The sequence below is a fragment of the Mixophyes fleayi genome, chromosome 8, assembly GCF_038048845.1.
Source record: "Mixophyes fleayi isolate aMixFle1 chromosome 8, aMixFle1.hap1, whole genome shotgun sequence".
NCBI classification, from domain to species: Eukaryota; Metazoa; Chordata; class Amphibia; order Anura; family Limnodynastidae; genus Mixophyes; species Mixophyes fleayi.
Genome location: NC_134409.1, coordinates 46,691,454 through 46,763,542, shown reverse-complemented (window position 1 = coordinate 46,763,542; position 72,089 = coordinate 46,691,454). Strand labels below are relative to the sequence as shown.

The window sequence follows — 72,089 nt, the reverse complement described above, 5'->3', positions numbered from 1 at the left end:
AAGAATGGTCTCACAAATAAAATCAATGGTTTTTTGCATAAATTCATATACATTTCAACAAATATTGTCTACTGATATTTCCTCAATGTCAGTGGGGGTACTGCAGTTTCAAGCAGGTCCCAGTTATTGGGAGACTGATTGCAATTGTGTGTACCCCCCTGGGGCATCTGGTTGCCATGAGCCTGTTTGTATGTCACTGGGTGTGTGAGTTTCAGACTTCTTAAGAAACTTTCAAATGACAAACTCTGCCTGGACCCTCTATATCCCATTGTCCGTGTCTCCCATAGGATGTAACAGAAATACAAAGGTCTATCGAGAATAGGCTACATTCAAATGTCCAGATACACTGGGCTCCCCAAGTACATAAAATAAAGGTGACACTCATATTGAACCATGCCCCACTTTTAGCTCAATGTATCATTCCTCACCGGCGATAATCAGTCTCTGGTGTGTCCCAACATACCTATAAAGGAATGAATCCATCCAAAAGGCTACATCCCTCACATTTTAGATTAAAAAAAAAATGGAGGTACATTTTTGAAAATGTGGGAAGGCTACATCAAGAACCTAACCCGAGAACACGCAAAGTAAGATTCAAGGATATCTGCAAAACACCACATGGTTCAAATTATGTTTTATAGCTCAAGACCCTCCCATTCAATTTTAATGTTACTGCTAGTGGCAGAGAGGTTGAGCAGTCGGAAATTGCCCATGCAGACCTAATTCTACTTCGCATGATAACAAAACACAACTTTATGCTTGGCATAAGTTACATTAATAGAGTACTATCCTGCAAATGACTCAAACTCAAATAACTGAATACAGCTATTTCAGTGAACACTTATTTATTTACATTGTGTACATATACAAACAGCGTTAAACATTTTGGAAAACTTGAATAAGTTATAATTGAGAGAAAAAAAAAAAAAAAAGTGAAACATTCTGAAATATTGCCGGCTTTACCGCCGACTCAACATCCGCTTCAGCTCAGATATCTTTTCGCGCCTCCGCTCAGCACTGCGATCGGATGCTTTTTGCAAACTGTCATGGTATTTTTCTAATCCAGTTTTGAAACCAGTCATAACATCCTAAAAAGATAATAGGAAGAGATGTTAAGTAGGCAGGGGATACTGCAGTGTGACGGTAGGTGGGGGGATTTCTATCTTTTTCATTAAAAGTATATGTAGTAGAAATAACTACTGTATGTGTCCTCCTTTACAGCAGATACATTGTCTTCATATATGTAACAGCATCTGCAAGGTAGGTGTGGTCCGGTATAGTTTAATTGGCTATAGCAGAATCATAATGTAATTTCACATTCTGCATAAGGAGCACACAGTGGTGTCATATAGAGTGCAAAAATAATTACTGGGAAAGATGTACTCAGAAGAGAAGACCCAGCCTATCCACAACAGAGAACCTACTTGATATTTCTTCTTCTCTTCCTCTGCTGTTTCAAGTAGCTGATCTTTCTTATTGCTTATTTGCTGGATTTCTTGAAGAACATGAGACACCCGTTCATGCACAGCCTGTCTCTTTTCTTGGATGTGACTGCAGACCCTGTATAAATGGAGATAGGACTGAGACTTTTATATTAATACATAGCACATGCACTGCTGTAACCAGAATTGCTCTTTCATTGTTTACAACTTTATTGAGCTACTTTTGTTTTTGGTACCCTGTATGGTATTTTAAAATTAATTCAAAACTCTACATGTGATAAGACTGTTCCATAAAACTGCACAACCACTTAGACAGTCATTGTTATCTAGCCATGTAAGAGGAATCAAAACTTACTCTAAGATTTCTTTTTTGCGCTCTTCAAAATCTTCTTGTTTCTTCTGGTTTTTAATATCCATTTTTGAAAGTTTCTCTTTCTTAATCATAATGGTTCTTTTTAATTGCGCATCTTCATTAGATACAGACTTCAGTTCCAAGTTTTTATTTACAATTTGCTCTTCTTTTTGTCTAGTCTGCAATAAAACAATCACAATGCCAGTGACTACCGTGAGGCACGGATTCCTTTCCTCACAAAACATAATCAGAAGTAGATAGAAAAGTTTGGTCTGTACCTCTTCGCGGATCCTCCTGTACGTCTCCAGGTTGGCTTCAATGCTGTGAAGTTTTTTATTGTAAGCCACTATATCTGACTGCCACAAACAAGCCACAGCCACTCTCTCTCTGTAATGGTCATAATTCTCACTTGTTTCTTGCTGTGAATGCAAAGTTAAATATTTTTATTTATAAAGCACAAACATTTAATGAGGGGGGGTCCAAAGTTTGAAAAAAAGAAGAGGGAGAGCAGGATAGTATTCCAAATCGGGGGAGGTAAAAACATGTTGAAGAAGTATTATAACTGAAACATGCAATGAATCCAACAAAGGAGAAGGTACTCTAAGTCAACTTAATGCAATGTGTAGCTATTATAGAAATAACATTTCTTCAGGTTTTTACCCTTGCTTGCTTCAGTCTCTGCACATTTTCCTTCATCCTCTCTGTCTTACTCTTGCGCTGTTCTGGAGATTCCACAATCTGGGATTTTAGGCGCTCTTGCTCTTCCTTCATGGTGGCTATTGTAAGCTTATACTGGTTCTGTGGCAAATAGAGATATTTTAATCAAATCAATTAGCAAACAATCATCTGCAGTTACACAAAATGCATTAAAAATGCACATTAGTCTTAAAAGAACTAGAGAGAATGAATTGCAGCTACAGTAATGACAAAACTAAGTATTCTCACCCAAGATGATCTAATTTACCCATTGAGAAGTTTACTCACCAGTTTCTTGTTTTTTTCTGCAAAATCAGTTTTTTTTTGTGCAATCTTTTCCTGAAAAACCACCTACAAAAGAAAACAATGGTATACAACATAATAGTTTGCAAATCAGTGTATAAAAGAAAAAAAAAAAAAAAAGAAAGATATGAGTAACAGAGCTCTGTTAGATGACTGCTTTTTATACTTGGCCTGCCTCCGTGACAAAAAGAACACTGGTAAGAATTATTTTCAGATCCTGTTAATAGCAGTTTAAACGAGCTGCGTTTTATTATAAAATAGCAATCATTTGGTCAAACACTTAGATGGGTCGCCAGAATAAAAAAAAATTATAAAAAAAATAAAGTCATACTGAAACTGAATGCATGAAAAACAGAAATACAATTAAAAAAAAGGGGGTCACTTACATCTTTTGCACGATATTCCTGGCTTATTGTCTGCTGCAAGTCATGGATATCACTAGAAAGTGCTTTGAATTCTGCTTGTTGTTCAGGCGGTACAGTTCTAACACAAAAATAAAAAGAACGGTAAAATATTTTTACAAAAGAAGAGCGCATACATTATATTGTTTCTTATTAATATGTGAAGACTGCACAGTGGTCAAGTAAACCTAGAAACTAAAAGGGCTGCAGTAAAATGAAACAAGATCAGCACTAGCAAGTAATAGTTAATTTAAAAAGCCTCATCTTGTCTGGCCAATATAAATAGAAAGTAAAATAAATGTACATCGTTCGAAATGAAGTCTTCTATGTGACCAGATGGAACACCCAAAGAACAATGGCTGCTTGTAGATATTTGCAGACATCCAAAATGTCATATGGATTGATGTACATTTCTTCTTATTTACTAGCCAGATAAAATAAAAGCTTTTTAAACGTATGGTCCCTAAACTTCGAAACCAGTGTTTTCCATTAATTTTTAGTGTGCAGTTGCTTGTGGAATAATGAAAAGCCAAGTTGTAGTATGATTGGAAGGGCTTTTGTTTTTTTTTAAAAATATTCTAAAGATCGTTCATCAGCCAAATTGAGGTTCATCTCTCTATAGTCAGAAGTGATACAGAACACTGCTCTAAAACATACATATTTTATCCCAGTGATTGCATTGCAGGTGATCTAAAATGCAAGGCTGTACTGCACCCGTTTGTGAAAGCCTATAAGGAAGTTGCAAACTTACGTGAGTTTCTCTATCTTGGCTTCTAACTCTTGAATCGTCCTCTGCTGCTGGTTCATATTCTCCAAAGCAGATTTCTAGAAGAAAACAGCAATAGTATAATTTCCAAATGAAAGATAACAAATTAAAGTAATAGGTGTCATTTAAATGAATAATGTTGATAAAAAAAAATTATATATTTTTTGCTTACATAGCTCATGCAGAATGCTGTGTACATCTCCTTTCGTGTTTCCCTGAAGTGAAAATAGTTAACAATCCCACTCAGCAGATAGAGAGTGCGCTTCCCTTCTAAACACAAGACACATTCTGTCAGGTTAATGTCCAGCTTGTCAGACTGCTGTCAACTCATCTATTATCATAAATCAAACTTACTTGGATTCAGGACATCAGATGGGTGAAAATCATACACTTGACACATCTGCAGGAATCGTGGCCTTCATATATATCAAGAACAGAGAAGAGCTTTAATAGATGTATACATTATGAAACCATTATATTACATGGTCTTGAGTATTAAGTTCTTAATGGTAGTCTACAAGTTTATTCTGATAGCTCATAGCAAACATTTTAAGAACATCTGCTCTGTTAAAAATACATTCACTTTACATTCAGAAGAAACACAGGATTTTTATACTTGCATTCAGTGCTAGGGGGCACGGACACTGGGGTATTGAGGGTCCTTTCAGGAGCTTGACACTAAGAATATCTGTAGAAAATCTGTATCTCTTCCCCTTTCTATCCTAAGAACAGCCCCATCCTCAAGAAAAGTGAGGTGTGGAGATCTGCAAGAGAGCCCTTGGTTCAGAAACCTTTGCACTGGAGATAGCCAGGAGAAAAAAAACCAGTTGTGCCTATAAAAAAAAAACTCCGCTCCACCGAGTTTTAAAGTGGGGCTGTTGCAGCGCAGACAATACCAAGTTCAAATTACAAGTTATAGGTGGATTGTATGGAGGCTGCCCATGTATCATTCCCTGCAAAAACACACTGCACTTCCAGATGGAGTGCCCCTCTCTTCTGAAAGAAAACTAAAAGAGCAAACGGGCTAACTGAAAGGATACATCTGTTAGATGTATTTGACTGTATAGTGACTATTAATATAACAATTTATCAGTAGGCTATAGATCCAGTAATGATATTGGATGTACTTTGGTGATAAAACTAATCTGTGGAACCTTGTGCTTACTATGGTACGTTCCTATAAAGAAATGTCTTTGGTTCTTTGCCTCTGTGATGCATAATTTACGCCACTGTTGGATGCTTTTTGAATTTTAATACACTACATATACAACACACACTTTTAACTATTATTTTGTTTCTGTGTTTGATGTTTTAATATAATCTAATAAAAAATAAGTTTTATATCTATGTCTAACTGATAAGGGACTGGAGTGCCTCTATCTACTCTTCTCTGACCATAGTTATGTACATGTTAGAGTGCACCCCATCTATTTTGTGAGTTTATATTAAATCCTGAATAATAGATGACTAGTCCTAAATCTGTGTGCGACCACATCTCTTTTTTTCATATGAAAACTACTTTTTGCACCAGGAAATATTAGTCTTCCAAATCAGATTCCACCTTAGAGGAAGACGCCACAATGGCCCTGCTCACATCCTGAGAATGTCCATGAACCACAATCTTCTGCGAACAGAGGGAACAGAAAATCAGATGAAACTTCCATGAAACAGACATTGTGCCCACTAAAACTATATGCGGAGCCCATGTTCCTGCGCAAAATCACTGCCCCTTGTGGCACAACTGAGGTAATTTTCATCATGTCCAAATCTAGCTGACCCCTTTTTATTTTTACAATTGGTTGAAACACTTCCAGATGTATAGCCCATTCTCCGTAGAGTAGAGCACGCCTGTTAAGAAAATCTTTTTGCCAGTTCTACACTTGTAGTATGAACACAGTTGAGATTGTTGTTAAAATATTGTTCTGCCCGACGCATTATAATGTTTATTCCCTCATAGCAAGAGTGCACTTTGTGCCTCCCTAATGATAGATGCATGCCACTGCCAAGGCAATGTTTAGCTGAAGTTTAAGAGCACTTCCCGCAACAGATGTTCTTTGACTAGAGCACGTTTTACACAGGTCTCCTTTGTAGCAGGTTTCTCAGGTAATTTGACTTCAGTTCAAAGGCCCTGAAAACAATGGAGTGTGACACACAAAGCTCCCTAGTCCAAAAAGCTTGAGTCTGCTGTTACAATTGTCTAATCCAAACTGGTGAAGGTGCAACCTTTGTTTAGGTTGTCCATCTTCAGCCACCAGAGGATCTTCTGACACATCTTTGGAAGACAGTCCAGTGAACTGGCAGGTCAAGAAAAGGTGTAATTTGTCACATTTTGATAACAATTCAATCTGGAACTCCCTCGTATGGAACAGTGTAAATTGCACCATCTTGAAGATCAAGACTATCTTTTCCAAGACCTTCATGCAAAAAACTTCATGCATGATGTCAGATAAGGTCATCCTGCAGCATTAATATTAAAAGTAAAGCTGCTACAAACCGCTTTGAAAAAAAAGCACCCAGCCCCTGTGGGCACATTGAAAAAACTCCAGGGCGGAATACAGACTTGGTAGAGATATTCTAAAAGTCAAATTCCTGGAAGGAAAATCCATACCCCAGCATCAGTGTCTCACAAAAGATGCAAGACAAAACTAAAGTGCATTTAAGACACATTTCTAAATCACATTGAGAACAATTCACTAGGGTTCTTGTGTTGACAAATAGAAAAAAGTAGCAACAATTAAACTTTAAAAAAAAAAACAAAAAAAAACAGCTGTCTTCGCACAAGAAATGGAATACATACATGAGTTTCAGAATATAAGCCACTGGAGCAAAACCTTCAACAAGATGTGGGTACGGAATTTCTAAATCCATCGGTACCTGCACATATAAGTTTACTTTTGTCAAATGTCAGCCTATAATATTACCAACTCAAAAGCTCTAAATCAACAGTCTCCAACCAAAATTTGATGCTAGACACTTGCTGTAGAAAAAGGTTAATCGACTACATTACAACAAAAATATTAAAATGATATATTACTATAACAGAAGTACCATCATATTTGCCGTATAGGTAGCAACTACTTACATACAGTCAGGTCCATAAACATTGGGACATCGACACAATTCTCATATTTTGGGCTCTATACACCACCACAATGGATTTGAAATGAAACAAACAAGATGTGCTCTAACTGCAGACTTTCAGCTTTAATTTGAGGGAATTTACATCCAAATCAGGTGAACGGTGTAGGAATTACAACAGTTTCTATATGTGCCTCCCACTGTTTTAAGGGACCAAAAGTAATGGGACAAACTAAACAATCCTACAAACTTTCACTTTTTAATACTTTGCTGCAAATCCTTTGCAGGCAATTACAGCCTGAAGTCTGAAACGCAAAGACATCACCAGACGCTAGGTTTCATCCCTGGTGATGCTCTGCCAGGCCTCTACTGCAAATGTCTTCAGTTCCTGCTTGTTCTTGGGGCATTTTCCCTTCAGTTTTGTCTTCATCAAGTGAAATGCATGCTCAATCGGATTCAGGTCAGGTGATTGACTTGGCCATTGCATAATATTCCACTTGTTAGCCTTAAAAAAACTCTTTGGTTGCTTTTGCAGTATGCTTCGGGTCATTGTCCATCTGCACTGTGAAGCACCGTCCAATGAGTTCTGAAGCATTTGACTGAATATGAGCAGATAATATTGCCCGAAACACTTCAGAATTCATCCTGCTGCTTTTGTCAGCAGTCACATCATCAATAAATACAAGGGAACCAGTTCCATTGGCAGCTATACATGTCCACGCCATGACACTACCACCACCATGCTTCACTGATGAGGTGGTATGTTTTGGATCATGAGCAGTTCCTTTCCTTCTCCATACTCTTCTCTTCCCATCACTCTGGTACAAGTTGATCTTTGTTTCATCTGTCCATAGGATGTTGTTCCAGAACTGTAATGGCTTTTTTAGATGTTGTTTGCCAAACTTCAATCTGTTCTTCCTGTTTTTTGTGGCTCACAAATGGTTTACATCTTGTGGTGAACCCTCTATATTCACTCTTGTGAAGTCTTCTCTTGATTGTTGACTTTGACACAAATACACCTACCTCCTGGAGAGTGTTCTTGATTTGGCCAACTGTTGTGAAGGGGTTTTTCTTCACCAGGGAAAAAATTCTTCTGTCATCCAACACAGTTGTTTTCCGTGTTCTTCCGGGTCTTTTGGTATTGCCGAGTTCTCCGGTGCGTTCTTTCTTTTTAAGAATGTTCCAAACAGTTGATTTGGCCACACCTAATGTTTTTGCTATCTCTTTGATGGGTTTGTTTTGATTTTTCAGCCTAATGATGGCTTGTTTCACTTATAGTGACAGCTCTTTGGATCTCATATTGAGAGTCGACAGCAACAGATTCCAAATGCAAATGTCACACCTAGAATCAACTCCAGACCTTTTACCTGCTTAATTGATGATGAAATAATGAGGGAATAGCCCACACATGTCCATGAAATAGCTTTGGAGTCGATTGTCCCATTACTTTTGGTCCCTTAAAAAGTGGGAGGCACATATAGAAACTGTTGTAATTCCTACATCGTTCACCTGATTTGGATGTAAATGCCCTCAAATTAAAGCTGAAAGTCTGCAGGTAAATAACATCTTGTTAGTTTCATTTCAAATCCATTGTGGTGGTGTATAGAGCCCAAAATATGAGAATTGTGTCTATGTCCCAATATTTATGGACCTGACTGTATATCTTATCTGGCCCCTTCGCTCTGAATTTACTAGTAATGCCAGTGGCTCTATACAGCAGAGCCAAATAGTCCGGCGAGTCTACGTTTTTCCTGTCGGACCACAGAATTTTCAGATAATGAATTTAATCAGAATTTGTTCCTGAAGGCATCTTTAGTAATGTTGCAGTTCCTTACCATAGCAATAGATGCACTATGTAATGCTATAGCTCTGCAACACATTGCAAATGTTTTCATTTTCCCTGACAGTCAAGTACAGACTGACCTGGGGTGTGCATGTATGCACAACATAATGGTCTATTTGTCATATGTGACCATTCGTGAACATTTTGGATCCATTGGATCATGGCAGTTTATAATAGCAGAATGCACTTTCGTTGCCAACATATCTTTCATTCATACATCCACAAAAAATATGAATCCTTACAATTACCACCTACTATTGGTACATAACATAGGCATAGAATTCAGCAATTTAGACTCCTGGAAAACACGCCCATACCATATAAAACTGTTCCACTCCATGACTGAATACTTGCTGCAGCACTCTCATGAAGAGCTTCTGTACCCATTCTACCTGCAAATTAATTCATAGAGTTAAATCTAGGTATTAGGTTTACGAGATCAAAAAAGGACTAATTTACAAAGCTAAAAAAATTGTAAACACTAAAATGAATATAGCTATATAAATAAATGTTATATTATATTTTAGATTCTAAATATGGTACCTTTACCACTGGGCAATTGTATGTTGATGAGCATCTCAAGTCCTTGAATAACTAAGGCTAGGTACAAACTGGAGCATTATCATCCAAATCAACCAAAGTCGGGTTAGTGTGTATAGTGACACGATGGTCGAAAGACGTTCCAATGTGTCAATTGTCGGCTCATTTGGTTGTTCGTACTGTTTAATATTTTACGATCTCCATAGATTACAGAGTCATGCTCTTTTCAGCCGATGCAAACAATGAATGTCCCGGTGAATAAATGTAGAGAGTACTGTAGAAGGAATAATTCAATTGTTCGTTCTGAGACAGAATGTTTTGTTTCAAGGTCACAGAAGCTAACGAAATTTGTTAGGACATGTGGATAGCTATAACAAGGCTGTTTTAATTAGTGTGACAAGAATGAATGAATATTGTGCCGTCATTCTCTGAAGACTGGAGGACCAGATGAAGAACACAGATCTGTGTCAGTGTGTATGCATGAATCGCCAGACTGATCGGACCTTCAGTCGCAGGTACAATAGTTATAGATAACACATCTTTGGAAAGTTCTTCAGTGTGTATCTAGCCTTAGAGAGAAATTTGGGTTTCCCAAAGATGTGATTTATTGCTATTTAAAACGTCAACATGTCATATTGACCAAATTTGAACAGGGAGTCCTATGAAAACGTTATTGCAGCCCTTGGGATATTCAAGGCTCATCTCCTTCACATACTCCTACTTAATAGGTGAATATGATAACTATAATTAACACGCTTGAGAGAAATGGGAAGAGGACCGTTGCCCCCTGCGAGATGAAGACTAGAGTACACTTCTCAGTAGTTCTCGAAAGGCAACTACCAACTACTATTCAGATTTACATTCTCCACAGAGCTTACCTCACTCCATGGAGACTGGCTAAATTTAGACCTGATCAAACTACCGAATGTCCAAAATGTGGTGCTCCCTGCCCTAACATTAAATGGTTTTGCCTTTTTTCCTCCAAAATCTGGGTTACAACCATATTCTAAAATGCCAATGCCTCTTTAATTATAATCCTTTTACATAATGGGGGTGAAAAAAAAAAACAAAACAAGAAACATAAAACAGTAAACTCATCCTAAACCTTTGGAAATTATACTAGAAGATCTGGTCAGAAGCTACCTCATTGATAGATTACTATAGTATTGCGACATGCTGTAGTGTACTATATTCTTGTTATAGTAATATGACAATGTATAATTAAAGATTAGAATTTTAACCTACAACACAAATCGGTGATGGCTATTCCAACCAGATTAGAATGACTGCAACACATCTTACCTTCGGGTTAGGATAGATATCATTTTTCGTAAAGCTTTTACCTTCGGTACCAGTTAAAATATTCTGCCGTAAAAAATTAACCAGCTCTATTGCTGGAAACATCGGAAATGTCAGCTTATCCATATCTGTGACAGTAAGTGATGTGGACAGAAAAAGGAAGAATCACGCTGGGTCCTAGAAAAAGACAATTTTAAAAATCAGTTCATGCAAAAAAAAAAAAAAGTTATAAACATCAAAAACCAGGGACCTAAACAAGATGTGTTATTTACCTACTTACAATTATTATTGGCAAAAGTGAAGAAACAACCTAGGCATCATCATGATCAACATTTATTTATATAGTGCTACCTAATTCTGTAGCTCTTTACAATTGGGGACATACATAGTATTAGACAATACTGGGTAATAGAGACAGAGAGGTCTGAAGGCCTAGCTCGCAAGCTTACAATCTATGGGACAATGGGAGTTGAATGCATGAGGTTAAGTCTACATATTGTATTTTGGTCCATCCAGATTGCAAAGGTATAAAGTGATTTGTATGCTATATGATCCAGTCACACAGCAATGTTGGTCAGGGGGGTCAGAGGGTTGTTGTCTTGGGTGAATTGTGTAAATGGTGGCAATAAGGTAACTTACTGAGGTTAAGCGGGTGGTTGAGGAATATTATAAGCTTGCCTAAAGAGGTGAGTTTTCAGAGAACGCTTGAAGGTTTGTAGACCAGAGGAAAGTCTTTTTGTGCGAGGGATGGAAATCCACATAGTGGGTGCAGCTCGAAAAAAGTCCTGTACACGGGAATGGGAGGATGGCATGAGAGTTGAAGAGAGACGCAGATCTTGTTCAGAACGATGTTATCGATTTGGGAGGTATTTTGAGACAAGTGAGGAGATGTATGTTGGTGCAGTTTTGTAGGTTAATAGAAGTATCTTATATTGGATTTGGTAAAAAGGCAACAGAGTGATTCAGCAGATGAAGAATGATTTGAAAGGAAAATCAATCTAGTCTCTGCGTGAAAAATAGATTGTAGGGGTAAGAGTCTGTTTTCAGGTTAGACTAGTAAGGGTGGACTTGCTATAGCCAATTCGAGGGATAAGGACTGCATGAACTAGAGTTTTTGGAGTGTCATGTGTAAGATATTTGCGTATTCTGGAAATGTTTTTAAATACACAAAATGTGATTTACATATAGAGTCGATGTGGGGAACAAATATTACTTTCGAGTCAAGGATTATTATTAACTCTGTTTTTGAAAGATTGAGTTGGCGAGAAGCCATCCAAGATAAAATGGCAGACAGTCAGTAACACGGGACAACAGAGGTGGCGACAGATCACGAGAAGATAGATAAATTTGGGTATCATCCACACAGAGTTGATTCTGAAATCCAAAGGAACTTATTAGTTTTCCTAGAGAAGATGTACAGATAAAGAGCAGCAGAGGACCTAGTACTGAGCCTTTCGGTACTCGAACTGATAAAGGAAGCGGAGCAAAGGTGGATCCAGAGAAAATAATAATGAAAGATCAACTAGAAAGGTAGGATGAGAACCAGGATAGGACGGTGTCTTGAAGACCTAGGGATTTTAGCATTTGTATGAGAAGAGAGTAGTCAACAGTGTCAAATGCAACAGAGAGATCCAGGAGAATTAGAAGAGAATGGTTTTAGTTGTGATGAAATCATTGACAACATTAGTCAACACAATCGCAGTGGAGCGTTGAGACCGAAAGACTAACTGAAGAGAATTCAATAGGTTATTTGATTACATTCCATGGCAATTTTCTAGGATTGCCTAAAATATATAAAAGTAAATCAGACATATTACAGAAAAGTTTACATTTTCATGACTTTATAAGTTTTCCTTTGACTAATGCACATAAAAGCGAACGCAATAACATACCAATTTATACCCCTAAATATCACAAAAAAATATACAAAATTGTATTCAGAATAGGAAATTAAAAATGTATTACCAACAAAACTGACACAGAACATAACCATATTGTCTTCTAAAGATTAAAAAATGTTCATTAATAAATAATTTATCTTGCTCACTAATCATAACTGTCATTTCTATGCAGTTAATATTTGCTTCACTCATCATCATCTATTTATACACTCTCCTACAACATAAATTAATAGCTGCTTGGGGCTGATGTCAGGCACAACTCATAGAATAACTGTATATTACAGACGTGCTTTATCCCTGGTCACAGGTTATAAACTGCATCCAGGAGGTTGCTTTCTGTTACACGTTATGTATATATGGAACATCGCGTGTCCCTCATATACGTGGATCGGGGAAGAAAATCCAATGTATCATGTCTGGTTACATGTACTGTGGTAATTAAGTAGTTAGATCAGGTAAGACCTGACGCTACTCACGATATATCACCGCTACTATCTTGTCAGGCGCAGTCTCTTGCACGAGCGTTTATTAACCTGGCACTTTTTAAAAATGTGTGACGTCAAAAGGCAGCGCTTGAGGTGGACGCATGCGGGTTACGTCTTTCCCTTAACGAAGATGGCGGCTGCTTTCTGATGTTATTGAAGTGTGCAGTGAGGTAGGTTGCGCGCGCACCTTATGCTGAACTGAACAGGGTTGGCGGGTGTGATGGGTGGTGTGTGCTGTGATATGGGGTGTGTGCTGTGATATGGGGTGTGTGCTGTGATATGGGGTGTGTTTGCAATGGTGTTCGCGTCGAAGAACCGGGAACGGAGGGGTTGTCACCTGTTTGGATGTGAGAGTGGTTTATTGGTTTCTTGTGTTGAACTGTGTAGGATGTCTATCCCGAATGTATTTAAGATAAAAAAACAAACAATGATAGCATGAAATAAAAGTCAATAATAAAATAGTATAAGGTTTATTAATTGCATATAATACAAATAAATGTGTGTGTGTGTATATATATATATATATATATATATATATATATATATATATATATATATATATATATATATATAATTTAAATTTAATATAATAATATTTTTTTTCTTCTTTGGCCGATAGATGGCTTAATGGATTTGGTTGTAGAGGGATGATGAGTGGTTTAAATGTTTCAGCTGGCCTGGACATGGTGTAGATATATGTGATGTGTGTTCAAACTGAAATGATGAAAATATTAGGGTTAGCAATGGATGAAGCTTGTGGTATACGTGCAGTGATAATGTGATATATGGAGGGATGTACTAAACGGATGATCACAGAAAAGACGAGGCATAAAGCTAGCTTCTTATTCATGCTCCAGCTTCTTATTCACAAAAGCTTATTTTTAAAGGATTAAATCAAGTCGGATCACCGATTTCACATCAGATTAACACTAAAGGGGGTCCCTTATACAAACTGCAATAGTATTTAGCCTGACCCAACAAGGGTTTGGCCATGTGATCAGGGGACAAAGTGGGCAAAGTTACCATATCTTATAATTTTGAATAAGTGCGGTTTTCAAGGGTTAAAGAGCATTGGGCCACTAATTTGACAGTGGGAATCAACACAGGGTGGTCAGTTACTTATAAAGCACCTGTCTTTTGCCTGGCCCCACACTGTTTTGGGCATAAAATCAGGTGGCAAAGTGGGCACAGATAGCATTTTTATTATTTTGAATAAGTAGCTGCAGTGCTTAAAACGTGATCATCCCACATAAGTAAAAAATATATAGGAATCTTTCCACTGGAAACGCGAAGAAAACACTCCCAGTTGTACATATCTATGCTTAAAACGTGATCATCCTACGTAAATAAAAAGGATATAGCCATCTTCCCACTGGAAACACATAGAAAACACTCCACAGTGGACTTATCTATGCTTAAAATGTGATCATCCTACTTAAATATGAAAGCTTTTTTTTTTATACAATTAACAAATAATATATCACTACAGCATAATATCACACACTAAGGATTGTTATAAATACAGATTAGCTGTATTATTTTATTATAATATGCCTGGTCCACACACAACAAACTCCCCACAAATAAATATATATATATATAAAATATATATATATATATATAAAATATATAGGATAATGTACTTCACAGAGTTTTTAATTTATTCTGATTTATAGTTAAAAGCTGTATGTTTCTTGTAGTGTGCAGAATTCTGACACCCAGTGTTGTGGGGGTGAACTGCAGGTAATCATCCTGATCATCCCTTTCTGTGATCATCCTTTTAGTACATCCCCGTATATGGATGTGTTCTAAGTTACAGTTAGTTGCGGAGATAGGGATGGTAAACATAGCATATATGACAGTAATGGGTAGCAGGTAGCCCCCTAGCTATCACTTGCAGCTTCCTGCTTTGTCAGATTTGTTTGTTATACAGTAGCAAGTGTAATTTCTTTAAAATGCCTCCTGATATGTTTTAACAGATAGGCGTCTTCGTGATTAAATTAATTGTTTTAAATTATTACTGAGCCGAAGGGTAATGTGCGACCCTTTTGAAAGTTAGAGGGCCACCCGTTACTTGGGTATGTTGTTGATACGTTTTTTGATGTTTATTGGTGTTAGTAGAAACTCCCAAGAGGGAGATTCAATTCTGAGTGAAGTGCCTCGTTCTTGTGTTATCCACTCTGAATGCCAGGGAAGCAATTAAATTCCTGGACCCAGCTGTAATGCCGGTGGGTCCGCTGGCATTTCCCTTGGAATGTCGACATTATTGTTGTCAACAGTCACAATGTCAACATTTTAAACATGTCGACAGAAGGCATCTGCCGACAGTCTGTCTGTTGTCATTTTGGTGACTGCAGTCTGACTGTCTAAATATTTACTGTTTCCAACCCACTGAAATAGGTAGTGTTGTGTTTGCAGTTCCTTTCTCATGCGTCTGTATTGGTTGAAGGGTATGCTGTTGAGCTATGTGTTTTTGTGTCAGCTGCTCTTAAGCTTTCTCTAGGCTTATGGAATGTTTGGAATGGATGTTTGAGTTCTCATTGAATAGTATTAGATCCTTTCCCAGACAATTTTGCTCTACCAGTTTATACCACTACACACACGATCATTTTATTACTCATATTTATTCCTAGCTTATAGATAACTGTGGCCCCAGCACCTGACCACATAGCTTTGCACATTTTATTAGGGTGTACACCCAGGGAAACACAGAGAGGCATTCTTTGCGCTGCAGCTTGCCACTGGAAGGGCGTGTTTAGCACCGCCTAGGGTATCTAGAAGTGCCCCCACAGTTCCTATTATGCCACACAGTAGTGCCTCCAGTTCCTATTATGCAACACAGTAGTGCTCCCAATTCTTATTATGCCACACAGTAGTGTCCCACCAATTCATATTATGTGCGCAAACACACATTACCACTGAACACATATCAATGCAAACATACACCAATTAGCCACAACATTAAAACCACTGACAAGTGAAGTGATTTCCCACCCATCATCATCATCATCACCATTTATTTATATAGCGCCACTGATTCCGCAGCGCTGTACAGAGAACTCCCTCACATCAGTCCCTGCCCCATTGGAGCTTACAGTCTAAATTCCCTAACATACACAAACAGACAGACTGAGAGAGAGAGAGAGACTAGGGTCAATTTAGATAGCAGCCAATTAACCTGCCAGCATGTTTTTGGAGTCATCATTATTTATTTATATAGTGCCACTGATTCCGCAGCGCTGTACAGAGAACTCATTCACATCAGTCCCTGCCCCATTGGAGCTTACAGTCTAAATTCCCTAACATATACAAACACACACAGACAGAGAGACAGCGAAAGACTAGGGTCAAATTGATAGCAGCCAATTAACCTATTAGTATGTTTTTGCCTGCTTGTTTGGCTGATTCTGGATGTGTGTGGTCTTGTGCATCTTTGCGTTGCTTTACGTCGCAGCGGTTGCTGGCATCTGCAGACTTTGTTTTGGTGGAGGGCTGCTCGGTCGGCCGTCGTGTCTGTGAGGCCCTTCTGTCCGGTTGCTTCGGTGCATCGGCGCGGATCATCTGCGCTTTGCCGGTCGTCGGTGGCTGTGAGTGGCCGGCTGCGTGCAACTATGGTGAGTGCTCTTTTTCTGTACACAGCTGAACTCTATGGTTGGAGGTAGTGTCTTGTTCCATCTGCTCTGTACTTGCAGGTTCTGCAACGGGACTCTGTTGGCAAGTGTGCACGTCTGAACTTTCTTCTAGATGACAACATATTGTTTGATGCTATTGGATATTTGTATATCTTTTATTAGTTATACTTTTGTTTTCATTTCTATATATGTTCTTTTGTACTGTTGTGATACGTTTTTGTATTGAGTTTTTGTGCGTCTGTGTTTTGGAGTGTTGGATGCAATTGTATATTCTACACATGGGAGTGCGACTTTTTTTTTTATCTCATTACATTTGTTGTGGTGGCTTTTGGCGCAGACACCTATTTCTCATTGTTTTTTCCTTCTTAATTGGTCATTCCCACTGCCCTTTGTGACTGCAGCTTGTGGTTATTTATTTATTTATTCCAATCAGTAGCGCCATTAGGGTATGAGCTTGGAGTATTAACTTTGCGGATGCACTAACAGGTGTACCCGCATCTATACCCCTTCTCGTATATATTTTCTACATTTGAATGCTGGAGAATACTCCTGCATATTAATATTCAGGTGTATTCCTATATGCCTATACATTTGTTGTGGGGGATGGGGGCACTCTACGGGCATCCAGAACCCTCAGTCAGGCCCTGAACACAGCTGGTAACAATGTAGTCATGATCCTTTACCATGATCCTATCACCTGCTATATGTCACATCTCAATATATACTGTATACAGCACATTTACTGTATAATCTAAACACACAGTTAAATACAATTTCAAAAACTTGAGGACAACCAATGTTTTAGTTTTGTTTTTTTATTGGTAAAATATAGTAATATATATAATATAATAATAAAATATAATTTTTGTGTACTCTGCATTATAAAACTGCCCTGTGGCTCTCAGAAACTTGACCTATAAGTGGGAGCCTATGGACTCACAAAGAGTCGTCCTTCAGCACTCAGGAGAGGAAAAACCCCCTGTGGAGGAAACCTCTGGGGAACCATGGCTGCGAGGACCGCCCTTCCCTCTGGGCATTAAGAGGCTATGCAGAGTTAAATGGCCAAAATATACTTTGTTAAAATATATAAATATAATATAAATGTAAAAAATAAATATAATATAAATAAAATAAAAAAATAATTTAATAAAAAAAATATATATATAATATAATAAAAAATATATTTAAAATATATAAATGTAAAAAATAAATGTAATATAAAATAATAAATATAATATAAAATAAAAAAATAATATAATAAGAAATATACTTTCTAAAAATATATAAATAAAATGTAAATATAAAAAATAAATATAATATAAATAAATAAAAAAAAAAATATAATATAATAAAAAATATATTTTCTAACAATATAATGCTGAGCATTTCTTTATCAGTTTTTCCAGTCTGCTGTCTCCTTCTTCTCATCTTGAAATGGGGCCACCAAGCTCTTCCGATGTCTCCTCGACAAGTATATCTCCATAATAATATTGTCTGTTTTCCCATTTTTCTGTGAAAATGCCAGCCATTTCCTTAGGTGGTTGTCCCAGGTAATAGTAACCCTGGGCAGGGAGACAGCAATTTATACCCTGGCAGGTATGACATTATAATGCAGAACATCGATGACATCACAAAGACACTAGTGTGCCCTGCCCTGCCCCGCCCACTGGGTGTGTCCTGCCCCGCCCACTGGGTGTGTCCTGCCCCGCCCACTGGGTGTGTCCTGCCCCCACCACTGGGTGTGTCCTGCCCCCCCCTACTGGGTGTGTCCTGCCCCCCCCCCTACTGGGTGTGTCCTGCCCCCCCCCACTGGGTGTGTCTCATGGAACCAGATTGTATTTGTGTATCGGTGGCAAAGTAATCACTTGCACATTCCCAAAGTGAAAGAATTTTAATATGAAAACAAAAATGTTTTAAACATTAATTAAAATAAATAATGCACATTTTGAGAGTGGTTGGCTTGGAGTCTGTCCCTCCTGCCATTGGGGGGGTGGCAAACTTCGGTGCCTTTGTCTTCATGGAACTTGTTAGATCCATCGTTTTAGTGCATTGGAGCCAGATGGTTTAGGTGAAATGCACAGATTTGGATTGTGGCTGTTTGTGCAGTGTGGTGGCTAGTCTCCTGTATATAGGGTCATTGGATGTGTTGTATTTGATCCCTGATGTTTATGGGGGTTAGGTATCTAGTTGGGGACCTGGGATTTGTTTTTTTTTTTTCTGGGGCTTGGGCCCAGGACTGTTGATTTTTCTGGGATGGTGCTTTATCTGCTCAGCCACTTTATCGGACCTTTGTGTGAGGTTGGTGGAGTGGTTGTGGAGGACGTGTATCTTGTGTGTAGTGCTTAACTGTCTTGTGTGTTGCTTACTCTTGAATGTGTTTATTTGTTTGTTTCTGTGGGGGATCCATTGGTCCTGTTTACAGACTGTTGTATTGTTGTAATTTTTTGGAGTCTCATACTCTGGTTGTTTGGTGCGATGTGGGTGTTCTATTATACATATGATGTTTTGATTGTTTGATCAGCTTCCGATTGGTTTCAATTTGGGTGGATCATTCTCTGGTTCACCAGACCAGACGTCCCTTCTGGTGGGGGTGCTCTATGGCACGGAGGCGCGTTGGGGTTTCTCAGCACATACGGTTTGTACTTGCAGAATATTGAGGTGTCTGTGATTGCACCCAATTTGTGGAATTCCCTCCCACGCACAATAAGACTTTCCTCTAGTCTTCAAACTTTCAAGCGTTCACTGAAAACCCACCTCTTCAGACAAGGTTATGATATTCCTCAACCACCATCTTAATTTCCCTAGATTACCCTTTTACCATCCTCTACACTGCTAACGCAAGACAACAACCCTCTGACCAACATTGCAACATTGCGTTCTAGCTGGTCCATTGTGCAATATGATGTAGCACATGCCCTTGTGTTTCTAACTCCCATTGTCCTATAGATTGTAAGCAGGGATAAGCTTGCAAGCAGGGATCTCTTACCTCTCTGTCTGTATGTATTACCCAGTATTGTCTTATCAGTGTTTGTTCCCAATTGTAAAGCGCTATGGAATTTGCTGGCGCTATATAAATAAATGTTGATGATGATGAGGATTGCCTGTGTTTCGAACTGCCTTCCTTGCTGTCGTCGTGCCACCTCTGGTGACCCTGGTCGAGGATTGCTTGTGGGCTGGGTGCTGGGTGCTCTGCGGACAGGGATGCAGCTCTTGGCGATCAAGGTCAGGGGTTTCTTGTGAGCCCGGATGCCAGTGGGGTTTTTCATCATCATCATCATCACCACCATTTATTTATATAGCGCCACAAATTCCGCAGCGCTGTACAGAGAACTCATTCACATCAGTCCCTGCCCCATTGGAGCTTACAGTCTAAATTCCCTAACGTACACACACACAGACACAGAGAGAGAGAGAAAGAGAGACTAGGGTCAATTTGTTAGCAGCCAATTAACCTACTAGTATGTTTTTGGTGTGTGATTCAGTTTCAATTAACAAAGGTGCTGTGAAACTTTTCTTTGGCAAGGAATACAATGTGTTTGCTCATTGAAAAGCAGACACCAATATGCAGTTTATTTTGCAGATCTATTTCCCAGAGCAACAGAAATGATTAAAGTGATACTGAAGTCATATTTCTAATTATTAAGACACCAATAAACGTGTTACTCTACCACTATCTGTATAAAGTGGTATAACGTGTGCAAAACTGAAGTAGAGCAATTTGTCTTCTTGGTTATAAAGCAAATTGCTGTATTATGTTTTAGCTTAATCTGTAAAGAATGCTATCTTGTTATTTGCCATGTACTGAATTTTGCACCTTTATAATAATAACTACAACAGTTATGAATATTGCTAAATGTTAAGTACAATGGTATAAACCAAAAGTCGAGATGTTATTATTATTTTCTTTTATTTATGAGACGCCACAAAGAGTCCACAACGCCATACATAGATCATAAGATAAAAGTACATGGTAAAAATACATGGCATACAGGGTAGTACTAAAACAAGTGCAGTAAAAGTGTCATAAGTGTAAACAAAGTGCAATAAGTATAAACAAAGTACAATTGGCATAAGCAAGTACCAGTTTGGCATGGAAAGGTGCACAGGGAAACGTGGTAAAAGTGAATTCATATGTACAGATAGAAAAGGAGAGAAGGCAGGTGGAGAGTGAATAAGGGATTGAGCCTGTGCCATGTGCCCAGTAGAGTGGGCACCACTTATAGGATCAGGGCAAAGATAGAGAAGCAGAGGCAATGGAGCAGAGGAAAGATAGGCGCAGGAGTCAAGTGACAAAATGGGGAGACGTGTTGAAGGAATGAAGGCAAAGGTAAAGAGGCCCTGCTCAAGGCAGCTTACAATCTAAAGGTGAGGGGAGACTGGCAGGAGACACAAAGTGACAAGATGGGGTGAGGGACGAGAAGCACAGGATTAAGTAGGAGGGGCAAGGTATAGAAAGGTAAGTAAAGAAAGATAGAGAAGAGGACTGTAGGAGGGGAGGCTTAGGTGGAGGAAGGGTAGGCTAACTTGAACAGATGGGTTTTAAGGGAGCATTTGAAGTTTTGCAGGCTAGCGGAAAGCCTGATAGATGGAGGAGATCATTCCAGAGAAGGGGGGCAGCACAGGAGAAGTCTTGAATGTAGGAATGAGAGGTGGTGACCAGATGGGAGGTGAGACAGCGGTCATTGGAAAACCATAGAGGGCAAGAAGGAGTATGAGTGGAGATGAGGTTGGAGAGATATGGAGCAGCGGAGTTAGAGAGAGCTTTATTTGTGAGGGTGAGATGTTTGCATTTAGCTGTCTATGCAAAAATTATTTCCGGCGACTTGCGGAAATCGGCGTTTCATACATTTACCCCCAGGAGTCTGTTCAAAGGCATTCCATGTGGGCACAGATGTATGATAATATATTAAGTGTCAAATTTAAGAACTTATAATGAATAACAACCTCTTGACCCTTCTAGTGTGTCCATGCATCAAGCATTAAAATTGTTCCATGAATTTTTCAAACATATGTTTTAACCCATATATTACTTCTACTTATTCTACCATAAAATTATTATTTTCTAGTATCTGTAACCATTATTTTTTCACATTGTGACTCCTTCATGTATTCTGAAAACCACCCATATGTGAACCAAAATGCACTTAGAAAAGCTCTTACATTGGTGACTGCACGATTTATATGTAGCACTGTGTATCATGGGGATCCCATAAACTTTGACTTCTGGGCCTGGTCAAGGTTTACTATATTCCTTGGAAGTCGGTAGGGTCATAGGAACTGGCATTCAACAATAGTGTGTCCACACCGCACCGGCTGGGTGTCAAAACAAAAAATCAGTATTATTATTTTTTACAAAAATTGTTAGCATATCTGTCAATTCTTTATTACAATCTCTCACATCTCAAACTCTGATTTCTATCTTCGAAGGCTCTTCACATCCATGTGCCCATTTATGCCTGCACTTACCATGTGAGGACCTGTCACAGATGTCCTTGAGCCAGTTGGGACAGTGACCTCCTCCTTATACGTCATTAATGTCTGTCAATGTACATGAATTTATTTCCCTATATTGTAATGTATATATCTCCCTGTACTATAAATAATATTGTAAAGTGATTGTATATTTATTGGCGCTATATACATAAACATAAATTATGTAATCAGTGAAACTCCATGTATGAAAAATTGTGACTCTGTTCTAGTAATGCCATCTGGTAAAATCCAACCAGGAATTATTTGTCATGGATATTACAATGAGTCCTGGTTGATAATGATGCTTGTCCCAACATGAAAGAACTTGAGGTCAAGAATAGTGACTGTTTGTTCCTATTAAGTACATTTAAGTCCATTTGAACTTTCATTTAGCGCCTGAGTTTGCAAAGGATCTTTTTCTCTCTTGTCCCCTGAGTATGTTTGTTTGGATTACAGGACTGGATGTTAATTTCAGTGCGTGAAATATGCTTCCTCATTTCCTATATGATATTTATATTATTCATTATATATTCTATAATATTCTGAATTAGTCTCAGAATTACTTATTTTTATGTCAATTACTTTAATTTGAAAATAATTCTTAAATAGCTGTTAAAGAATTCAATCTGCTATCATTATTTTTTTTACACATGGATAACAAGCTTTACATGTACCCATTTTACAGCCAGATGCAATCCCATTCTCGGCAATCTCACACGTTACAGCCTTTCAAAGTGTCAAATGTGTTGCTCAGTCATTTTAGCTGACCTGCACTAATGAGGAACCCTGCTGCTGAGCTAGGACCTTTAAATACACAGCATTACTGGGTTCTGAGAATTCAGTTTCTCAGACACACGTAAACACAAAGATACACGAAGTACAAATATATAAAGGTTGGCTGTATGGTCCTGATTGGATTGTACACTATATAGCTCTATTCCGAAGGTTTAAGTGTGAGAGAACAAATAGGCAGTGCATCTATCTCCTGGAGTCCATCAGATTAGTTCAGTCTCTTCTTTTTCCAGGGCTATGTGGGTAACATGTAGAAAAGTTTATTGCAAATGTAGGTTTGAAACCAGGTAGACAGTATGAAATCACATGTAAATCAATACAGTGCTCAGTTGTCATAAATGGGTGCTAGACCATTTCTTGACTACTTTTATATTTATACCTTCAGCACATACTTTGTAGTTACAATGAAGCTTGACAGTGTTTCTTATATGTTGCCCAAAAGCTGACACTCCATAGTTTGGGGATAATCACTCTCTCTCTCTCTCTCTTGTCCTCTACACTGTCCTCTATAACAACTGTTCTGATACCCCTGAATCAGGTTACCACTGTGATTGGGTTTCCCTTTATCTCTAGACCAGGATATCATCATCATTTATTTATATAGCGCCACTAATTACGCAGCGCTGTACAGAGAACTCATTCACATCAGTCCCTGCCCCATTGGAGCTTACAGTCTAAATTCCCTAGGATAGACACACACTCACAGACAGACAGACAGACAGACAGAGAGGGAGACAGACAGACAAAGGGAGAGACTAGGGTTAATTTTGATAGCAGCCAATTAACCTACTAGTATGTTTTTGGAGTTACACAGACTATAGGTACCTGTGGTCTATTGTTATGCTCAGGATTCCTGGCTTCACAGTCTAGTCACTCAATGAGTTGACTGAACAGTTTTGGGCTTGGACATCGCTCCAAAGTGCACTCAATGGGGCTCATGTACAATTCAGTGCAATTTGCGGGCAGGTGCGGGCTGGCAAGTGACGCGCCCACCTGTGCGCTGAGGGGAGCGCGTCACATGACATGTGATGTGGCCCCCGGTAATAATTAATAGTTATAGTTCAGCCGGGGGTGGGGTGGAGCTCAGCGGGCGGCCCTAACAATGGATAAACTGAGCGGCCCGGGGGAACGATGCCCCCCTGCCCCCCAGGCCAGCCCGCCCCTGTTTGCGGGCTGAACATACACGTAAATTGCGGACTTCAAATATTATGCTCTTAAGTGGTTCTGTTAAGTTTCACATATCTTAAGATACGTGCAAACTAACATAATGTCATCGAATGAGGCTGCATCAAGATACATTTAAAGTGCATCATGGTGTAGCCGCATACATGATGCACCATCCATTATCAACTCGCAATTTAATGTATATTATAGAGAAAAAAGAAAATAAATGTGCCCACTCCTCCCAAAAGTGAGCCAAGCACAGTGGTCATATCCTGGGCTGGTTACCACTGATGTGGGGACAAACAGCGTGGGGTCACACCCGCACACTATAAGCAACACCCAGCACCAGTATATGACAGGCTGGTAAAGCTAGAATAGGGAACCTCACCGAGTGCGGTCCCCCTGTCAGGATGGAACGCAGGCTGATCAGCACCAGGCTGAATTCCCTAGGGGAATTGGAAGCACAAAATAATGTAGCCCATCTACCCTATGAAAAACCAGCCCTGGGGCTCATCTCAACACCTCAAGATGGTGGGTGTTGGGGCACTTATTGTAATGTGTAAAAAATTGTACAGTATTTTAATCTTTGGCACCAGCCAACATTGGTAGCCATAAATTGCTTGGGTATATTGTTGTTCTTTATTATACTCGTAAATCCTATGGGACTTTTTTCTTTCCTCTTCTTTTCCATCTTCTTTTCTGCTGTGGTAATCCAATAGTTAAAAAATAAAAAAGCCCTTATAGACAACGAGAATTGCTCTTTGCAGAACTACAGCATAAATGACAGGCTGAGGGCCTGTCAGCAAGTAACCAATCTAGTGCGATTTTGCTCTGATTGTTTAGAGCATGAGAAAGCCGCTCTGATTGTCTATATGTGTATAAACCTCAGGTGGGGTATTAGAGAACTTTAAAGCATCATTGAGGTTCATTTATCCATTTTCCTTTATCATTGGGAGAGATGCCTATAGGATTATGTGGTTCTAACCAGACTGATTTCTACTTTAACTGTGCCTCCTCCATTGTGACACCACTATTCATCCTGTGCACGTAGCCAAGTAAAATTACTAATTACTCATAATCATTTATATTTTATTTATTTATTTTGTACCTGCTCCTTTTTCCTACTAACTGAAATGATTCATGGGTTTTAAGGGGGTGAAGGGCTTATTGCAGAGCAGCCTGGGGCAACACTACAATCAAGTCTGAGTACTGTTGCTCATATTACAGCAGTGATGGGCAAACCAATTTACTTTAGGGGCCAAATTCTTGAAATTAAGGGTAATGTGCAGCCCGTCTAGAGGTTGGAAGACCGCACATTACCCTTAACTTCAAGAATTAAACAAAGCCCAAAAACACCATCAGCATCCCTACCTCACTCATCCCAAGACACACCAACATGCTCACTTGCTCCAAAATTCTACCCCTTGCCACTCAGACCTGCCATCTGCTCCAAAATCGCCTCATAGGCCCTCAGACCCCCACTTGGCTCAAAATCTCATCAGAAACTCCCCCACAAGTCTTGCATGCCCCTCATACCTCCCCACATGCCTATCACATGCCAGTTAGTCCTACCCACATGCCACATAGACCTTCCCGCATGGCCCTCACATGTCATTCAGATTTCCCTACATGCCCTTCATATGCCACTCAGACTTCCCCACATGCCCCTTATGTCACTCAGACATCCACATGCTCCTCACAAACTAGTCAGATTTCCCCACATGCTCCTCATACCTCCCCACATACCGCTCACACCTTCCTGCACATCCAGAGCCCACAGAGGAAGGATGGAGAGGACGTGATGCAGAATACACTGGCTGGGTACCCACAACTTTATTACAGGCGTGACCATGCTGTTTATTTGCCATTGTTGCTTACTGCTGGACATAACTGCTCCAATGGGCCTACTGCAAAGTGTGGGTATATTCTTATGCATTACTACTAATACTACTACTGTGCATATTGCTGAGCATTACTATTACTCTCCATTGCTGCTACTGCTGGATATCTTATTGGCCAGTACTGCTACTGCCAAGTCTGTATTTGTGAAAAGACCACATACACTTGGGTCCAAGGCAGCAGGGGCAACACTCTGCTCAATTTGCTTATCATTCCTTTTTTTTGTATATATTAATAAGTTACTCTTTGCCTAGTATTCACATTAAATTACACTCAGATTGTTCTGAATTATTTTCCATTTACATAATTTGTAAGATAGGATGCTGCCGTGGTTTGCACCATAGGGAACTACATTGATGGAAGTGTATGGGATAGCACTGATAGAATTGCCTAAAATGTCAGAAAATGTAACTCCATGGTTTAGTACTACTTGGCAGGGCCGGACTGGCCATCTGGCACTTCTGGCAAATGCCAGAAGGGCCGATGGCAGTGTGGGCCGGTCCGGGTCCCTGCGATACCCAGATTAAATAAAAAAATATTTTTTTTATTTTTTTGTGTGTAGCCGTCATGACGTGTGACGTCATGACGGCTCTGTGCGCCGGCCCGGCTCCCGCGTAGGACTAGCTGCAGTGGAGGCAGCTGTCAGTGCTTTGGTAAGTGTAGAGAATATGTGTGCAGGGAGGGAGGGGGAGACAAACGCAGTATGTGTGCAGGGAAGGGGGGGAGACAAACGGAATATGTGTGCAGGGAGGGGGGGGAGACAAACGGAATATGTGTGCAGGGAGGGGGGGGGGAGACAAACGGAATATGTGTGCAGGGAGGGGGGGAGACAAACAGAATATGTGTGCAGGGAGGGAGGGGAGACAAACAGAATATGTGTGCAGGGAGGGAGGGGAGACAAACGGAATATGTGTGCAGGGAGGGGGGGAGACAAATGCAGTATGCGTGGAGAGGGGGGGGGAGATAAACGCAGTATGTGTGCAGGGAGGGGGGGGGGAGACAAACAGAATATGTCTGCAGGGAGTAGGGGGAGACAAACGGAATGTGTGTGCAGGGAGGGGGGGGGGAGACAGGCGGCATATGTGTGCAGGGAGGGGGGGGGGAGACAGGCGGCATATGTGTGCAGGGAGGGGGGGGAGACAAACGCAGTATGTGTGCAGGGAGGGGGGGAGAGACAAACGCAGTATGTGTGCAGGGAGGGGGGGAGACAAACGGAATATGTGTGCATGGAGGGGGGGAGACAAACGCAGTATGTGTGCTGGGAGGGGGGGGACAAACGCAGTATGTGTGCTGGGAGGGGGGGGACAAACGCAGTATGTGTGCAGGGAGGGGGGGTAGACAAACGGAATATGTGTGCAGGGAGGGGGGGGGGGGAGGCAAATGCAGTATGTGGGCAGTGAGGGGGGAGACAAACGCAGTATGTGTGGAGAGGGGGGGAGACAAACAGAATATATGTGCAGGGAGGGGGGGGGGAGACAAACGGAATATGTGTGCAGGGAGGGGGGGGGAGACAAACGCAGTATGTGTGGAGAGGGGGGGAGACAAACAGAATATATGTGCAGGGAGGGGGGGGGAGACAAACGGAATATGTGTGCAGGGAGGGGGGGGAGACAAACGCAGTATGTGTGGAGAGGGGGGGAGACAAACAGAATATATGTGCAGGGAGGGGGGGAGAGACAAACGCAGTATGTGTGCAGGGAGGGGGGGAGACAAACGGAATATGTGTGCAGGGAGGGGGGAGACAAACGCAGTATGTGTGCAGGGAGGGGGGGGACAAACGCAGTATGTGTGCAGGGAGGGGGGGTAGACAAACGGAATATGTGTGCAGGGAGGGGGTGGAGACAAACGGAATATGTGTGCAGGGAGGGGGGGAGACAAACGCAGTATGTGTGGAGAGGGGGGGGGGAGACAAACGCAGTATGTGTGGAGGGGGGGGAGACAAACGCAGTATGTGTGCAGGGAGGGGGGGAGAGAAACGCAGTATGTGTGCAGGGAGGGGGGGAGAGAAACGGAATATGTGTGCAGGGAGGGGGGGAGAGAAACGGAATATGTGTGCAGGGGGAGGGAGAGGGGCAGTAAATGTCTGCGGGGGGGGGGAAAGAGGAGCAATAAATGTCAGCAGGGGGGGAGAGGGGGTGATTGAAAATATGTGCAGGGGGGGGCAATGGCTGTAGGAGGGGGAAAATAAAAATGGCCAATGTGTGTGGTGGACAGTATATGACTATAATGTGTGTAGGGGACAGTTTATGACTATAATGTGTGCTATTAAGTGAATGTGGGGCTGTTTGGGGAAAATAAGGTCTAATTATTAAATGTGATTATGAATTATTTAATTCCTTGGGATGTTTGTGGGAAAGGGTTTTTTTTATTAAACATAAATGCTATTTAATTTCTTGCTGAGGTTGTTTGGAGGGAGGGAAATAGATTTATTTATTAAATTGGAATACTATTATTTTAATGTTGGGGCTGGGGTGAGGCCTAATTTTATAACGTGGGTGCTATATTGAGTTAACATCGGTGCTGTTTGGAGTTTTCTAACTTTCATGTACCCATTTTTTTCCAAATAGGGCCCCCAACATGCCAGGATCCAGACAAGCAGCAACTGATCTAAAGACACCAGCAGCCACAAGTGGTGACAATGACAAGAAAGGTAAGAGAGAGCAGGACAGTCTGCCAACTGTCCTGAATTTGGTGGATGACTGTCCCGCTTAGTCAGGATTTGGTCTGACTGCAAGGACAGTTGGGAGGTATGTCCTACTTTACATTGTACTGCTTGTGAAGGCAGAACTGTGTGCACCTAACAGTAAAGCTCAAAGTATTGCCTATGTATTTGTTGAAAATGTGTCTAATAACCATATTACATAATAGGAGCCCCCTGTCTTAAGTGCATAGGGCCCCCTGAGACTAAGTCCAGCTCTGGTTAGCAGGAGGGAGCGGATCGCTACTCCCAGTTTCCGAACAGGACACAGCCTGCAGAGCAAGCCGAGGAGCTCTAAGTCTCATGAGATTTATTAATCTTGTGAGACTAAGAGTTTCCCTGCTCACTCTACAGGACGTTCCCACTCTGATGGATGTCAGCAGCATCAGAAGCATAGATAAGTACAGTGGACTGGGGGTGTTGTAATGTGTTTCTGGGGTGGAGGGGTGGCATGATAGGGAGGGCCTGATAAATGTAATGTTTTGTTATAATGTATGTAATGTATGTATCAATGCCCCATGTTGACCACGCCCCCTGCATAATGTGGCCACGCCCTTAGTGGCACCCAGTTTTTTCATGCTCATCAACAGAGATGGGCCTGTATGCTTGAAATGCCAGGGCTGATTTTTAGTCCCAGTCCGGCCCTGCTACTTGGTAATGAGAATCACTACTAAGCTCTGTGTGCCAGAATCATTTTTTTTTATATATATTTTTTTAATTCTTTATTTTGAATGGTCAAGCAATAAAAGGCATGCAAAATACAAAGTATGAAAGTAACAGTGTGTACATAAAAGGACATTCAACATTTTAATGAAATCCAGATAAGACGTCCACAGAAACCTTGGAACATCAATTGACAATTTTTTCGTTATTTTTTGCTTTTCTTTAAGTATAACAGACAATAATACAAAAATAGGGTGGGGGTGAAGGGGAATAAGAAGGGGGAGGGGAGGGAAGACCACAAAGGTTAAAGCAAGAGTGTAGTCAGAAAGAAGATAATGTGTAAATGTCAAGAGGTAAAAGGGTGGTAGAGCAGGTGCAGGATCCTACCCGCTGCACATGGGCCACTACGAGGGTCAGAGCGATAGTAGATTTTATAGGATGTTTCTTTTAGTCTAGTCAATAGGGAACTTGCTTTTTCAGCGTCCAGAAAGAGGATTATAGTGGGAGATCTCCTGGTGTTTGCAATGTGGATAATATCAATGTCTCTTCTGGTGTTATCCCTCGCCTGGCGCCTCGGGATAAACTCCACCTGATCGTAGTGGGTCACCGAGGGAAGAAATATATTTAGACGATTTGCCAGAATTTTAGCGAATATCTTTAAGTCTAGGTTGAGGAGGGATATGGGTCTGTAGCTGGTGCAATGAAGTGGGTCCTTTCCATCTTTGTGGATCACTACAATTCTTGCTTTGAAGATTTCAGGTGGGAAAGAAACTTCTTAAAGGGCGCCATTATACAGGGAGTGCAGGTGGGGGGCAAGCTTGACATTTTTTATAATAGGCTAATGTAAATCTGTTCAGGCCTAGGGATTTACCATTTGTTTGAGATTTAATAGTAAGTTAAATTTCATCTAATGAGATTTCTTCATTGAGGTATTGGAGGGCCTGAGGGGATAGCTTAGGGAGTTTAGATTTAGCAAGGAAGTCTGAGATCAGCATGGCATTGGACTGCTGTGAGGAAGAGACAGGGGGAGATGGGAGATTGTAAAGGGCGGAATAGTATTACTGGAAAACATCTCTGATAGCAACAGGGTCGCGGAGGAGTTGGTTATTAGAATCACAAATCAATATAATATTTTGGTGGGTTCTGGCTGATCTAAGCCGTGCAGCGAGAATTTTGTCTGCCTTGTCCCCCCTTTCATAAAACTATTGTCGGAGCCATTTAAGGCGTTTGGAGACCTGCTTGGAGAGAAGGAAATCAAGTTGGGCTTTGGTCTCGCGGAGGACTAGCAAAATGGAAGGATCTGGAGTAGCCTTGTGTTTGGCTTCCAGAGATTGTAGCTTAAAAGATAATTCATTAGTCATGGTAAGAGTTTATTTTTTCTTCCTGCAGGCAATGCTAAGCAAGTGTCCCCTCAGGACCGCCTTGTGTGTCCTCCATAGAGTGGTTCTAGAAATATCTGGGTGGTCGTTGAGCTCGAAAAACTCTTTGAGGCAAGCCCCAAGCTGGGAGAGTATATCCACATTATGGAGCATAGTGTCGTTGAGACGCCACATCATGGGGCGGGGGCGGTCTGAGAGGCCACAGAGGTCTATAAAAATGGGAGCGCGATCAGACCAAATCATCGGGTGAATTTGAACCGCCTGGAGGTTTAATGCAAAATTATGGCTGAGCAGGATCATGTCAATGCGTGAGTATGAATGATGAGGTGGGGAGTAATATGTGGACGGTTCCTTCACTCGCCAGGAGTGGTAGAGAAGCTGGGATTTCATGAGGCTGAGGAGCGAGTTAGAGGATAATGGGTCAGAAGCGGTACGGGGTGCGGCCACAGGGGAGAAACAGTCTAAGGAGTGATTCAAGACAGTATTGAAGTTTCCCGTTACGATAAGGTCCCCCTGGCGAAGACGGGACAATAAGACATCTAGTTTAGAAAAAAAACAATTCTGATATTGGTTGGGAGCATAAACATTAATCCGAGTGCAAAGATTGTTATTATGTTTACCTACCAAAATGACGTACCGACCCTCTCTGTCTGCAAGGGAGTCAATGGGCTCGAAAATAAGGTGGCGGGCAAATAAAATCGCTAGCCCTCGTTTTTTGGTTGAATGATTGCATGCATGGTATGTGTCGGGGTATGCTTTGGAACGGAGCACGGGATGGGAGTTGTGTTGGAAATGTGTCTCTTGCAGAAAAATAAATCGCCCGCGTGTAGTTTCAGGATAGCGAAAAGTGTAGGAGGAGATAAACATCAAAAATAACATAGAACAACAACAATAACATAGAACAATAGACCTTCAAACTGGGCAAGATATCCCCGGAGTCATAGTCACTCCAGGGTGGCCACGAGTGGAGTAGTAATTGGCCTGAAAAATACCGGGATAGCAACTTGGGTGGCAATTAAGGTGGGGATCGCGAACCGGGGACAGCCAAGAGGAGGGTGAAATAAGAAGGCTTAACATTGTATAGCATAACATAACATGATATAAGTCAAGGATCCCAGATACTGGAGAGTGCACCCCCTAATAGGGTAAGCAGTCAAGAGGAGCCGGGATCCAACAACAAAGGTGCATAGGAACCATATATGTCGGGAACAAGCCAACAGGTAAGTAAAACAAGCATAATAATCGGTAAAGCAGCACAACTAAACTCAATAAAGTTCTCGTATGACACGCCCGGGCAGCGTCAACATATGGGAGCATGGAAGTTTTCACTAGGTTCATGGCCTCGGACCAGACCTCAGCAAAAGAAAAAGATGGAGAGACAAGTAAAAATAGAAGAAAAACACAAAGAGTAAACCTGGTATAGCAAGTCAGGTCCCAGAAGGTTCAATGGTTTGCGGAGAGGATGATGATGAAGACAATGGGATCGTGGTCCACTCGATCCTGGGGCTAAACGCGACGACTGTTTAGACGGCCTCTGAGGGAGGGGAGAAGCATCAGGAAGAACAGGAAGTCCTGTAGTAATGCCAAGTTTGGGAAGTAGAGCCTGGGCTTCAGTGAGAGTTCTGGACATATAGAGCCAAGTATAGAGCCTTGATGCCAGATTAGGAGACGGAAAGGGAAGCCCCAACGATACTTAATTTCCTTTTGGCAAAGAAGGGCGGTAGTAGGTTTGAAGTCTCTCCGCTTGGCCAGTGACTGTCGAGAGAGATCTTGGAAGATTTATAGGGTGGCGTTATCGTAGGTGATCGAGGAAAGTTGGCGTACCTCCTTCATGATGGGTTCCTTTGCCGTAAAATAGTGCATTCTAAGGATGATGTCCCTGGGTAGGGACGGGTCTTGAGGGCGGGGTCTGAGTACACGAGGGGCGCGATTCAGAAGGAGATGGTCTTCAGGGGTTTGGGGGGGAACGCTGGGTGAAAATTTTTTGAGATAAATTTCCAAGTGGACAGACTTGACATGTTCAGGTATTCCCCGAATTCTCATATTGTTGCGTCTGGCCCTGTTGTTTGGTCCTCCTGGCCCTTCTGCTGCTGGAGAATATCTTGGCAGACTTGGCCCAAATCTGTACCAAGTGTTTGCTGATACCACACCACCTCTTCAACATGGTGTTCAAGATGGTCTGTTCTGTTCCCAATATCCGCGATATCTGTCTTTAGTGAATGGAGGGCCTGCACTGAGGCTTTAACGTCTTTCACCTCTTTGAGGAGAGACAGGAAGTCTCAGCGGGTGATAGGGGAGGAGTCGTCTTCGTCGGACACTGAATCAGAATGTTCACCAGATCTAGCTTGGATTTTTTGCTTGGATAGATAAAGGAGAAGGTCCCTCCCCGTAAATTTCTTCCCTTTAGGCATTTTGGAATAGGAGACAAAAAAGAAGCATATGGAGGCAAAAAAGATGGAGGGAACCCGGTTGTTCCACAGGGTGCAGCTCAGGGTCCAGAGGGGCACAAAGGCATAGTTAGAAGTCATTTGAGAGAGTTGAGTCAGGCAACGGAACAGGTAAGCAGGCAGGAGGACAACTTGGCGAGAAGGAGCCATAGTCCAAGCCGATGGACTATTGAACAGTCACTGTATGACAGGCGTTGTGCCAAGTAGTCAAGCGTGAGATTCGGTTGGAGTGAACTCAGCACTGGAGGACAGTAGTATATGGGCAAAGGGACTTCTGCAGCGTGGGTCCCCTAGGTAGGGAGACTTTGAGGCCCAGTGAGGGCAGGAGAGATGAGGTAGGCCCAAGCCTTCACCAGGGTGTGTGGAGTAGACTCCCCTTGAGAAAGGTATGGACAGGGTGTGGAGGATCGCAGTTGCTGCAGTCATCTCAGATGGAGCAGGAGACTTTGGCAGTGATTCTGCTGGATGACGAGCAGGCGATGACAGCTTGTCAGATGATGCAGTCAGGAGAAAGACAAGCCTCAAGGCAGGAGGTGCAGGGTCCCGAGTCACAGGGCCGACCGTGATCTTATTGAGGTTCAGGTGCCAGGAAAGCGGACCCCCATCGATCCAGCCTCACAGGGAACCTGTTAGCAGCTGGTGTAGTGCGCAGCCTCGGGGGTCTAAATAGGAGGCGCAGCTAGGAGTCGAGCTCCCGAATCACTGAGCCAGCCAACCGGAAGTGAGCTCGTTGCGGTCCGGGTGCGCCCTCTATAACCCAGGCTCACAGGTACCCCGTTAATAGCTGGTGATGTAGTGCGCGGCTTCAGGGGTCCAGACAGGAGGCATGCAGCTCGCGGAGGAAGAGACAGGAGTCTGGGGAGGAACACGGGAAGATGGTGGCCCGCCGGGTCCCGAGCAGGAGCAAAAACAGTCTCTTTGGTCCAACAAGTCCCTCAGCCAGGAGGTCCCTCTCTCTCGCCAATTCTGGGGCAGCAGTTTAGGGTAAAATAGAAACCTAGAGAGGTGGGTTCTCTGGGAAAAAGAATTTGGGCACACAGAGTTCCTAGAAACTGCTTGCTGCCATCTCGGGTGCCAGGCCACGCCCCAGAGACATTATTTTTAATACAGGTAGGACATTTCATCTCTACAAAATAATACTTTCTCAATACAATGCATTTTGTTCCTCGCATTTTTTCTATTTGGAAATGAAGTTTTATGATTGCTGATTGAATACAAAAACTGGTGTGCTAAGAACTGACCACTAGATGGTAGCACTGCTTCATAATGTGTAGAGCTTAGTGAAATTTTCATTTAATTTGGTTCCTTGCTCTATTCACAGGCTATATATCGTGTGAAATGTGAATTTATAAATACAGTGCAGAATCGCATAACACGGAAGTGTGAAATAAAAACAGAACTTGAAGACTGCATCGTTGGAACTTTGCATCACTGTGAAATGACTTCTTTTGCAGTGATTATGCTTATAATTTGCAATGATATAAGAAGAGGCATTTATTATCGTAGTTTAATATGTTTACTAATGGAAGTGAAATTTACAGATATAAATTAAATTAGCAAGGATAGAAGCTAAAACAATAAAGGATCATAATATGTGCATATGTTATACATGGGTTGATGCAGTTACAAGACTTGTAAAAGAAAAAGTATAACATTTATTTTTCCCATTTTATAACAATAATGTTGTAAGCCAGTGACTACTGTGATAGATCTCCCTTGATAGATTCAGCTAAGTCTGGATATAATAGCAGCTAACATGCCACACTACTTACCGGGCTATACTGGATCTGTTCCTGAGAGCAAAATCTACTCTCTGATGGTGTCATTACTTTGAAAGTGCATATTGCAGAATGCTTTGATATGGTAGCAAGGAATAATTTAAAAAAATGTATCTTGTATATGCCTGGTCAGCCCAAAGCACATCGACTGCTGACCTTTAAGTACAAATGGCAGGTGGGATTGTGTGAAAGGACTAATATACAGAAAATGCAAGCTGCATTCCATCCAACTGTAAGGGTTAGTGCACGTGGATGTCAGAGTTCCTTCCAGTCTACTCCACATTCAATAAGCAGTAAACAGAGTGCTATTAAAGAGCTAAGCATAAGGATCATAGCACAAAAGCATTACATGACTGCAATGGATGCATTTTGCACTTGCATCTATGGCTCAGTATCCATGCTTGTGTCAAGTAAAAGTTCATCTTATGTGTTGGGATAGATGATCCCTATGCCGAGCTCTGTTAGAGGTCTTCTCACCATGACAGCTTATCTTAGTTAAACATATACAAATCAAGCTATAAAAATCAAGCTAAGGATATGATTATGTGGAACGCCTTATTCTACACCCTTTTATCTGGTTTTAATAATCTTACTTGGCAAATGAAATCTCATGTTTGCACTGTTTGCAGAACTTGGTGTACTGGTGCAAGGAACGCCTTTACTAATACTTCTGCTCTTCCGCAATAGCTGCCATCTTGCTCCATTGCACCATATGCATCGGCAGAAATGTAGGTGCACTTGCGCTAATTGAGGGACATAGTGGGTCCAAAGCTGGTTTTCACCTCATAAATTTCCTCCAAATTTTTTGACACCATAGTAGTCTATGTAAAAGAAAAAAGAAAAAGAGATGGGGAACATTAGTTGCTACTATTGCACCCAGATGCTTCATTTCATTTGTATCTGCCTCTTGCTTCACAGCCACAAAATAATAATAAATCCGATGTTAAACACTTAGAAATCTTCTTGTACTATAAGATGATGGCTTTATTGATCCTTTTTGTTCACCATTTTTGTATCCATTGTAACATTTAGCCACAATTTATAATTGCACAAACATAATGCCTGCAGGGCTTGTTAGTAGGGATTTCTATAAAAGAATCGCCAAATAATCATAAGATGATCTGTAAAAATTGTTATTTATTTTTCTCTTTCATTATGGTTACAAAACATTTCACTTAATTGAGTTTCTCTGAGGGTTAACTTTTTTGCAGAGTCATAATCATAGTGAAAAATAAGCAAAGAAAGTGACGGGGGCAGGTTGGGCCTGCACTGCCTAGATAAATTGTTTCACATTCATCCACATCTCTTACATTACTCCACAATGGACCTATTCAATGTATCTTGTTGTTTTCTCCTGCTCACTTTCACCCTACTTCTCTCCAAACTTCTCTTCTCTCTCCAACATCCTCTTTTTCCATCCTCCCCATCATTATCTCTAACTCCTTACCATCCCCCACGCTGGTCTTTACCTGTGAACTATTTTGTTTTGTGAGCCTGCTTCACTCGCCAAACATTCAGAAACAAACCTTACACCCACAAATCTGATCCTTCTCATGGGTGCTGACGACATTTTACCAAATCATGTGCAACCCCCACTATCTACTTCCGCTCCTCATTCCTCCCCAAAACTTCCCATCAACCTCATACTTCCAATCCCTTTAACCTTATCCACATCCAAAGGCATAAGTATCATAGTAGAACGGGGTGCAGCTTTCCCAGGGCCCTCAGCTGGGAGGGGCCCACCTCCCCATGTGTACATGTGTTTTTTTTCACCCTTGGGTACATGGGGGGCCCTACAAAATGTTCCAATGGGGCCCACATAGTTACATAACTGTCCATTTCTCCATTCCCTTTGCCTATGCACTCTGGCACTTGAGGTGTGTTTGTATCCATCCAAGAGCTATTTATTTGAAAGTCCCTCAACCTCCTTTAATTATAGAAACCACACTTACCTTTTCCAACACTACATACCCTGCAGCTCTCTCCTATGGTGTATTCTCTTTATCGGTAAGATGTTTAAGAAAGGCCCTTTACACCATTAAGCCTGTAGATCTCCTACTCGGCGAGCAGATGTAATTGTTACTAGAAACAATATTGAAAGGGTGAGCCATTTGAGGGAAACATCTTGCAGATGTTAAAACAGACCTGAGGTTAAGGAATCCAAACCAATGTTGAGATCCTAGGGTGCCACAAAATTTTTAATTAGTGGCCGCAATCTTTTTACTGCTTGAAATAAATTGGTAAATGAGGCTCTGAGATGCCAACTTGGCATCAAGAAGAATACTTAGTGCAGACATTTGTACTTTCAGTGTAGAGAGAGCCAGACCCTTAACAAAACCATCTTTAAGAAATTCTAGAATAACTGGGATACTGGCCGACATAGGATCCTCTATCCTATGTTTTGAACACAAAATGAACTTGTTCTAATCTCTGTAATAATACTAGAAGAATTATTCTCTAGTATTTATTATTAAATTTCATCCGAGGCACCTTTTGTAATTTAAAATCGACCGCTCAACCTCCATGTCATCAAAGAGAGCGAGTCCAGATTTAGGTGAAGGACTGGACCTTGATGCAGATGATCTAGCCTGCCTGGCAGAAGCATTCTCCAAGCTACTGCAAACCAGTGATGGCGAGGCCAAAATAAGAGAATTGCACGTACTTCTACCATCTCTTTCTTGACTTACAATAGAATGTTAACAATAATGGGGAAAGGAAGGAACACATAACCCAGTTTGAAATTTCACAGTACTGATAGGACGTCTACTGCTAGTGCCCTGTTGTCTCTGTGATGGAAATAGAACGGAGGCTTCTTGGCATTCTGGGCTGTCATCAAACCGATCTCGGGGATCCCAAATTTCTGGCCTAGTAGGCAAAGAGACTCATGTAAGGCCCTTTCCTCTAGGAGGATTTGAAATCTGCTGAGATAATCTGCTATGGCACTGTCTTTGCCCGCTACATGATTTCAGATATTTTTATGCATATAATATCTGAGCTGTTACTTCTGACAATATTGACCTGCTTCTGGTGCCCCCTTGTTTGTTTATGAAAGCAAGTACAGTTCTGTTTTTGAAAAGTTTCTTCAGATGTTTGAACTGTAAGCAGGATTGAAAGTGCTGAAGTTAATGCACACTACTCTCATATCTGGAACATTCCTTTGGAGATGCTTATCCTCCTTTAGCCAGGTGCCTTGAATTATTTCTATATGCAGATGGACTCTCCCATCTGTAGCACTGGAGTCTGTTGTAAGCATTGTCCACACTGGTTCTGAAAGGGTTATACATTGACTTCTTAACCTTGGATGTTGCCAACAGTAGAGGGACCATTTTGCAATCCTTGAAAGGCTGAGAGTATTAGGAATTAGTTATATGAAAGTCCCACGTAAACAAACATACCAGAGGTTTTGAGCTCCAATCGACGTTTAAAATCTGAGAATAACTATAAGGAGCAGCATACACAACCAATAGGAAAACCTAGGGATAAAGAAAGCTCAACTCATCCCTCAATGCTATGACCAAGGTGTCGTCCAGATATTGCCACATGGTTATGTCACGCTTTCTTAGAACAGCCATATGTGGCTGGATCACGTATAAATAACTTATGGTTTAAATTTATTTAAAGGAAATAGCGCAGGGCGCGTAATTATATAATTGTAGATGTACTAATTTTGTTGTACCGTGTGGCACTTTGTATAGGAAATACACTAATTTCTGAGATATATGTCTGATGCAATAAGCACTTGTTTGTGGAGTCAGTTGTGTAGCTTTGAGAGGAAATCCTCATTAAGGCTAATTAAGTCTATTCATGTGAGTAACCAACATAGAATAAATGCACCAAAGGAGGTTGTTACTGGTGTTCCCGAGTGACCTTTTGTCCAGTGTGTTAGAACCTGTCTGAACATTGTAAACATCATGTGATGTAGGATATCACAGATAAGTGTAAATTTTGTCAAGTGTAAATTGCATTTAAATTCATGTTTGGGGAAACTTATTACATCCCGATACTAGGCTGTCACCAAAATTGTAGAAAACAGCACTGGTTTGTACTGAAATGTATCATTGCTCCATCTGACTTTCTGACCACTGGTATCTTCGACCAGTGTGAACTGTCCTTGTCAGGACACTTGAGCTAAACAAACATACTTGCTTCAAGACCTGCTAAACATTTTTTTCCCTTCTGTAATTTCCTGTGACCTACAGATTAGACCCAATTCCACTCTGTTTCCGACTGTTCTGAAGTTTGGACCCCGCTCTTAGTACCACTGCTCTGCCTGCTGCCCAGTGCGATAGGCCAGGGGGGAATCCATTCACAGCAATGCTGATCTAAAGAAAGTGATCAGGAGTACCAGCAACCGGGTACACCAGCAGCAACAGTGACCCAAAGGGAATGCAGTTCTGGATGCCGTTAAGGAGTCCAGTGTTGGCAGCACTGTAAGCCCCTCCTACTACGGCAAAACTGGAATAAAGAAAAGGAACGGTGGCAAAGTAAGCCCAGCCAGTTCCCAGCAACAACAGACAGGGTGGAATAGGCGGTCCATCCTGTCACACCATAGCAACCACTAAAACTTTGGTGAAGGTTCTAGGTGACGAGGAAAGGCCAAAAGGAAAGCTGGTGAACTGGAAATGATGATCCTGATAAGAATATCAGTAATTGATGGTGCTGGATTGCAATTGGGATGTGAAGATTCAAGTCTTGTAGATCTACCAAGGTTAACAAATCTCCTTCCCCTACCGCATTGAGAATGGAGTTGACCGAAATTTGCAAGTCTAGAACAGTTCAGAAACCTCATGAAGACTTCCAAACTAAGAAAAGTTTTGAATAAAAAACTGTTCCTTCTATTTGCAGGGACAGGAACAATAACTTTTGTTTTCAACAGATCTTGAAGGTTGTGTTCTAAAGCTTGTTTTTCCTGGAGGGAAGACCGATTTGAGACATTCCAAAATGAGAAACTATATACTGTAGCCCTTTCCAACATCTTGTACCCACTGATTCGGAGTGGTAAATTTCCAGACCTCTGCAAAGTATGCAATTCTGCCCCCTACTGGGATAAACAGAGGTTGACCTTGAAGGAAGTCATTGCGCTCTTTGAAGCTCTTGCCTGCAGTTTTTGCTAAAGGCCCGCAGCAAGGACTGGCTAGAATTATTATAAAACTGCCTGGAATAATGTTTACCTCGGTCTAAATACAAGCTTCCTTAAACTGTTGTCTAGAAGAAAAAATGTCTTCCTCTTTATCTTGAGGTAGACTGTTAGATCTACTCACTGCAGACATCTGTATCGCAACATCCGGTTTCTCCCCAGAGAAAAGTAGCTTCCAACAGGAGTGTGGCCAGACAATTTTCTGCCTGCAGGTCTTTTGCCCAGGGGCATAGCCAAATAGCCCTTTTTGCTACTACTGCTGAAGTCGAAAAGAATGGTCTCACAAATAAAATCAATGGTTTTTTGCATAAATTCATATACATTTCAACAAATATTGTCTACTGATATTTCCTCAATGTCAGTATGCAAAACACTAAACTATAACCTAAGAGCTCTCGAGACTGAAGCTACTGCTACGCCAGACTTGAGGAAATATGTAACTTTGAAACAGCTCTCCATCTTTCTGTCCACAGGGTCCTTCAGGTGACACCACCATCTAATGGAATCGTGGTCTTTAGCAACCGACTTGCTTTAGCGAAATAAATATTAGGTGCAAGACTCCATTTGGATATATCATCCTGAAAGGGATATATATGGTTTATTTTCTTTATATTAGGTTGGTATTTATCCAACACTTGCCACTCTTATAAAGGGTATGAAAGCCCCAGCTTTCACCTGATGGTCTAAAAAGAGAGCATTCTGCAGTGTAATGGGGACAGGTGCATCATCCACACCCCTAGATTTGTGATATGCCCGAGGAAAACATTAGCAGAGTCTAGGTTAAACATCCTGGAATCTTCCTTGATCTCTCAATCACTATCCTACACAGAATCTAACCACAGTAAATAAAGTATTTTACTCCTTCTTGCTATTAAACAATTTAGTGGTAGCACCTCATACTAAACATTTGAAGATGTTACGAAATCAAATATTGGGTATAACAACTAAATTGTTAAAACATAAAGAACTTTTTTTTCCCCATATACACAGAATCTAGCTCTATCAGAGAACCCACTGAATCAGTAGATGGGCTGGACCTCTTTTTGACCCCTGCTCCAGAGACAAAGAATCATGCATTGGTTAGATCATCCAAGAGAAAAACTGTGTTTAATAAATAAGTCACGCCCACCTTGATGTGAAGCTTAAGCTCCTTCCCTTTTGAGGTTAACCAATCAGTACAAACAGGAGCCATGCCACTGCAGCAAGGCACTTAAGCCTATAATGGGATTTGAACCTGCGCTACAGCCATGAACTACCCTTTAAGTCATTGGCTATTAGACCACTGAACCACCTGGGTTTTGTTTTGCTTTTCTTTGGGCCACACACACACACCTCCTATATACTTAGCAAAGCATCAGGCTGAAGTAGAGTCATGGGTTCACCTGACAACCTACCACTGGGGGTACTGCAGTTTCAAGCAGGTCCCAGTTATTGGGAGACTGATTGCAATTGTGTGTACCCCCCTGGGGCATCTGGTTGCCATGAGCCTGTTTGTATGTCACTGGGTGTGTGAGTTTCAGACTTCTTAAGAAACTTTCAAATGACAAACTCTGCCTGGACCCTCTATATCCCATTGTCCGTGTCTCCCATAGGATGTAACAGAAATACAAAGGTCTATCGAGAATAGGCTACATTCAAATGTCCAGATACACTGGGCTCCCCAAGTACATAAAATAAAGGTGACACTCATATTGAACCATGCCCCACTTTTAGCTCAATGTATCATTCCTCACCGGCGATAATCAGTCTCTGGTGTGTCCCAACATACCTATAAAGGAATGAATCCATCCAAAAGGCTACATCCCTCACATTTTAGATTAAAAAAAAAATGGAGGTACATTTTTGAAAATGTGGGAAGGCTACATCAAGAACCTAACCCGAGAACACGCAAAGTAAGATTCAAGGATATCTGCAAAACACCACATGGTTCAAATTATGTTTTATAGCTCAAGACCCTCCCATTCAATTTTAATGTTACTGCTAGTGGCAGAGAGGTTGAGCAGTCGGAAATTGCCCATGCAGACCTAATTCTACTTCGCATGATAACAAAACACAACTTTATGCTTGGCATAAGTTACATTAATAGAGTACTATCCTGCAAATGACTCAAACTCAAATAACTGAATACAGCTATTTCAGTGAACACTTATTTATTTACATTGTGTACATATACAAACAGCGTTAAACATTTTGGAAAACTTGAATAAGTTATAATTGAGAGAAAAAAAAAAAAAAAAAGTGAAACATTCTGAAATATTGCCGGCTTTACCGCCGACTCAACATCCGCTTCAGCTCAGATATCTTTTCGCGTCTCCGCTCAGCACTGCGATCGGATGCTTTTTGCAAACTGTCATGGTATTTTTCTAATCCAGTTTTGAAACCAGTCATAACATCCTAAAAAGATAATAGGAAGAGATGTTAAGTAGGCAGGGGATACTGCAGTGTGACGGTAGGTGGGGGGATTTCTATCTTTTTCATTAAAAGTATATGTAGTAGAAATAACTACTGTATGTGTCCTCCTTTACAGCAGATACATTGTCTTCATATATGTAACAGCATCTGCAAGGTAGGTGTGGTCCGGTATAGTTTAATTGGCTATAGCAGAATCATAATGTAATTTCACATTCTGCATAAGGAGCACACAGTGGTGTCATATAGAGTGCAAAAATAATTACTGGGAAAGATGTACTCAGAAGAGAAGACCCAGCCTATCCACAACAGAGAACCTACTTGATATTTCTTCTTCTCTTCCTCTGCTGTTTCAAGTAGCTGATCTTTCTTATTGCTTATTTGCTGGATTTCTTGAAGAACATGAGACACCCGTTCATGCACAGCCTGTCTCTTTTCTTGGATGTGACTGCAGACCCTGTATAAATGGAGATAGGACTGAGACTTTTATATTAATACATAGCACATGCACTGCTGTAACCAGAATTGCTCTTTCATTGTTTACAACTTTATTGAGCTACTTTTGTTTTTGGTACCCTGTATGGTATTTTAAAATTAATTCAAAACTCTACATGTGATAAGACTGTTCCATAAAACTGCACAACCACTTAGACAGTCATTGTTATCTAGCCATGTAAGAGGAATCAAAACTTACTCTAAGATTTCTTTTTTGCGCTCTTCAAAATCTTCTTGTTTCTTCTGGTTTTTAATATCCATTTTTGAAAGTTTCTCTTTCTTAATCATAATGGTTCTTTTTAATTGCGCATCTTCATTAGATACAGACTTCAGTTCCAAGTTTTTATTTACAATTTGCTCTTCTTTTTGTCTAGTCTGCAATAAAACAATCACAATGCCAGTGACTACCGTGAGGCACGGATTCCTTTCCTCACAAAACATAATCAGAAGTAGATAGAAAAGTTTGGTCTGTACCTCTTCGCGGATCCTCCTGTACGTCTCCAGGTTGGCTTCAATGCTGTGAAGTTTTTTATTGTAAGCCACTATATCTGACTGCCACAAACAAGCCACAGCCACTCTCTCTCTGTAATGGTCATAATTCTCACTTGTTTCTTGCTGTGAATGCAAAGTTAAATATTTTTATTTATAAAGCACAAACATTTAATGAGGGGGGGTCCAAAGTTTGAAAAAAAGAAGAGGGAGAGCAGGATAGTATTCCAAATCGGGGGAGGTAAAAACATGTTGAAGAAGTATTATAACTGAAACATGCAATGAATCCAACAAAGGAGAAGGTACTCTAAGTCAACTTAATGCAATGTGTAGCTATTATAGAAATAACATTTCTTCAGGTTTTTACCCTTGCTTGCTTCAGTCTCTGCACATTTTCCTTCATCCTCTCTGTCTTACTCTTGCGCTGTTCTGGAGATTCCACAATCTGGGATTTTAGGCGCTCTTGCTCTTCCTTCATGGTGGCTATTGTAAGCTTATACTGGTTCTGTGGCAAATAGAGATATTTTAATCAAATCAATTAGCAAACAATCATCTGCAGTTACACAAAATGCATTAAAAATGCACATTAGTCTTAAAAGAACTAGAGAGAATGAATTGCAGCTACAGTAATGACAAAACTAAGTATTCTCACCCAAGATGATCTAATTTACCCATTGAGAAGTTTACTCACCAGTTTCTTGTTTTTTTCTGCAAAATCAGTTTTTTTTTGTGCAATCTTTTCCTGAAAAACCACCTACAAAAGAAAACAATGGTATACAACATAATAGTTTGCAAATCAGTGTATAAAAGAAAAAAAAAAAAAAAAGAAAGATATGAGTAACAGAGCTCTGTTAGATGACTGCTTTTTATACTTGGCCTGCCTCCGTGACAAAAAGAACACTGGTAAGAATTATTTTCAGATCCTGTTAATAGCAGTTTAAACGAGCTGCGTTTTATTATAAAATAGCAATCATTTGGTCAAACACTTAGATGGGTCGCCAGAATAAAAAAAAATTATAAAAAAAATAAAGTCATACTGAAACTGAATGCATGAAAAACAGAAATACAATTAAAAAAAAGGGGGTCACTTACATCTTTTGCACGATATTCCTGGCTTATTGTCTGCTGCAAGTCATGGATATCACTAGAAAGTGCTTTGAATTCTGCTTGTTGTTCAGGCGGTACAGTTCTAACACAAAAATAAAAAGAACGGTAAAATATTTTTACAAAAGAAGAGCGCATACATTATATTGTTTCTTATTAATATGTGAAGACTGCACAGTGGTCAAGTAAACCTAGAAACTAAAAGGGCTGCAGTAAAATGAAACAAGATCAGCACTAGCAAGTAATAGTTAATTTAAAAAGCCTCATCTTGTCTGGCCAATATAAATAGAAAGTAAAATAAATGTACATCGTTCGAAATGAAGTCTTCTATGTGACCAGATGGAACACCCAAAGAACAATGGCTGCTTGTAGATATTTGCAGACATCCAAAATGTCATATGAATTGATGTACATTTCTTCTTATTTACTAGCCAGATAAAATAAAAGCTTTTTAAACGTATGGTCCCTAAACTTCGAAACCAGTGTTTTCCATTCATTTTTAGTGTGCAGTTGCTTGTGGAATAATGAAAAGCCAAGTTGTAGTATGATTGGAAGGGCTTTTGTTTTTTTTTAAAAATATTCTAAAGATCGTTCATCAGCCAAATTGAGGTTCATCTCTCTATAGTCAGAAGTGATACAGAACACTGCTCTAAAACATACATATTTTATCCCAGTGATTGCATTGCAGGTGATCTAAAATGCAAGGCTGTACTGCACCCGTTTGTGAAAGCCTATAAGGAAGTTGCAAACTTACGTGAGTTTCTCTATCTTGGCTTCTAACTCTTGAATCGTCCTCTGCTGCTGGTTCATATTCTCCAAAGCAGATTTCTAGAAGAAAACAGCAATAGTATAATTTCCAAATGAAAGATAACAAATTAAAGTAATAGGTGTCATTTAAATGAATAATGTTGATAAAAAAAAATTATATATTTTTTGCTTACATAGCTCATGCAGAATGCTGTGTACATCTCCTTTCGTGTTTCCCTGAAGTGAAAATAGTTAACAATCCCACTCAGCAGATAGAGAGTGCGCTTCCCTTCTAAACACAAGACACATTCTGTCAGGTTAATGTCCAGCTTGTCAGACTGCTGTCAACTCATCTATTATCATAAATCAAACTTACTTGGATTCAGGACATCAGATGGGTGAAAATCATACACTTGACACATCTGCAGGAATCGTGGCCTTCATATATATCAAGAACAGAGAAGAGCTTTAATAGATGTATACATTATGAAACCATTATATTACATGGTCTTGAGTATTAAGTTCTTAATGGTAGTCTACAAGTTTATTCTGATAGCTCATAGCAAACATTTTAAGAACATCTGCTCTGTTAAAAATACATTCACTTTACATTCAGAAGAAACACAGGATTTTTATACTTGCATTCAGTGCTAGGGGGCACGGACACTGGGGTATTGAGGGTCCTTTCAGGAGCTTGACACTAAGAATATCTGTAGAAAATCTGTATCTCTTCCCCTTTCTATCCTAAGAACAGCCCCATCCTCAAGAAAAGTGAGGTGTGGAGATCTGCAAGAGAGCCCTTGGTTCAGAAACCTTTGCACTGGAGATAGCCAGGAGAAAAAAAACCAGTTGTGCCTATAAAAAAAAAACTCCGCTCCACCGAGTTTTAAAGTGGGGCTGTTGCAGCGCAGACAATACCAAGTTCAAATTACAAGTTATAGGTGGATTGTATGGAGGCTGCCCATGTATCATTCCCTGCAAAAACACACTGCACTTCCAGATGGAGTGCCCCTCTCTTCTGAAAGAAAACTAAAAGAGCAAACGGGCTAACTGAAAGGATACATCTGTTAGATGTATTTGACTGTATAGTGACTATTAATATAACAATTTATCAGTAGGCTATAGATCCAGTAATGATATTGGATGTACTTTGGTGATAAAACTAATCTGTGGAACCTTGTGCTTACTATGGTACGTTCCTATAAAGAAATGTCTTTGGTTCTTTGCCTCTGTGATGCATAATTTACGCCACTGTTGGATGCTTTTTGAATTTTAATACACTACATATACAACACACACTTTTAACTATTATTTTGTTTCTGTGTTTGATGTTTTAATATAATCTAATAAAAAATAAGTTTTATATCTATGTCTAACTGATAAGGGACTGGAGTGCCTCTATCTACTCTTCTCTGACCATAGTTATGTACATGTTAGAGTGCACCCCATCTATTTTGTGAGTTTATATTAAATCCTGAATAATAGATGACTAGTCCTAAATCTGTGTGCGACCACATCTCTTTTTTTCATATGAAAACTACTTTTTGCACCAGGAAATATTAGTCTTCCAAATCAGATTCCACCTTAGAGGAAGACGCCACAATGGCCCTGCTCACATCCTGAGAATGTCCATGAACCACAATCTTCTGCGAACAGAGGGAACAGAAAATCAGATGAAACTTCCATGAAACAGACATTGTGCCCACTAAAACTATATGCGGAGCCCATGTTCCTGCGCAAAATCACTGCCCCTTGTGGCACAACTGAGGTAATTTTCATCATGTCCAAATCTAGCTGACCCCTTTTTATTTTTACAATTGGTTGAAACACTTCCAGATGTATAGCCCATTCTCCGTAGAGTAGAGCACGCCTGTTAAGAAAATCTTTTTGCCAGTTCTACACTTGTAGTATGAACACAGTTGAGATTGTTGTTAAAATATTGTTCTGCCCGACGCATTATAATGTTTATTCCCTCATAGCAAGAGTGCACTTTGTGCCTCCCTAATGATAGATGCATGCCACTGCCAAGGCAATGTTTAGCTGAAGTTTAAGAGCACTTCCCGCAACAGATGTTCTTTGACTAGAGCACGTTTTACACAGGTCTCCTTTGTAGCAGGTTTCTCAGGTAATTTGACTTCAGTTCAAAGGCCCTGAAAACAATGGAGTGTGACACACAAAGCTCCCTAGTCCAAAAAGCTTGAGTCTGCTGTTACAATTGTCTAATCCAAACTGGTGAAGGTGCAACCTTTGTTTAGGTTGTCCATCTTCAGCCACCAGAGGATCTTCTGACACATCTTTGGAAGACAGTCCAGTGAACTGGCAGGTCAAGAAAAGGTGTAATTTGTCACATTTTGATAACAATTCAATCTGGAACTCCCTCGTATGGAACAGTGTAAATTGCACCATCTTGAAGATCAAGACTATCTTTTCCAAGACCTTCATGCAAAAAACTTCATGCATGATGTCAGATAAGGTCATCCTGCAGCATTAATATTAAAAGTAAAGCTGCTACAAACCGCTTTGAAAAAAAAGCACCCAGCTCCTGTGGGCACATTGAAAAAACTCCAGGGCGGAATACAGACTTGGTAGAGATATTCTAAAAGTCAAATTCCTGGAAGGAAAATCCATACCCCAGCATCAGTGTCTCACAAAAGATGCAAGACAAAACTAAAGTGCATTTAAGACACATTTCTAAATCACATTGAGAACAATTCACTAGGGTTCTTGTGTTGACAAATAGAAAAAAGTAGCAACAATTAAACTTTAAAAAAAAACCAAAACAAAACAGCTGTCTTCGCACAAGAAATGGAATACATACATGAGTTTCAGAATATAAGCCACTGGAGCAAAACCTTCAACAAGATGTGGGTACGGAATTTCTAAATCCATCGGTACCTGCACATATAAGTTTACTTTTGTCAAATGTCAGCCTATAATATTACCAACTCAAAAGCTCTAAATCAACAGTCTCCAACCAAAATTTGATGCTAGACACTTGCTGTAGAAAAAGGTTAATCGACTACATTACAACAAAAATATTAAAATGATATATTACTATAACAGAAGTACCATCATATTTGCCGTATAGGTAGCAACTACTTACATACAGTCAGGTCCATAAACATTGGGACATCGACACAATTCTCATATTTTGGGCTCTATACACCACCACAATGGATTTGAAATGAAACAAACAAGATGTGCTCTAACTGCAGACTTTCAGCTTTAATTTGAGGGAATTTACATCCAAATCAGGTGAACGGTGTAGGAATTACAACAGTTTCTATATGTGCCTCCCACTGTTTTAAGGGACCAAAAGTAATGGGACAAACTAAACAATCCTACAAACTTTCACTTTTTAATACTTTGCTGCAAATCCTTTGCAGGCAATTACAGCCTGAAGTCTGAAACGCAAAGACATCACCAGACGCTAGGTTTCATCCCTGGTGATGCTCTGCCAGGCCTCTACTGCAAATGTCTTCAGTTCCTGCTTGTTCTTGGGGCATTTTCCCTTCAGTTTTGTCTTCATCAAGTGAAATGCATGCTCAATCGGATTCAGGTCAGGTGATTGACTTGGCCATTGCATAATATTCCACTTGTTAGCCTTAAAAAAACTCTTTGGTTGCATTTGCAGTATGCTTCGGGTCATTGTCCATCTGCACTGTGAAGCGCCGTCCAATGAGTTCTGAAGCATTTGACTGAATATGAGCAGATAATATTGCCCGAAACACTTCAGAATTCATCCTGCTGCTTTTGTCAGCAGTCACATCATCAATAAATACAAGGGAACCAGTTCCATTGGCAGCTATACATGTCCACGCCATGACACTACCACCACCATGCTTCACTGATGAGGTGGTATGTTTTGGATCATGAGCAGTTCCTTTCCTTCTCCATACTCTTCTCTTCCCATCACTCTGGTACAAGTTGATCTTTGTTTCATCTGTCCATAGGATGTTGTTCCAGAACTGTAATGGCTTTTTTAGATGTTGTTTGCCAAACTTCAATCTGTTCTTCCTGTTTTTTGTGGCTCACAAATGGTTTACATCTTGTGGTGAACCCTCTATATTCACTCTTGTGAAGTCTTCTCTTGATTGTTGACTTTGACACAAATACACCTACCTCCTGGAGAGTGTTCTTGATTTGGCCAACTGTTGTGAAGGGGTTTTTCTTCACCAGGGAAAAAATTCTTCTGTCATCCAACACAGTTGTTTTCCGTGTTCTTCCGGGTCTTTTGGTATTGCCGAGTTCTCCGGTGCGTTCTTTCTTTTTAAGAATGTTCCAAACAGTTGATTTGGCCACACCTAATGTTTTTGCTATCTCTTTGATGGGTTTGTTTTGATTTTTCAGCCTAATGATGGCTTGTTTCACTTATAGTGACAGCTCTTTGGATCTCATATTGAGAGTCGACAGCAACAGATTCCAAATGCAAATGTCACACCTAGAATCAACTCCAGACCTTTTACCTGCTTAATTGATGATGAAATAATGAGGGAATAGCCCACACATGTCCATGAAATAGCTTTGGAGTCGATTGTCCCATTACTTTTGGTCCCTTAAAAAGTGGGAGGCACATATAGAAACTGTTGTAATTCCTACATCGTTCACCTGATTTGGATGTAAATGCCCTCAAATTAAAGCTGAAAGTCTGCAGGTAAATAACATCTTGTTAGTTTCATTTCAAATCCATTGTGGTGGTGTATAGAGCCCAAAATATGAGAATTGTGTCTATGTCCCAATATTTATGGACCTGACTGTATATCTTATCTGGCCCCTTCGCTCTGAATTTACTAGTAATGCCAGTGGCTCTATACAGCAGAGCCAAATAGTCCGGCGAGTCTACGTTTTTCCTGTCGGACCACAGAATTTTCAGATAATGAATTTAATCAGAATTTGTTCCTGAAGGCATCTTTAGTAATGTTGCAGTTCCTTACCATAGCAATAGATGCACTATGTAATGCTATAGCTCTGCAACACATTGCAAATGTTTTCATTTTCCCTGACAGTCAAGTACAGACTGACCTGGGGTGTGCATGTATGCACAACATAATGGTCTATTTGTCATATGTGACCATTCGTGAACATTTTGGATCCATTGGATCATGGCAGTTTATAATAGCAGAATGCACTTTCGTTGCCAACATATCTTTCATTCATACATCCACAAAAAATATGAATCCTTACAATTACCACCTACTATTGGTACATAACATAGGCATAGAATTCAGCAATTTAGACTCCTGGAAAACACGCCCATACCATATAAAACTGTTCCACTCCATGACTGAATACTTGCTGCAGCACTCTCATGAAGAGCTTCTGTACCCATTCTACCTGCAAATTAATTCATAGAGTTAAATCTAGGTATTAGGTTTAAAAGATCAAAAAAGGACTAATTTACAAAGCTAAAAAAATTGTAAACACTAAAATGAATATAGCTATATAAATAAATGTTATATTATATTTTAGATTCTAAATATGGTACCTTTATCACTGGGCAATTGTATGTTGATGAGCATCTCAAGTCCTTGAATAACTAAGGCTAGGTACAAACTGGAGCATTATCATCCAAATCAACCAAAGTCGGGTTAGTGTGTATAGTGACACGATGGTCGAAAGACGTTCCAATGTGTCAATTGTCGGCTCATTTGGTTGTTCGTACTGTTTAATATTTTACGATCTCCATAGATTACAGAGTCATGCTCTTTTCAGCCGATGCAAACAATGAATGTCCCGGTGAATAAATGTAGAGAGTACTGTAGAAGGAATAATTCAATTGTTCGTTCTGAGACAGAATGTTTTGTTTCAAGGTCACAGAAGCTAACGAAATTTGTTAGGACATGTGGATAGCTATAACAAGGCTGTTTTAATTAGTGTGACAAGAATGAATGAATATTGTGCCGTCATTCTCTGAAGACTGGAGGACCAGATGAAGAACACAGATCTGTGTCAGTGTGTATGCATGAATCGCCAGACTGATCGGACCTTCAGTCGCAGGTACAATAGTTATAGATAACACATCTTTGGAAAGTTCTTCAGTGTGTATCTAGCCTTAGAGAGAAATTTGGGTTTCCCAAAGATGTGATTTATTGCTATTTAAAACGTCAACATGTCATATTGACCAAATTTGAACAGGGAGTCCTATGAAAACGTTATTGCAGCCCTTGGGATATTCAAGGCTCATCTCCTTCACATACTCCTACTTAATAGGTGAATATGATAACTATAATTAACACGCTTGAGAGAAATGGGAAGAGGACCGTTGCCCCCTGCGAGATGAAGACTAGAGTACACTTCTCAGTAGTTCTCGAAAGGCAACTACCAACTACTATTCAGATTTACATTCTCCACAGAGCTTACCTCACTCCATGGAGACTGGCTAAATTTAGACCTGATCAAACTACCGAATGTCCAAAATGTGGTGCTCCCTGCCCTAACATTAAATGGTTTTGCCTTTTTTCCTCCAAAATCTGGGTTACAACCATATTCTAAAATGCCAATGCCTCTTTAATTATAATCCTTTTACATAATGGGGGTGAAAAAACAAAACAAAACAAGAAACATAAAACAGTAAACTCATCCTAAACCTTTGGAAATTATACTAGAAGATCTGGTCAGAAGCTACCTCATTGATAGATTACTATAGTATTGCGACATGCTGTAGTGTACTATATTCTTGTTATAGTAATATGACAATGTATAATTAAAGATTAGAATTTTAACCTACAACACAAATCGGTGATGGCTATTCCAACCAGATTAGAATGACTGCAACACATCTTACCTTCGGGTTAGGATAGATATCATTTTTCGTAAAGCTTTTACCTTCGGTACCAGTTAAAATATTCTGCCGTAAAAAATTAACCAGCTCTATTGCTGGAAACATCGGAAATGTCAGCTTATCCATATCTGTGACAGTAAGTGATGTGGACAGAAAAAGGAAGAATCACGCTGGGTCCTAGAAAAAGACAATTTTAAAAATCAGTTCATGCAAAAAAAAAAGTTATAAACATCAAAAACCAGGGACCTAAACAAGATGTGTTATTTACCTACTTACAATTATTATTGGCAAAAGTGAAGAAACAACCTAGGCATCATCATGATCAACATTTATTTATATAGTGCTACCTAATTCTGTAGCTCTTTACAATTGGGGACATACATCGTATTAGACAATACTGGGTAATAGAGACAGAGAGGTCTGAAGGCCTAGCTCGCAAGCTTACAATCTATGGGACAATGGGAGTTGAATACATGAGGTTAAGTCTACATATTGTATTTTGGTCCATCCAGATTGCAAAGGTATAAAGTGATTTGTATGCTATATGATCCAGTCACACAGCAATGTTGGTCAGGGGGGTCAGAGGGTTGTTGTCTTGGGTGAATTGTGTAAATGGTGGCAATAAGGTAACTTACTGAGGTTAAGCGGGTGGTTGAGGAATATTATAAGCTTGCCTAAAGAGGTGAGTTTTCAGAGAACGCTTGAAGGTTTGTAGACCAGAGGAAAGTCTTATTGTGCGAGGGATGGAAATCCACATAGTGGGTGCAGCTCGAAAAAAGTCCTGTACACGGGAATGGGAGGATGGCATGAGAGTTGAAGAGAGACGCAGATCTTGTTCAGAACGATGTTATCGATTTGGGAGGTATTTTGAGACAAGTGAGGAGATGTATGTTGGTGCAGTTTTGTAGGTTAATAGAAGTATCTTATATTGGATTTGGTAAAAAGGCAACAGAGTGATTCAGCAGATGAAGAATGATTTGAAAGGAAAATCAATCTAGTCTCTGCGTGAAAAATAGATTGTAGGGGTAAGAGTCTGTTTTCAGGTTAGACTAGTAAGGATGGACTTGCTATAGCCAATTCGAGGGATAAGGACTGCATGAACTAGAGTTTTTGCAGTGTCATGTGTAAGATATTTGCGTATTCTGGAAATGTTTTTAAATACACAAAATGTGATTTACATATAGAGTCGATGTGGGGAACAAATATTACTTTCGAGTCAAGGATTATTATTAACTCTGTTTTTGAAAGATTGAGTTGGCGAGAAGCCATCCAAGATAAAATGGCAGACAGTCAGTAACACGGGACAACAGAGGTGGCGACAGATCACGAGAAGATAGATAAATTTGGGTATCATCCACACAGAGTTGATTCTGAAATCCAAAGGAACTTATTAGTTTTCCTAGAGAAGATGTACAGATAAAGAGCAGCAGAGGACCTAGTACTGAGCCTTTCGGTACTCGAACTGATAAAGGAAGCGGAGCAAAGGTGGATCCAGAGAAAATAATAATGAAAGATCAACTAGAAAGGTAGGATGAGAACCAGGATAGGACGGTGTCTTGAAGACCTAGGGATTTTAGCATTTGTATCAGAAGAGAGTAGTCAACAGTGTCAAATGCAACAGAGAGATCCAGGAGAATTAGAAGAGAATGGTTTTAGTTGTGATGAAATCATTGACAACATTAGTCAACACAATCGCAGTGGAGCGTTGAGACGGAAAGACTAACTGAAGAGAATTCAATAGGTTATTTGATTACATTCCATGGCAATTTTCTAGGATTGCCTAAAATATATAAAAGTAAATCAGACATATTACAGAAAAGTTTACATTTTCATGACTTTATAAGTTTTCCTTTGACTAATGCACATAAAAGCGAACGCAATAACATACCAATTTATACCCCTAAATATCACAAAAAAATATACAAAATTGTATTCAGAATAGAAAATTAAAAATGTATTACCAACAAAACTGACACAGAACATAACCATATTGTCTTCTAAAGATTAAAAAATGTTCATTAATAAATAATTTATCTTGCTCACTAATCATAACTGTCATTTCTATGCAGTTAATATTTGCTTCACTCATCATCATCTATTTATACACTCTCCTACAACATAAATTAATAGCTGCTTGGGGCTGATGTCAGGCACAACTCATAGAATAACTGTATATTACAGACGTGCTTTATCCCTGGTCACAGGTTATAAACTGCATCCAGGAGGTTGCTTTCTGTTACACGTTATGTATATATGGAACATCGCGTGTCCCTCATATACGTGGATCGGGGAAGAAAATCCAATGTATCATGTCTGGTTACATATACTGTGGTAATTAAGTAGTTAGATCAGGTAAGACCTGACGCTACTCACGATATATCACCGCTACTATCTTGTCAGGCGCAGTCTCTTGCACGAGCGTTTATTAACCTGGCACTTTTTAAAAATGTGTGACGTCAAAAGGCAGCGCTTGAGGTGGACGCATGCGGGTTACGTCTTTCCCTTAACGAAGATGGCGGCTGCTTTCTGATGTTATTAAAGTGTGCAGTAAGGTAGGTTGCGCGCGCACCTTATGCTGAACTGAACAGGGTTGGCGGGTGTGATGGGTGGTGTGTGCTGTGATATGGGGTGTGTGCTGTGATATGGGGTGTGTGCTGTGATATGGGGTGTGTTTGCAATGGTGTTCGCGTCGAAGAACCGGGAACGGAGGGGTTGTCACCTGTTTGGATGTGAGAGTGGTTTATTGGTTTCTTGTGTTGAACTGTGTAGGATGTCTATCCCGAATGTATTTAAGATAAAAAAACAAACAATGATAGCATGAAATAAAAGTCAATAATAAAATAGTATAAGGTTTATTAATTGCATATAATACAAATAAATGTGTGTGTGTATATATATGTGTATATATATATATATATATATATAATTTAAATTTAATATAATAATATTTTTTTTCTTCTTTGGCCGATAGATGGCTTAATGGATTTGGTTGTAGAGGGATGATGAGTGGTTTAAATGTTTCAGCTGGCCTGGACATGGTGTAGATATATGTGATGTGTGTTTAAACTGAAATGATGAAAATATTAGGGTTAGCAATGGATGAAGCTTGTGGTATACGTGCAGTGATAATGTGATATATGGAGGGATGTACTAAACGGATGATCACAGAAAAGACGAGGCATAAAGCTAGCTTCTTATTCATGCTCCAGCTTCTTATTCACAAAAGCTTATTTTTAAAGGATTAAATCAAGTCGGATCACCGATTTCACATCAGATTAACACTAAAGGGGGTCCCTTATACAAACTGCAATAGTATTTAGCCTGACCCAACAAGGGTTTGGCCATGTGATCAGGGGACAAAGTGGGCAAAGTTACCATATCTTATAATTTTGAATAAGTGCGGTTTTCAAGGGTTAAAGAGCATTGGGCCACTAATTTGACAGTGGGAATCAACACAGGGTGGTCAGTTACTTATAAAGCACCTGTCTTTTGCCTGGCCCCACACTGTTTTGGGCATAAAATCAGGTGGCAAAGTGGGCACAGATAGCATTTTTATTATTTTGAATAAGTAGCTGCAGTGCTTAAAACGTGATCATCCCACATAAGTAAAAAATATATAGGAATCTTTCCACTGGAAACGCGAAGAAAACACTCCCAGTTGTACATATCTATGCTTAAAACGTGATCATCCTACGTAAATAAAAAGGATATAGCCATCTTCCCACTGGAAACACATAGAAAACACTCCACAGTGGACTTATCTATGCTTAAAATGTGATCATCCTACTTAAATATGAAAGCTTTTTTTTTTATACAATTAACAAATAATATATCACTACAGCATAATATCACACACTAAGGATTGTTATAAATACAGATTAGCTGTATTATTTTATTATAATATGCCTGGTCCACACACAACAAACTCCCCACAAATAAATATATATATATATATATATATATATATATATATATATATATATAAAATATATAGGATAATGTACTTCACAGAGTTTTTAATTTATTCTGATTTATAGTTAAAAGCTGTATGTTTCTTGTAGTGTGCAGAATTCTGACACCCAGTGTTGTGGGGGTGAACTGCAGGTAATCATCCTGATCATCCCTTTCTGTGATCATCCTTTTAGTACATCCCCGTATATGGATGTGTTCTAAGTTACAGTTAGTTGCGGAGATAGGGATGGTAAACATAGCATATATGACAGTAATGGGTAGCAGGTAGCCCCCTAGCTATCACTTGCAGCTTCCTGCTTTGTCAGATTTGTTTGTTATACAGTAGCAAGTGTCATTTCTTTAAAATGCCTCCTGATATGTTTTAACAGATAGGCGTCTTCGTGATTAAATTAATTGTTTTAAATTATTACTGAGCCGAAGGGTAATGTGCGACCCTTTTGAAAGTTAGAGGGCCACCCGTTACTTGGGTATGTTGTTGATACGTTTTTTGATGTTTATTGGTGTTAGTAGAAACTCCCAAGAGGGAGATTCAATTCTGAGTGAAGTGCCTCGTTCTTGTGTTATCCACTCTGAATGCCAGGGAAGCAATTAAATTCCTGGACCCAGCTGTAATGCCGGTGGGTCCGCTGGCATTTCCCTTGGAATGTCGACATTATTGTTGTCAACAGTCACAATGTCAACATTTTAAACATGTCGACAGAAGGCATCTGCCGACAGTCTGTCTGTTGTCATTTTGGTGACTGCAGTCTGACTGTCTAAATATTTACTGTTTCCAACCCACTGAAATAGGTAGTGTTGTGTTTGCAGTTCCTTTCTTATGCGTCTGTATTGGTTGAAGGGTATGCTGTTGAGCTATGTGTTTTTGTGTCAGCTGCTCTTAAGCTGTCTCTAGGCTTATGGAATGTTTGGAATGGATGTTTGAGTTCTCATTGAATAGTATTAGATCCTTTCCCAGACAATTTTGCTCTACCAGTTTATACCACTACACACACGATCATTTTATTACTCATATTTATTCCTAGCTTATAGATAACTGTGGCCCCAGCACCTGACCACATAGCTGTGCACATTTTATTAGGGTGTACACCCAGGGAAACACAGAGAGGCATTCTTTGCGCTGCAGCTTGCCACTGGAAGGGCGTGTTTAGCACCGCCTAGGGTATCTAGAAGTGCCCCCACAGTTCCTATTATGCCACACAGTAGTGCCTCCAGTTCCTATTATGCAACACAGTAGTGCTCCCAATTCTTATTATGCCACACAGTAGTGTCCCACCAATTCATATTATGTGCGCAAACACACATTACCACTGAACACATATCAATGCAAACATACACCAATTAGCCACAACATTAAAACCACTGACAAGTGAAGTGATTTCCCACCCATCATCATCATCATCACCATTTATTTATATAGCGCCACTGATTCCGCAGCGCTGTACAGAGAACTCCCTCACATCAGTCCCTGCCCCATTGGAGCTTACAGTCTAAATTCCCTAACATACACAAACAGACAGACTGAGAGAGAGAGAGAGACTAGGGTCAATTTAGATAGCAGCCAATTAACCTGCCAGCATGTTTTTGGAGTCATCATTATTTATTTATATAGTGCCACTGATTCCGCAGCGCTGTACAGAGAACTCATTCACATCAGTCCCTGCCCCATTAGAGCTTACAGTCTAAATTCCCTAACATATACAAACACACACAGACAGAGAGACAGCAAAAGACTAGGGTCAAATTGATAGCAGCCAATTAACCTATTAGTATGTTTTTGCCTGCTTGTTTGGCTGATTCTGGATGTGTGTGGTCTTGTGCATCTTTGCGTTGCTTTACGTCGCAGCGGTTGCTGGCATCTGCAGACTTTGTTTTGGTGGAGGGCTGCTCGGTCGGCCGTCGTGTCTGTGAGGCCCTTCTGTCCGGTTGCTTCGGTGCATCGGCGCGGATCATCTGCGCTTTGCCGGTCGTCGGTGGCTGTGAGTGGCGGCTGCGTGCAACTATGGTGAGTGCTCTTTTTCTGTACACAGCTGAACTCTATGGTTGGAGGTAGTGTCTTGTTCCATCTGCTCTGTACTTGCAGGTTCTGCAACGGGACTCTGTTGGCAAGTGTGCACGTCTGAACTTTCTTCTAGATGACAACATATTGTTTGATGCTATTGGATATTTGTATATCTTTTATTAGTTATACTTTTGTTTTCATTTCTATATATGTTCTTTTGTACTGTTGTGATACGTTTTTGTATTGAGTTTTTGTGCGTCTGTGTTTTGGAGTGTTGGATGCAATTGTATATTCTACACATGGGAGTGCGACTTTTTTTTTTATCTCATTACATTTGTTGTGGTGGCTTTTGGCGCAGACACCTATTTCTCATTGTTTTTTCCTTCTTAATTGGGCATTCCCACTGCCCTTTGTGACTGCAGCTTGTGGTTATTTATTTATTTATTCCAATCAGTAGCGCCATTAGGGTATGAGCTTGGAGTATTAACTTTGCGGATGCACGAACAGGTGTACCCGCATCTATACCCCTTCTCGTATATATTTTCTACATTTGAATGCTGGAGAATACTCCTGCATATTAATATTCAGGTGTATTCCTATATGCCTATACATTTGTTGTGGGGGATGGGGGCACTCTACGGGCATCCAGAACCCTCAGTCAGGCCCTGAACACAGCTGGTAACAATGTAGTCATGATCCTTTACCATGATCCTATCACCTGCTATATGTCACATCTCAATATATACTGTATACAGCACATTTACTGTATAATCTAAACACACAGCTAAATACAATTTCAAAAACTTGAGGACAACCAATGTTTTAGTTTTGTTTTTTTATTGGTAAAATATAGTAATATATATAATATAATAATAAAATATAATTTTGGTGTACTCTGCATTATAAAACTGCCCTGTGGCTCTCAGAAACTTGACCTATAAGTGGAAGCCTATGGACTCACAAAGAGTCGTCCTTCAGCACTCAGGAGAGGAAAAACCCCTGTGGAGGAAACCTCTGGGGAACCATGGCTGCGAGGACCGCCCTTCCCTCTGGGCATTAAGAGGCTATGCAGAGTTAAATGGCCAAAATATACTTTGTTAAAATATATAAATATAATATAAATGTAAAAAATAAATATAATATAAATAAAATAAAAAAATAATTTAATAAAAAAAAATATATATATAATATAATAAAAAATATATTTAAAATATATAAATGTAAAAAATAAATGTAATATAAAATAATAAATATAATATAAAATAAAAAAATAATATAATAAGAAATATACTTTCTAAAAATATATAAATAAAATGTAAATATAAAAAATAAATATAATATAAATAAAATAAAATAAAAAAATATAATATAATAAAAAATATATTTTCTAACAATATAATGCTGAGCATTTCTTTATCAGTTTTTCCAGTCTGCTGTCTCCTTCTTCTCATCTTGAAATGGGGCCACCAAGCTCTTCCGATGTCTCCTCGACAAGTATATCTCCATAATAATATTGTCTGTTTTCCCATTTTTCTGTGAAAATGCCAGCCATTTCCTTAGGTGGTTGTCCCAGGTAATAGTAACCCTGGGCAGGGAGACAGCAATTTATACCCTGGCAGGTATGACATTATAATGCAGAACATCGATGACATCACAAAGACACTAGTGTGCCCTGCCCTGCCCCGCCCACTGGGTGTGTCCTGCCCCGCCCACTGGGTGTGTCCTGCCCCGCCCACTGGGTGTGTCATGCCCCGCCCACTTGGTGTGTCCTGCCCCCACCACTGGGTGTGTCCGCCCCCCCCTACTGGGTGTGTCCTGCCCCCCCTACTGGGTGTGTCCTGCCCCCCCCCCCTACTGGGTGTGTCCTGCCCCCCCCCCACTGGGTGTGTCCCATGGAACCAGATTGTATTTGTGTATCGGTGGCAAAGTAATCACTTGCACATTCCCAAAGGGAAAGAATTTTAATATGAAAACAAAAATGTTTTAAACATTAATTAAAATAAATAATGCACATTTTGAGAGTGGTTGGCTTGGAGTCTGTCCCTCCTGCCATTGGGGGGGGGTGGCAAACTTCGGTGCCTTTGTCTTCATGGAACTTGTTAGATCCATCGTTTTAGTGCATTGGAGCCAGATGGTTTAGGTGAAATGCACAGATTTGGATTGTGGCTGTTTGTGCAGTGTGGTGGCTAGTCTCCTGTAGATAGGGTCATTGGATGTGTTGTATTTGATCCCTGATGTTTATGGGGGTTAGGTATCTAGTTGGGGACCTGGGATTTGTTTTGTTTTTTTCTGGGGCTTGGGCCCAGGACTGTTGATTTTTCTGGGATGGTGCTTTATCTGCTCAGCCACTTTATCGGACCTTTGTGTGAGGTTGGTGGAGTGGTTGTGGAGGACGTGTATCTTGTGTGTAGTGCTTAACTGTCTTGTGTGTTGCTTACTCTTGAATGTGTTTATTTGTTTGTTTCTGTGGGGGATCCATTGGTCCTGTTTACAGACTGTTGTATTGTTGTAATTTTTTGGAGTCTCATACTCTGGTTGTTTGGTGCGATGTGGGTGTTCTATTATACATATGATGTTTTGATTGTTTGATCAGCTTCCGATTGGTTTCAATTTGGGTGGATCATTCTCTGGTTCACCAGACCAGACGTCCCTTCTGGTGGGGGTGCTCTATGGCACGGAGGCGCGTTGGGGTTTCTCAGCACATACGGTTTGTACTTGCAGAATATTGAGGTGTCTGTGATTGCACCCAATTTGTGGAAATCCCTCCCTCCCACAATAAGACTTTCCTCTAGTCTTCAAACTTTCAAGCGTTCACTGAAAACCCACCTCTTCAGACAAGGTTATGATATTCCTCAACCACCATCTTAATTTCCCTAGATTACCCTTTTACCATCCTCTACACTGCTAACGCAAGACAACAACCCTCTGACCAACATTGCAACATTGCGTTCTAGCTGGTCCATTGTGCAATATGATGTAGCACATGCCCTTGTGTTTCTAACTCCCATTGTCCTATAGATTGTAAGCAGGGATAAGCTTGCAAGCAGGGATCTCTTACCTCTCTGTCTGTATGTATTACCCAGTATTGTCTTATCAGTGTTTGTTCCCAATTGTAAAGCGCTATGGAATTTGCTGGCGCTATATAAATAAATGTTGATGATGATGAGGATTGCCTGTGTTTCGAACTGCCTTCCTTGCTGTCGTCGTGCCACCTCTGGTGACCCTGGTCGAGGATTGCTTGTGGGCTGGGTGCTGGGTGCTCTGCGGACAGGGATGCAGCTCTTGGCGATCAAGGTCAGGGGTTGCTTGTGAGCCCGGATGCCAGTGGGGTTTTTCATCATCATCATCATCACCACCATTTATTTATATAGCGCCACAAATTCCGCAGCGCTGTACAGAGAACTCATTCACATCAGTCCCTGCCCCATTGGAGCTTACAGTCTAAATTCCCTAACGTACACACACACAGACACAGAGAGAGAGAGAAAGAGAGACTAGGGTCAATTTGTTAGCAGCCAATTAACCTACTAGTATGTTTTTGGTGTGTGATTCAGTTTCAATTAACAAAGGTGCTGTGAAACTTTTCTTTGGCAAGGAATACAATGTGTTTGCTCATTGAAAAGCAGACACCAATATGCAGTTTATTTTGCAGATCTATTTCCCAGAGCAACAGAAATGATTAAAGTGATACTGAAGTCATATTTCTAATTATTAAGACACCAATAAACGTGTTACTCTACCACTATCTGTATAAAGTGGTATAACGTGTGCAAAACTGAAGTAGAGCAATTTGTCTTCTTGGTTATAAAGCAAATTGCTGTATTATGTTTTAGCTTAATCTGTAAAGAATGCTATCTTGTTATTTGCCATGTACTGAATTTTGCACCTTTATAATAATAACTACAACAGTTATGAATATTGCTAAATGTTAAGTACAATGGTATAAACCAAAAGTCGAGATGTTATTATTATTTTCTTTTATTTATGAGACGCCACAAAGAGTCCACAACGCCATACATAGATCATAAGATAAAAGTACATGGTAAAAATACATGGCATACAGGGTAGTACTAAAACAAGTGCAGTAAAAGTGTCATAAGTGTAAACAAAGTGCAATAAGTATAAACAAAGTACAATTGGCATAAGCAAGTACCAGTTTGGCATGGAAAGGTGCACAGGGAAACGTGGTAAAAGTGAATTCATATGTACAGATAGAAAAGGAGAGAAGGCAGGTGGAGAGTGAATAAGGGATTGAGCCTGTGCCATGTGCCCAGTAGAGTGGGCACCACTTATAGGATCAGGGCAAAGATAGAGAAGCAGAGGCAATGGAGCAGAGGAAAGATAGGCGCAGGAGTCAAGTGACAAAATGGGGAGACGTGTTGAAGGAATGAAGGCAAAGGTAAAGAGGCCCTGCTCAAGGCAGCTTACAATCTAAAGGTGAGGGGAGACTGGCAGGAGACACAAAGTGACAAGATGGGGTGAGGGACGAGAACACTGGGGGGAGAGAAGCACAGGATTAAGTAGGAGGGGCAAGGTATAGAAAGGTAAGTAAAGAAAGATAGAGAAGAGGACTGTAGGAGGGGAGGCTTAGGTGGAGGAAGGGTAGGCTAACTTGAACAGATGGGTTTTAAGGGAGCATTTGAAGTTTTGCAGGCTAGCGGAAAGCCTGATAGATGGAGGAGATCATTCCAGAGAAGGGGGGCAGCACAGGAGAAGTCTTGAATGTAGGAATGAGAGGTGGTGACCAGATGGGAGGTGAGACAGCGGTCATTGGAAAACCATAGAGGGCAAGAAGGAGTATGAGTGGAGATGAGGTTGGAGAGATATGGAGCAGCGGAGTTAGAGAGAGCTTTATTTGTGAGGGTGAGATGTTTGCATTTAGCTGTCTATGCAAAAATTATTTCCGGCGACTTGCGGAAATCGGCGTTTCATACATTTACCCCCGGGAGTCTGTTCAAAGGCATTCCATGTGGGCACAGATGTATGATAATATATTAAGTGTCAAATTTAAGAACTTATAATGAATAACAACCTCTTGACCCTTCTAGTGTGTCCATGCATCAAGCATTAAAATTGTTCCATGAATTTTTCAAACATATGTTTTAACCCATATATTACTTCTACTTATTCTACCATAAAATTATTATTTTCTAGTATCTGTAACCATTATTTTTTCACATTGTGACTCCTTCATGTATTCTGAAAACCACCCATATGTGAACCAAAATGCACTTAGAAAAGCTCTTACATTGGTGACTGCACGATTTATATGTAGCACTGTGTATCATGGGGATCCCATAAACTTTGACTTCTGGGCCTGGTCAAGGTTTACTATATTCCTTGGAAGTCGGTAGGGTCATAGGAACTGGCATTCAACAATAGTGTGTCCACACCGCACCGGCTGGGTGTCAAAACAAAAAATCAGTATTATTATTTTTTACAAAAATTGTTAGCATATCTGTCAATTCTTTATTACAATCTCTCACATCTCAAACTCTGATTTCTATCTTCGAAGGCTCTTCACATCCATGTGCCCATTTATGCCTGCACTTACCATGTGAGGACCTGTCACAGATGTCCTTGAGCCAGTTGGGACAGTGACCTCCTCCTTATACGTCATTAATGTCTGTCAATGTACATGAATTTATTTCCCTATATTGTAATGTATATATCTCCCTGTACTATAAATAATATTGTAAAGTGATTGTATATTTATTGGCGCTATATACATAAACATAAATTATGTAATCAGTGAAACTCCATGTATGAAAAATTGTGACTCTGTTCTAGTAATGCCATCTGGTAAAATCCAACCAGGAATTATTTGTCATGGATATTACAATGAGTCCTGGTTGATAATGATGCTTGTCCCAACATGAAAGAACTTGAGGTCAAGAATAGTGACTGTTTGTTCCTATTAAGTACATTTAAGTCCATTTGAACTTTCATTTAGTGCCTGAGTTTGCAAAGGATCTTTTTCTCTCTTGTCCCCTGAGTATGTTTGTTTGGATTACAGGACTGGATGTTAATTTCAGTGCGTGAAATATGCTTCCTCATTTCCTATATGATATTTATATTATTCATTATATATTCTATAATATTCTGAATTAGTCTCAGAATTACTTATTTTTATGTCAATTACTTTAATTTGAAAATAATTCTTAAATAGCTGTTAAAGAATTCAATCTGCTATCATTATTTTTTTACACATGGATAACAAGCTTTACATGTACCCATTTTACAGCCAGATGCAATCCCATTCTCGGCAATCTCACACGTTACAGCCTTTCAAAGTGTCAAATGTGTTGCTCAGTCATTTTAGCTGACCTGCACTAATGAGGAACCCTGCTGCTGAGCTAGGACCTTTAAATACACAGCATTACTGGGTTCTGAGAATTCAGTTTCTCAGACACTCGTAAACACAAAGATACACGAAGTACAAATATATAAAGGTTGGCTGTATGGCCCTGATTGGATTGTACACTATATAGCTCTATTCCGAAGGTTTAAGTGTGAGAGAACAAATAGGCAGTGCATCTATCTCCTGGAGTCCATCAGATTAGTTCAGTCTCTTCTTTTTCCAGGGCTATGTGGGTAACATGTAGAAAAGTTTATTGCAAATGTAGGTTTGAAACCAGGTAGACAGTATGAAATCACATGTAAATCAATACAGTGCTCAGTTGTCATAAATGGGTGCTAGACCATTTCTTGACTACTTTTATATTTATACCTTCAGCACATACTTTGTAGTTACAATGAAGCTTGACAGTGTTTCTTATATGTTGCCCAAAAGCTGACACTCCATACCTTGGGGATAATCACTCTCTCTCTCTCTCTCTCTCTCTCTTGTCCTCTACACTGTCCTCTATAACAACTGTTCTGATACCCCTGAATCAGGTTACCACTGTGATTGGGTTTCCCTTTATCTCTAGACCAGGATATCATCATCATTATCATCATCATTTATTTATATAGCGCCACTAATTACGCAGCGCTGTACAGAGAACTCATTCACATCAGTCCATGCCCCATTGGAGCTTACAGTCTAAATTCCCTAGGATAGACACACACTCACACACACACAGACAGACAGACAGACAGACAGAGAGGGAGACAGACAGACAAAGGGAGAGACTAGGGTTAATTTTGATAGCAGCCAATTAACCTACTAGTATGTTTTTGGAGTTACACAGACTATAGGTACCTGTGGTCTATTGTTATGCTCAGGATTCCTGGCTTCACAGTCTAGTCACTCAATGAGTTGACTGAACAGTTTTGGGCTTGGACATCGCTCCAAAGTGCACTCAATGGGGCTCATGTACAATTCAGTGCAATTTGCGGGCAGGTGCGGGCTGGCAAGTGACGCGCCCACCTGTGCGCTGAGGGGAGCGCGTCACATGACATGTGATGTGGCCCCCGGTAATAATTAATAGTTATAGTTCAGCCGGGGGTGGGGTGGAGCTCAGCGGGCGGCCCTAACAATGGATAAACTGAGCGGCCCGGGGGAACGATGCCCCCCTGCCCCCCAGGCCAGCCCGCCCCTGTTTGCGGGCTGAACATACACGTAAATTGCGGACTTCAAATATTATGCTCTTAAGTGGTTCTGTTAAGTTTCACATATCTTAAGATACGTGCAAACTAACATAATGTCATCGAATGAGGCTGCATCAAGATACATTTAAAGTGCATCATGGTGTAGCCGCATACATGATGCACCATCCATTATCAACTCGCAATTTAATGTATATTATAGAGAAAAAAGAAAATAAATGTGCCCACTCCTCCCAAAAGTGAGCCAAGCACAGTGGTCATATCCTGGGCTGGTTACCACTGATGTGGGGACAAACAGCGTGGGGTCACACCCGCACACTATAAGCAACACCCAGCACCAGTATATGACAGGCTGGTAAAGCTAGAATAGGGAACCTCACCGAGTGCGGTCCCCCTGTCAGGATGGAACGCAGGCTGATCAGCACCAGGCTGAATTCCCTAGGGGAATTGGAAGCACAAAATAATGTAGCCCATCTACCCTATGAAAAACCAGCCCTGGGGCTCATCTCAACACCTCAAGATGGTGGGTGTTGGGGCACTTATTGTAATGTGTAAAAAATTGTACAGTATTTTAATCTTTGGCACCAGCCAACATTGGTAGCCATAAATTGCTTGGGTATATTGTTGTTCTTTATTATACTCGTAAATCCTATGGGACTTTTTTCTTTCCTCTTCTTTTCCATCTTCTTTTCTGCTGTGGTAATCCAATAGTTAAAAAATAAAAAAGCCCTTATAGACAACGAGAATTGCTCTTTGCAGAACTACAGCATAAATGACAGGCTGAGGGCCTGTCAGCAAGTAACCAATCTAGTGCGATTTTGCTCTGATTGTTTAGAGCATGAGAAAGCCGCTCTGATTGTCTATATGTGTATAAACCTCAGGTGGGGTATTAGAGAACTTTAAAGCATCATTGAGGTTCATTTATCCATTTTCCTTTATCATTGGGAGAGATGCCTATAGGATTATGTGGTTCTAACCAGACTGATTTCTACTTTAACTGTGCCTCCTCCATTGTGACACCACTATTCATCCTGTGCACGTAGCCAAGTAAAATTACTAATTACTCATAATCATTTATATTTTATTTATTTATTTTGTACCTGCTCCTTTTTCCTACTAACTGAAATGATTCATGGGTTTTAAGGGGGTGAAGGGCTTATTGCAGAGCAGCCTGGGGCAACACTACAATCAAGTCTGAGTACTGTTGCTCATATTACAGCAGTGATGGGCAAACCAATTTACTTTAGGGGCCACATTCTTGAAATTAAGGGTAATGTGCAGCCCGTCTAGAGGTTGGAAGACCGTACATTACCCTTAACTTCAAGAATAAAACAAAGCCCAAAAACACCATCAGCATCCCTACCTCACTCATCCCAAGACACACCAACATGCTCAATTGCTCCAAAATTCTACCCCTTGCCACTCAGACCTGCCATCTGCTCCAAAATCGCCTCATAGGCCCTCAGACCCCCACTTGGCTCAAAATCTCATCAGAATCTCCCCCACAAGTCTTGCATGCCCCTCATACCTCCCCACATGCCTATCACATGCCAGTTAGTCCTACCCACATGCCACATAGACCTTCCCGCATGGCCCTCACATGTCATTCAGATTTCCCTACATGCCCTTCATATGCCACTCAGACTTCCCCACATGCCCCTTATGTCACTCAGACATCCACATGCTCCTCACAAACTAGTCAGATTTCCCCACATGCTCCTCATACCTCCCCACATACCGCTCACACCTTCCTGCACATCCAGAGCCCACAGAGGAAGGATGGAGAGGACGTGATGCAGAATACACTGGCTGGGTACCCACAACTTTATTACAGGCGTGACCATGCTGTTTATTTGCCATTGTTGCTTACTGCTGGACATAACTGCTCCAATGGGCCTACTGCAAAGTGTGGGTATATTCTTATGCATTACTACTAATACTACTACTGTGCATATTGCTGAGCATTACTATTACTCTCCATTGCTGCTACTGCTGGATATCTTATTGGCCAGTACTGCTACTGCCAAGTCTGTATTTGTGAAAAGACCACATACACTTGGGTCCAAGGCAGCAGGGGCAACACTCTGCTCAATTTGCTTATCATTCCTTTTTTTTGTATATATTAATAAGTTACTCTTTGCCTAGTATTCACATTAAATTACACTCAGATTGTTCTGAATTATTTTCCATTTACATAATTTGTAAGATAGGATGCTGCCGTGGTTTGCACCATAGGGAACTACATTGATGGAAGTGTATGGGATAGCACTGATAGAATTGCCTAAAATGTCAGAAAATGTAACTCCATGGTTTAGTACTACTTGGTAATGAGAATCACTACTAAGCTCTGTGTGCCAGAATCATTTTTTTTTCTATATATTTTTTTAATTCTTTATTTTGAATGGTCAAGCAATAAAAGGCATGCAAAATACAAAGTATGAAAGTAACAGTGTGTACATAAAAGGACATTCAACATTTTAATGAAATCCAGATAAGACGTCCACAGAAACCTTGAAACATCAATTGACAATTTTTTCGTTATTTTTTGCTTTTCTTTAAGTATAACAGACAATAATACAAAAATAGGGTGGGGGTGAAGGGGAATAAGAAGGGGGAGGGGAGGGAAGACCACAAAGGTTAAAGCAAGAGTGTAGTCAGAAAGAAGATAATGTGTAAATGTCAAGAGGTAAAAGGGTGGTAGAGCAGGTGCAGGATCCTACCCGCTGCACATGGGCCACTACGAGGGTCAGAGCGATAGTAGATTTTATAGGATGTTTCTTTTAGTCTAGTCAATAGGGAACTTGCTTTTTCAGCGTCCAGAAAGAGGATTATAGTGGGAGATCTCCTGGTGTTTGCAATGTGGATAATATCAATGTCTCTTCTGGTGTTATCCCTCGTCTGGCGCCTCGGGATAAACTCCACCTGATCGTAGTGGGTCACCGAGGGAAGAAATATATTTAGACGATTTGCCAGAATTTTAGCGAATATCTTTAAGTCTAGGTTGAGGAGGGATATGGGTCTGTAGCTGGTGCAATGAAGTGGGTCCTTTCCATCTTTGTGGATCACTACAATTCTTGCTTTGAAGATTTCAGGTGGGAAAGAAACTTCTTAAAGGGTGCCATTATACAGGGAGTGCAGGTGGGGGGCAAGCTTGACATTTTTTATAATAGGCTAATGTAAATCTGTTCAGGCCTAGGGATTTACCATTTGTTTGAGATTTAATAGTAAGTTAAATTTCATCTAATGAGATTTCTTCATTGAGGTATTGGAGGGCCTGAGGGGATAGCTTAGGGAGTTTAGATTGAGCAAGGAAGTCTGAGATCAGCATGGCATTGGACTGCTGTGAGGAAGAGACAGGGGGAGATGGGAGATTGTAAAGGGCGGAATAGTATTACTGGAAAACATCTCTGATAGCAACAGGGTCGCGGAGGAGTTGGTTATTAGAATCACAAATCAATATAATATTTTGGTGGGTTCTGGCTGATCTAAGCCGTGCAGCGAGAATTTTGTCTGCCTTGTCCCCCCTTTCATAAAACTATTGTCGGAGCCATTTAAGGCGTTTGGAGACCTGCTTGGAGAGAAGGAAATCAAGTTGGGCTTTGGTCTCGCGGAGGACTAGCAAAATGGAAGGATCTGGAGTAGCCTTGTGTTTGGCTTCCAGAGATTGTAGTTTAAAAGATAATTCATTAGTCATGGTAAGAGTTTATTTTTTCTTCCTGCAGGCAATGCTAAGCAAGTGTCCCCTCAGGACCGCCTTGTGTGTCCTCCATAGAGTGGTTCTAGAAATATCTGGGTGGTCGTTGAGCTCGAAAAACTCTTTGAGGCAAGCCCCAAGCTGGGAGAGTATATCCACATTATGGAGCATAGTGTCATTGAGACGCCACATCATGGGGCGGGGGCGGTCTGAGAGGCCACAGAGGTCTATAAAAATGGGAGCGCGATCAGACCAAATCATCGGGTGAATTTGAACCGCCTGGAGGTTTAATGCAAAATTATGGCTGAGCAGGATCATGTCAATGCGTGAGTATGAATGATGAGGTGGGGAGTAATATGTTGACGGTTCCTTCACTCACCAGGAGTGGTAGAGAAGCTGGGATTTCATGAGGCTGAGGAGCGAGTTAGAGGATAATGGGTCAGAAGCGGTACGGGGTGCGGCCACAGGGGAGAAACGGTCTAAGGAGTGATTCAAGACAGTATTGAAGTTTCCCGTTACGATAAGGTCCCCCTGGCGAAGACGGGACAATAAGACATCTAGTTTAGAAAAAAAACAATTCTGATATTGGTTGGGAGCATAAACATTAATCCGAGTGCAAAGATTGTTATTATGTTTACCTACCAAAATGACGTACCGACCCTCTCTGTCTGCAAGGGAGTCAATGGGCTCGAAAATAAGGTGGCGGGCAAATAAAATCGCTAGCCCTCGTTTTTTGGTTGAATGATTGCATGCATGGTATGTGTCGGGGTATGCTTTGGAACGGAGCACGGGATGGGAGTTGTGTTGGAAATGTGTCTCTTGCAGAAAAATAAATCGCCCGCGTGTAGTTTCAGGATAGCGAAAAGTGTAGGAGGAGATAAACATCAAAAATAACATAGAACAACAACAATAACATAGAACAATAGACCTTCAAACTGGGCAAGATATCCCCGGAGTCATAGTCACTCCAGGGTGGCCACGAGTGGAGTAGTAATTGGCCTGAAAAATACCGGGATAGCAACTTGGGTGGCAATTAAGGTGGGGATCGCGAACCGGGGACAGCCAAGAGGAGGGTGAAATAAGAAGGCTTAACATTGTATAGCATAACATAACATGATATAAGTCAAGGATCCCAGATACTGGAGAGTGCACCCCCTAATAGGGTAAGCAGTCAAGAGGAGCCGGGATCCAACAACAAAGGTGCATAGGAACCATATATGTCGGGAACAAGCCAACAGGTAAGTAAAACAAGCATAATAATCGGTAAAGCAGCACAACTAAACTCAATAAAGTTCTCGTATGACACGCCCGGGCAGCGTCAACATATGGGAGCATGGAAGTTTTCACTAGGTTCATGGCCTCGGACCAGACCTCAGCAAAAGAAAAAGATGGAGAGACAAGTAAAAATAGAAGAAAAACACAAAGAGTAAACCTGGTATAGCAAGTCAGGTCCCAGAAGGTTCAATGGTTTGCGGAGAGGATGATGATGAAGACAATGGGATCGTGGTCCACTCGATCCTGGGGCTAAACGCGACGACTGTTTAGACGCCCTCTGAGGGAGGGGAGAAGCATCAGGAAGAACAGGAAGTCCTGTAGTAATGCCAAGTTTGGGAAGTAGAGCCTGGGCTTCAGTGAGAGTTCTGGACATATAGAGCCAAGTATAGAGCCTTGATGCCAGATTAGGAGACGGAAAGGGAAGCCCCAACGATACTTAATTTCCTTTTGGCAAAGAAGGGCGGTAGTAGGTTTGAAGTCTCTCCGCTTGGCCAGTGACTGTCGAGAGAGATCTTGGAAGATTTATAGGGTGGCGTTATCGTAGGTGATCGAGGAAAGTTGGCGTACCTCCTTCATGATGGGTTCCTTTGCCGTAAAATAGTGCATTCTAAGGATGATGTCCCTGGGTTGGGACGGGTCTTGAGGGCGGGGTCTGAGTACACGAGGGGCGCGATTCAGAAGGAGATGGTCTTCAGGGGTTTGGGGGGGAACGCTGGGTGAAAATTTTTTGAGATAAATTTCCAAGTGGACAGACTTGACATGTTCAGGTATTCCCCGAATTCTCATATTGTTGCGTCTGGCCCTGTTGTTTGGTCCTCCTGGCCCTTCTGCTGCTGGAGAATATCTTGGCAGACTTGGCCCAAATCTGTACCAAGTGTTTGCTGATACCACACCACCTCTTCAACATGGTGTTCAAGATGGTCTGTTCTGTTCCCAATATCCGCGATATCTGTCTTTAGTGAATGGAGGGCCTGCACTGAGGCTTTAACGTCTTTCACCTCTTTGAGGAGAGACAGGAAGTCTCAGCGGGTGATAGGGGAGGAGTCGTCTTCGTCGGACACTGAATCAGAATGTTCACCAGATCTAGCTTGGATTTTTTGCTTGGATAGATAAAGGAGAAGGTCCCTCCCCGTAAATTTCTTCCCTTTAGGCATTTTGGAATAGGAGACAAAAAAGAAGCATATGGAGGCAAAAAAGATGGAGGGAACCCGGTTGTTCCACAGGGTGCAGCTCAGGGTCCAGAGGGGCACAAAGGCATAGTTAGAAGTCATTTGAGAGAGTTGAGTCAGGCAACGGAACAGGTAAGCAGGCAGGAGGACAACTTGGCGAGAAGGAGCCATAGTCCAAGCCGATGGACTATTGAACAGTCACTGTATGACAGGCGTTGTGCCAAGTAGTCAAGCGTG

The 72,089-nt window shown here is 40.6% G+C and overlaps 2 protein-coding genes across 2 annotated transcripts; both read right to left on the bottom strand.

Moving 5' to 3' along the window:
• Positions 1-828: 828 nt before the first annotated feature.
• On the bottom strand, positions 829-13,116 carry LOC142099251 (kinetochore protein Nuf2-A-like). Its single transcript, XM_075182512.1, has 14 exons — positions 13,098-13,116; positions 10,724-10,897; positions 9,199-9,273; positions 6,758-6,834; positions 4,315-4,376; positions 4,133-4,230; positions 3,946-4,019; positions 3,180-3,276; positions 2,779-2,841; positions 2,455-2,592; positions 2,073-2,213; positions 1,798-1,973; positions 1,425-1,560; positions 829-1,088 (listed from the first exon to the last, which is right to left on the bottom strand). Exons 2-14 carry the CDS (start codon positions 10,844-10,846, stop codon positions 960-962), a joined length of 1,389 nt encoding a protein of 462 aa, XP_075038613.1. The 5' UTR covers positions 10,847-10,897; positions 13,098-13,116; the 3' UTR covers positions 829-959.
• A 29,184-nt stretch (positions 13,117-42,300) lies between these two features.
• Positions 42,301-54,584, bottom strand: LOC142099250 (kinetochore protein Nuf2-A-like). The gene is made up of 14 exons (XM_075182511.1): positions 54,566-54,584; positions 52,196-52,369; positions 50,671-50,745; positions 48,230-48,306; positions 45,788-45,849; positions 45,606-45,703; positions 45,419-45,492; positions 44,653-44,749; positions 44,252-44,314; positions 43,928-44,065; positions 43,546-43,686; positions 43,271-43,446; positions 42,898-43,033; positions 42,301-42,561 (listed from the first exon to the last, which is right to left on the bottom strand). Exons 2-14 carry the CDS (start codon positions 52,316-52,318, stop codon positions 42,433-42,435), a joined length of 1,389 nt encoding a protein of 462 aa, XP_075038612.1. The 5' UTR covers positions 52,319-52,369; positions 54,566-54,584; the 3' UTR covers positions 42,301-42,432.
• Between the last annotated feature and the right edge of the window lie 17,505 nt (positions 54,585-72,089).

What these genes read in the sequence shown, in the direction of transcription:
- LOC142099250 (XM_075182511.1), bottom strand. Translation starts at nt 52,318, where the DNA reads ATGGATAAGCTGACATTTCCGATGTTTCCAGCAATAGAGCTGGTTAAT. An exon ending in GAGTGGAACAGTTTTATATG is followed by an intron (nt 48,307 to 50,670) that starts GTATGGGCGTGT and finishes TTATATGTGCAG; the next exon opens with GTACCGATGGATTTAGAAAT. An exon ending in AGAGACTGAAGCAAGCAAGG is followed by an intron (nt 43,687 to 43,927) that starts GTAAAAACCTGA and finishes TTGCATTCACAG; the next exon opens with CAAGAAACAAGTGAGAATTA.
- LOC142099251 (XM_075182512.1), bottom strand. Translation starts at nt 10,846, where the DNA reads ATGGATAAGCTGACATTTCCGATGTTTCCAGCAATAGAGCTGGTTAAT. An exon ending in CAGCATTCTGCATGAGCTAT is followed by an intron (nt 4,020 to 4,132) that starts GTAAGCAAAAAA and finishes GTTTTCTTCTAG; the next exon opens with AAATCTGCTTTGGAGAATAT. An exon ending in GCCAAGATAGAGAAACTCAC is followed by an intron (nt 3,277 to 3,945) that starts GTAAGTTTGCAA and finishes TTTTTGTGTTAG; the next exon opens with AACTGTACCGCCTGAACAAC.